At 38.9% G+C, this 72,089-nt stretch overlaps 2 protein-coding genes across 2 annotated transcripts; both read left to right on the top strand.

The window, feature by feature from the left end:
• The first annotated feature begins 33,234 nt into the window (after positions 1 to 33,234).
• LOC139740837 (uncharacterized) lies at positions 33,235 to 34,188 on the top strand. The gene has a single exon (XM_071651410.1). It carries the CDS (start codon positions 33,235 to 33,237, stop codon positions 34,186 to 34,188), a length of 954 nt encoding a protein of 317 aa, XP_071507511.1.
• Positions 34,189 to 37,332: 3,144 nt separating this feature from the next.
• On the top strand, positions 37,333 to 38,286 carry LOC139740836 (uncharacterized). Its single transcript, XM_071651409.1, has one exon. It carries the CDS (start codon positions 37,333 to 37,335, stop codon positions 38,284 to 38,286), a length of 954 nt encoding a protein of 317 aa, XP_071507510.1.
• Positions 38,287 to 72,089: the final 33,803 nt, after the last annotated feature.

The following is a 72,089-nucleotide window of genomic DNA, read 5'->3' as shown; positions in this document are numbered from 1 at the left end:
GATACGTCACAGATGCTTGGTCTGATGACTCTTCAGTGAGGACAAACTTCTTTTATCTTTCTCCCAGGAAGTTGTAGATTCGCTTGCTAGAATTTCAGCTTGGGGAGTAAAGGTGAGCGCGGGAGACCGCTGCGAGATCAAGCAATATAACATCGGTTTGTAGACTGCTGTGCAAGTTGTTGGTGATGTCATCAACTGCAGTGATATACTATGTATTACTCGAATGGGCATTATACTATTGAAAGACTATAAACAGCATGTTTTAAATATTGTAAACCATGAACTTCGTTGGGCTACATCATTTCCGAGTATTACATTAAAACGTAATGTAAAATGCCTCGAACCGCTTTGTTAAGATTAGCATGGATACATTGAATAACCACTGCAGAAGTTCTTCTCCAAGATATCCGCTCCGTAAAATCATCTTTCTCTTAATTGTTCTTAACAATTATAATAATAATAATAAGTACAGCATTTGTAATGCGCCTTCGATCTAGTATCCTATTCTGAGGCGCAGAGGGACGTAATTATGAAAAGAATAGCATACATCATAGTCATAATTGTACATAAGAAGGTTGAAAAAGAAGAAAGAGATAGGTAGAGATATACACACCAATGAACAATTCGTTGAAAATTCAATCGAAACAAGATGCGAACATATGTGATTTCAAAAGCTTTTTTAATGTTTCAATGGTCTCTGCTGATCGGATCCTCAGTGGAAGAGCGTTCCAGAGAGATGGGGCTGCAGAAACAAAGGCTTTTTCTCCGAGAGTCGAGATTGTTCTTTTAACTGTTAATTGTTTACTATTACATGAACGGAGGTTTCTGCCAGGGACGTATTCTGAAACAAGGTTTTGCAAATATTTTGGAGCTGAAGAATGTACTGCTTTCCATGTATGAATAAGTATTCTAAACTCTATCCTCTTGGATACTGGTAGCCAGTGAAGATTTTTTAGAACTGGGGTAATGCTGGAGAAGCAAGTGTTCCACTGAGGACCCGAGCAGCAGAGTTCTGAGCACGCTGTAGTTTGGCCAGTTGGTAAAATGAAGCCTTGAACAGTGATGCATTTCCATAATCAATACGAGACAAAACATACGAATGAATAACAGAGGCTGCAACTTTGTTTGATAAGGATTTTCTGATACTGTGAATATTGCGTAGTTGCAAATATGTGATGCGCTCCGTCGGAATGAGTCAAAAGTCGCAAAAAATCGTCGGCGTTTTCACGAACCGACGCTATTTCGTTTTTGAGCGAAAATGCAGTTCTGAGAAAATCGCGTTTAAAGATCTCACAAGTTTTAGACAACGTTATCAATGACTTTTCCTGTCTTGTGTGTGAAAATTTTGACAGGGTGATGAGAGTGGAAGTTGTTCTTCATATCCATAGTGTAATTTTAGTGTGAATTCAAAAAATCTACGAGATTTCTGTCTTCAAACTCACTGCGTCGGTTCGTAAATCCATCGTTTCTTGCGCGCACCATAGGCTATGTACTTAAGCGCGGGTCTCACGAACCGACGTAAGTTGTATTACGCCGGTTCGTGAGACCCGCGCTGTAGGGCCTGTACAATAGGTAACGTGCAATACGCGTGTATTTACGAACCGTCGCTATTTCATTTTCGTATGTGTTTACATACAAATACTATTGGGGCTATACCTGCTTATCAACAATAACCTTATTAATTGAAATTAATTGTCATGTAATGATTGTTGTGATGATTACAATACATTTAGTGATAATTAAGATGATAATACAAGCCAGTTTCTCTTAATTGTTCTAAAAAGAGTGTTATTGTTTTCATCTTCATTTAGTACACGCATGTATTGTTATTATAGCTGTGGTTGATCGTTCCAAAGATTTCTTTGCCCCCCCTTTTTTTGTGGATATATTATTTAACACTTTTGCACGTGGACATCTATCATTTGGTAATACGTGTACTCGGTATACTGTGTTTCATATTTATTTACTTCTTACTGTTTTTTTTAAACTTTTTTAACTTACTTTTTTATTTTCTCACATTATTTTTAATTCAAATTCAGTTCACTTCTTTCATAATGATTATGAATGTTTGTTCTAAGATGAAGGATACCGCTAAATCTTGGGAAAAAGACGTGCCAGTCAGTAATAATTACTTGTATTTACTCATCTTTCATACTCATGCATGCACTCTGTTATTTCTTTCTCTGAAATAATCTATTAATTTCTTTATTTCTTATTATTCCACATATTTGTGACATTTACTTTGTCACAATTTTTATCAGTGTCATTATTGTCATTTGGCTCGCATGCGAATTCACTCATAATTCCTCATTTTCCATCTTTCTCTTTCCTGCTCAACAGATTCTATGATAGCTGCACCTGATCATATAAAAACATAAAACTCATCCTGCATGCACTCTTCGAAACTGATAAACTCCTAAAAATACATAAATATCAACACTATCAGAATTTCAAGCTTCATTTTAAATATTTAATAATGGTCATGTTTAATTATGCCTTTTGCAGCAATATATTGAAGAGGTACATTTTGTAATCGAAGAAACATAGGTCCTCAATAAAATATCAAATTTGAATTATTCAGAGATGAGTAATGACAATGGGAAGGATAACAATTGTGGAAGAGCTCCATAAATCAATACATATCTAATGGCAAATGGAGATGGAATCAAGATTCAAGAATATGTGTAATTCAAGTTCATTATTATGTCAGTTCTTGTGTGTTCACAAAAAGAGGAACACAGTTCGAACATGCACACCAAATCTTACATCGTACATTTACATCTATAGAGTGCGGACGGAACATATACAAGAGAAAGAATAACATTCTCAAATCAATATATCAAGCATAACTATGTATATGAACACAAAAAGATGTTGCTGCGTATGCATGAAGCTTGAGAGTGCTGCAACACCCATATGCTCAGATAAAAACTTGATGTATATCATACAAAAGAGAAGAGGTACTGCATGTACATGTAGTTACACTATTCACAGGACAGTAGAGAAAAAGCACGAGAGAGAGAAGGAAATGGGTGTCTAAAATAGGTCGATGTAAGGAGTGCCAAGCCAATTAAGTCTCTAATAGAAGTCATACATATATAAGGAAACAAATTAATCACAACATAAATGATCGTGCTCATGTTAACCAATAATTAGCATCTAAAAATGTGTGTAGAAAGCCCATAATATCAGCCTTTCGCCCCGTAGGCTTGTTACATATGAGAAAAGAGAAATTTTGGCCGACCCCCCCTCCCTGTGAATCCTTGATCCACCAGTACTACATGTATAAACACATTCTGAGAATGTGTTTTAGTACATGTACTAGCAAATTCACCAGAGGGGTGGGGAAATTCGGCCAAAATCGTGTGTGGCTAAAATAATTAAAAAGAAAGGTAATCAGCAAAACTACGGGGTGGATGCAGACGAATTTTCATGTGATGACTAAAAAAAAATGCAGCTAAAGGAAAAAAAAAGACGGCGGAGAGGGGCCAAGGCTAATTTGACTCCCTTCCCCCCCACCAAAAAACAAACAAACAAACAATCACCACTGTTTTACAGCACCTTTAAAGGACTCTTAATTTTTTGTTTGTTAAAAACAAACATCTCGAAGTAAAGAATTCCATATTGTAGGCAAAATGTAGACCGATACAGTGTATAAAGTGTACCTCCTAAGCTATTAAAGAAAAAAAAACAGATTATGAATATCATTTAAAGAATTTCAGTGTGTTTAATCATCTTTAGTTGAGTTGCAAATGACATGTACATATTTAATAAGAGCAGTAAACTTCGAAGCGCCCCCAAGCCCTTCTATACTTAATTATTCATGTGTAAAGGTAGCGCCAGGGCACTTCGGTGGTCTAGTGGTTATGACGCTGGTCTAGTAATCCAGAGGTCGTGGGTTCGAATCCTGCTTGGGCTGCCTGTGATTTTTTTTTTTCACAGCAGCCTACAAACTGCACACTGCAGTTGCGTGCGTTACTACGGATGGAGACAAATGAATAATCTATTATTTTTATATACAATGTTTGACATCCTTATTGCAATCACTTTCTTTAATTGTAAATTTAGAGACATAATGAATTATTATTAAAAGAAATCATATTTCTGTATTTTGTTGTGAGTTTGCATGGGAACATACACGTATCATAATTTACAATTTTAGTTAAATAAAGAACATCTTATAACAGAACTGTCTAGTGATGGTTGAATAATTATGTCAATTTGTTATAAGTCCTATCAGTTACATGGAGTGCATGTTCCCATGTTTATAAGAATCATACGTGACACATTCAAAGTGGGTTGAAGACAACAAAATAATAAATAAAAGAATAAAGGAGAATAGAACTTAATCTGATTACAGCATCATCTAAATATTGCCAATGTGCACTTAGAAATCTATCAAGATTTATCACAAGGTTATGATTACCACACAAAACCTTCAAGATTTATTATCATGAAATACATACCAATGAACACTTAAAAAAATCTAACATACCATATCCACATGAAGCTTTCCTTGATATAAATGTCTCTCTGTAGTGTTATTAAAGTGTAGCAAAATTGTAATTACGACATCACAGAATGGAATGCATTGTTTTCACCTTCAATCTTAGGATCTCCTTTCATGTTTCCACTTTACAATCACATTTCACTATAGATATACCGTCCTTATGTTGTCGCCCTTCATCCCAATTTCTCCCTTCTATCCTATCTGTAGATTGTCTTCTTTCCTAAGCCATTGTATTCACATTCCTTGATGATCAGCACGATGCTGTACTTTTTTCTTCTTCTCTGAAACAGTCCAGCTCTTCGCTACTGCATGGCATCAGTCGTCTGAAAGAAAAGACAGAAATTAAGAACCATTCACTTCACTTCACGTCATTCATCTTTCAGAAGGTTTGATTCTCACTCTGAGATCTGGATTAGGGCCAAAACCTAATTCTAGGCCAGTAAGTTGAACAAAGCTCAAAATAATGCAACTGCGACGGTTCGTAAAACCCGCATTGCTCTTCACCCTAGCAATTCGGGTTTCACGAACCGGCGTATCTTTCCTGCGTCGGTTCGTGAAACCCCTTTTTCTCAATTTCTCGATATTTCGAGTACCGTCGTTTTTTTCTTTCTTTGATAAAATTAAGACTAATTAATTTTGTGATCTAAAATTTGGGGATTTGGTAGAGTTTTGAAAGCACTTTCATTTGGTACCAATATCTCGATTTTGAAAATTTTGACCAAAATCGAAATAGCGTCGGTTCGTGAAAACACCGACGAAATGAAATCGTAGTTATGCCTATATGTGAATTCTACAGACTCTAAGCTTTACACTGATATGTAATACAACTCATTTCGACATCCCTATAGATCATTAAAACGAATATCAACTATGTTCATGACGTCAGTCCATTTTCTAAATAACGGAGAAAATCGTTCTCAAAGTTCAGGCTATGTTCAAGCTCACAACCTGTTTCTTTCACGGGACGAAACAATAAAACAGTCCCGCTTAGCGACGGCGTTTACGCTCCATCGCACGTACTACCGTATAAGGCGATAGCTTGGGTATGTAAGATAATTAACCAATCGCAGGACAGGTCTATCATTAACAAATCTGACCAATACGGCAGCCCGAATGTAAACTTCGGCGCGTTTGTGTCCGTGCCGTTGCCGCCGCATGAATGAGTCGGTACGCGTTGCGTGTCGGCTGCGTTGTGGTTTGCCGCAAGTTTTTAACTCACAAACAATAGGAAACAGTAGAAAGAAAAAAAGGCACGCAATGCGTCTTATGAGAAGCGTCTTTTAGCGAGGGCGTTGATCGCTTCCATTCTCCTCCCATGTTGTTGTCAATGGAAACTAAAGAGGATGCGTTTAGCAACTACCAATACCTAAATATAGAGCCTGAGAACCTATTGTAAGCGGGCACGCAATGCGTCTTACGAAAAGCGTCTTTTAGCGAGGGCGTTGATCGCTTCCATTCTCCTCCCATGTTGTTGTCAATGGAAACTAAAGAGGATGCGTTTAGCAACTACCAATACCTAAATATAGAGCCTGAGAACCTATTGTAAGCGGGCACGCAATGCGTCTTACGAAAAGCGTCTTTTAGCGAGGGCGTTCATCGCTTCCATTCTCCTCCCATGTTGTTGTCAATGGAAACTAAAGAGGATGCGTTTAATAGCAAGTACCAATACCTAAATAGAACCTGAGAACCTATTGTAGGCGGGGTTCAAAAGACAGCATCGGTAGAAAAAGTCAATGACGTTAATTAACGATAGTCGTCTTTTGAGATCGTGTTCTTTGCGTGTACTAAAAACCCTCAAATTACGCACATGGTCGTAATATTGCAGAGCATCAAAGACTGCTTTCGCGTCTGTTCTGCTGCAGCTGTATACAGCCGTAACATTCTGAATTCCCGCCATATTAGGCACATTTCCTTTATAGGCGTTGCGTGCACAGTAATCATCGCTTATCACGCTTGCCAATGCTGCACATATTATACGTATATCAGAAGCAAAGGTTGATGTAGGCTTGACAGCTTCACGTTGGGTTTACAATGATTGTATCATAAATATACTTCTTATTCTCAGTCACTTCTGTAATACCATAGCATATAAAAAAAACATTAACTTGTAGCTTAAGCTGATTTTTTTTTTACATCACTTTTGCAGTTGGAGTTTGGAGTATAGATAATAATACTGACAAATATTCGGAATTAATACTTAGGCCTTCTTCACTTCGTTTTATATTCACAAACCTTATTAGAAAAAATGATTGCTTGATTTCTTTCGGGTAAAGGAACCACCGGAAAGGAACCGCATTTAATTTTCTTGTTAACGAACCTAAGCTAATAGCGAACCATGTTTCCTTGTGTGATTAACGAACCTTCAGAATAATCCATTGTATTAACCCCCCCCCCCTCCCCCAAGGATAAAAAAAAAACATTTCAATGTCATGCGTTGTCAATAGTGATAAAAGGCCCGTTTTTATTTCGTAGTGTGTCTCAGTACTCCTGTGCTTACTTTTAAGGATGTGCCTCTCTTATATAGTGATTGCGATTGATGTTCAACTATTTCTTTCAGGCTTGAACAGGAAGAAGCTAAAATTCAGGCAAGGAGACGAGTTTTCTTCCATGAGATACAATCATTAAGACATACATCTATTCCCGAAAGTTGTGTGATTGCTTATGTGCTGAAGAATTGTGTCCATTACATGAATCAGGCACTATACAAAACAGTTGAAATCAACTGAAAGACGAACTTCGTTTTTTTTTTTTCATTTCCATTTAAAGCGGGGATAGACTAGAATTTAGTTTGTCTATACTGGCAGGAGACATTACATTTTTCCAGTACATGCTCCGCATTTGAACAGTCGCCATATTTTCGTGGTCAGAATCAGATAATGGACAAATGATATATTATGAAAATGAAAATACAAAACAACGAACACGCCATATGTACAAACATTATGAACTTCAATGAATTAAACTTACTTGTGATATTCTGCATAAAAAACAAGCACGCCGATCGAATAATTCAATAGAATTAATAGAACACACAGCGATGTCATGCATGGCAGATCAAATTAAGTTCAGTTGGTGAGAAGCTAAATGAAGTTAAAAAGTTGACTTCTTTTCGTTTCTCTTTCAATTCATGAAGACAGAATTACATTGTATATCTAATGAAGAGGATTGTCTCTGTTGCGAACGATCGCCATATATAGCACTGTTAGTCTTCTGCGCAAATCCGAATCCCTAAATACTTTAATTTTTGCTTGATAATGTAATAACCCTGCTTATAACTTTATAAAGGACTCGCAAATTCAAAGTTTCAAAACGTATACTAAAGCATTATATTGTACACTGTGTATTTTTATTAAAAAAAACAAAAACATTTTGAATGCGTTGTGTGTTAGCATGTTAATAGCATCAATCTGCCTTTTATTTTCCGTACGTAAAGCGCAAAGAAACGTAACGAAACGTTACCAAATACAGTGAAATGCATTGTACGGCGTGGCACTATCATTAGAAGTAAATCCCATTCCTTTTTATTGTATTTGCTTGAAGCAGTCGTCAAACCATTGTCGCAGCGACATCACTTAGGAATTAGAATGTATGAAGATAATCGTTACTCATTTATTCTGCGCTACTGACATAGCATTTACATTTTCCAACTTTTATTGACATGCAGTATTATGTTACTGTATGGTTACGATTACGAATGTTGGTTATGAATTCAAAAGACTGGTTTATTAATTGAACTATAAAGGTAATAGCTGTTTTGAAAGTAGTTCGATGCAAGTTCAAAACGCAATCGAAGTCATCGTCATAGGGGGAACTGATAGCTCTAGAAAACTTGTTTAGGCTAGTAAAGATTGCCGTACGCAATCTTTGTAGAAAGTTTTGACCTAGGCCATCTTTCGAGTATTTTGAGAAATTATATAAAGAACTGTTTGTTTTGATTATGTCAAGAATTAGTTTGAACTATGAGAATAAAAAGGCACGGTTACCCAAACAATGTCGTGGTTCGATTAGACATGATGGGTAAAGTGAATTCATGACTTGACTAATCCTTACTGAATTGATGATCACTTCTGTAAACCATCAGTTATGTCTTGTAGATGATACCTCTGTAATCGTAGTCAAAATTCTTTTGAGGCGATCACGTTTGATAATCAAAGTAAGAGATTACAATCGGCCGTGCGGATGTATATGATTGCCATATTTACATGTCTGATTTCTGTAAACTATGTTATATTTAAATTTAAGTTCCCTTCCCTCCTTGATAAAAGTTGTGTTGGGTTTTCGCTATAGGCATTTATTAGGAAACGCTGTAAAAACGACAACAAATGCCTACTATACGGGTCTAGGAACAGTGCCCCCTGAAAAACCACCCTCCGGATAACTACCACCCGGATAATTACCCCCAGGACAATTCCCCCCTAGGGCAACTACCCCCCGGACAACTACCCTCCAAGGGCAATTACCCTCCAGGGTAATTACCCCCTGGGACAACTACCCCCAGGACAACTACCCTCCTAGGGCAATCACCCCCAGGGCAATTCCCCCTTAGGAAATCTACCCCCTGGATAACTACCCCTCGGATAACTACTCCTGGATAACTACCCCCGCGGATAACTACCCCCTGGATAATTACCCCCCGGAAAACTACCCCCTGGATAGCTACCCCCTGGAAAACTACCCCCTGGGTAACTACCCCCAGGAGAACTACCCCCTGGGTAACTACCCCCAGGATAACCACCCCCCGGATAACTACCCCTCGGATAACTACCCCCGGATAATTACCCCCGGATTATTACCCCCCGGATAATTACCCACCCCACCCCCCGGATAATTACCCCCCGGATAATTACCCTCCGGATAACTACCCCCCCCCCCCGATAATTACCACCAGGATAATTATCCCCAGATTAATTACCCCCTCCTCCGATAACTAGACCCCTGATAACTTCCACCCGATAACTACCCCCTCCGATAACTCCCCATGGATGATTACCCCGGATAAGTAGGCCTACAACTTCCCCTCCCCTATAACTATCAAGAGGAAAATTACCCCCAGGACAGTGCACCACGTCAATTACTCCCTGGGTAACTACCTCCCGGGTCACTGCCCCCACCCCCACCCCGACTCTTACTTTTAATAAAAAGGATATCATTACTACAGAAAACGAAGTTCTTTGTATTATTTGCCAGGAATCACGGAGATGCCATACTGAGACATCATCTTATGAAAACAACATCTTAAGGATTTACGATTTGTATCGTTTGCATTTAGGACGATTTATGTACAAGCTTAATTTCTCCCTCTGTATTCTAGTAGAGCGGTTAAGCCCTCAAAATCACGAGAATTGTGCAAAATTTGACTAAAGTATGAAACTTTCACCAGTGTTAGTACATACCATAAGATTCATTTCAAGATTGGGAGGTAAGTCTGATTTGACCTTTGATGACCTCCAGCGGTCAATGAACTTTAAATATCAGAATATTGATGTTTGGAGGCATTTGTGAATGACAGGCTTAGATCTTGGTTACGCTGCACTAAATATGCATTTGTACTACAAATCTTCTGATTCCACAGGGCATTGACAGGTTTCTACCTTTGACCTCTGATGACCTTTAGAGGTCAATGACCTTAAAATACCATAATATTGATCTGTGATGTTATTAGTTAATGATAAACATGGTTAAGATGTGCAAAACAAGCATATCTGTTTTGCAATGAAACTGTCTTCATATTCCAAAGAGCAAAGACAGGTTTCTAACTCTGACCTCTGGTGACCTTTTAGAGGTCAATGACCTCAAAATATCATAATATTGATCTGTAGTGTCATTAGTTAATGATAAACACGGTTAAGATGTACAAAACAAGCATATACCTGTTTTACAAGAAATTGTCTTCATTATTCCAAAAAGCACAGATAAGGCTCTACCTCTGACCTCTGGTGACCTTTAGAGGATGTACAAAACAAACACAATTGTAGCCCAGATGGCTACTAGCACATGTTTATAATAAAGAATAGAATAGAATAGAATAGAAAAGAATAGGATAGAGAGTAAAGGAAAACAACACTGCAGTCCTTTTCCTAGCCCTTTTTACACTTGTGTTTCTTAACCCGGACTTTCTCTGACCCAGGACTATCGTTAGTCCCGTATCAATTGTTTCAGCTTTTTACACTGGCCAATCAGTCCCGTACTATCTCTTGTCCGGGGCTAAGGAGAAAACTGACCTTTTTACACTCGTATTTCTTAGCCCCGGACTTTCCAAACCACATTAATATTCATGATTACGCTGTGCACTGTACACGTACACGCACGCACCGGCAGCACTTGATTACCTCGTTTCTGATTGGTCAGTGGGGGTCGGACTTCGTCTCCGTTGCTTAGCCCCGGATTATTTTTTCGTTCTGTTTACACTCACTTGCTTGGCACCGCAATTGCGGTGCTAACCCTGCTATTTTGCAGGGCCAGATAGTACGGGATTATCGGTGGGGCTAGCCCACTTTGGCAAAAACGAGTGTAAACAGTGGGCTAAGGATAGTCCCGTACAAGCGGTGGGGCTAAGGCCCCCCCCCCCCCCCCCCTTAGCCCCACCTTTGGTACGGGACTAAGCAAAAATTTACAAGTGTAAAAAGCCCTTATGAAACCGTTTATGTTCCTTCCAGCTATTTCCTTTCTTTTGTGTGTGTGTGTCAAAACCACCTCTTCCAAGAAAAGTCTATGGTCATAGGAATTTATGAGTTTGATGTTGGCTACTTTCCCCGCTAGTGGTCAGCACTCTCCATCCCCAAAGCCCCGCGCCAAATTACGGGGAATGACGTGATGACTTGTTTTTGCCCTCTGATCCCCAAACATAAATGACCCTCTGAGCTGGAAGGTGGCCCTCCTGCCAGAATTTATCCCTCTATTTTAGCATTTATTGTTTAGTGGAGTGGGTCAAACAGGAACTCCAAAGACAAATTCAGGGATAATGACCCAGAACAACGATGACGTTGGTTGCCATAAGGACACTAATATTCATTTGGTTTATCATTTTGATATCCAAGAAACAATAAAGTCTTTACCAGTGGTTACAGAGAACAAGTGAATGAAGAAACTAAAAGACAGTGGGCGAGTTAATCAGAAATTGAGATGAATCATAGAAAATTGAGTTTTCACAGAAACGAATAGGAGGAGCAAATTGAACATTTGACCGGTAAGAAATTAATTTCCAGTGAACGCCACACCCCAATGTAAGATTGAGCCAATGAAATGCTTTAGGGAAAGGAAGTTTGTTAGTAAATTAGTTATAAAAAAACATGTCTCAGCCGAGAAATCAGTTAGAGTGGCAAGCACAGTGGGAGCGGCTTCACACTATGTAGTGAAGCAAAGGCTGCAGAGTATTTTGGAATTTTGAGGAACTTTGAGAATAGTTGGAGACCACAGAGATAAAGTCAGGAGTTCCCCTTTCTTGGTACATCATGCCCCCCCCCCCCCCTCCAAGTCAACCAACTAATCTTTATCGACGCCGAATGCACCATCGACCTACGCTGTGAATGTGATGAGGATCTGACTGTCATGACTGAACCGGCGAGCAGCAGGACATTAGGAAAAACTAGGAGTCACGATAGCACAAAACTTTGGTTTACGCCAATTTGGAGTGCAATTACAAACTCCAAATAGTCAACTGGTGTCATCGGAGATGTTGAAGCGCCCTGTCAGACTGATACAAAGTGGAGAGTGATGGTGACGAAGAGAATAGGCCTACTGACAGCGTGACGGCAGACCGCTCAACGGACGGCCCATGCAGTCACACTGACGAGATCGACAATGACATGCAGACGAGGACCTCATTCGTCGACCGAGAGTAATCATTTAAGAGGAATGACTTTAATTTACGTTTGAAGATATTTCAAGAGATGTAGTAGTCTGACATGTTAAGGGGCAAATCATTCTACTCTTTGCAGTCTTGTGAACATCCGCTTGTATATTTAGCGAAAACTGTTCGAGTACGTGGACAGTGATAAGTAGGCCCCTATAAGTCACTCTGTCGAGTAAATTATATATGAACCAAATGGCTTCTTTTGAACATGTATTGTGTTGAAAAGTTCTTGGTAATTCTTTTCCAGGCAAAATGTGTACATGAAAATTCCGATGTTAAAATGCATGTGATGGGAAATGTAAACAGTATGTGCGAATGCCTCTATTATGTTTCCTGCTATACTTGTTTGTTAGTGGGGAAAAGAAAAGAAAAGAGAAGTCTCGCTCTACCACGACTACATACTACAATGCCTACGGATATCTTTGTTTCACATTGTTAGTGGGGAAAAGAAAAGACAAGAGAAGTCTCGCTTCATGAGAGATGTTCAGATCCCGCTCGACACCACAACGTCTACGGATGTCTAGGCTGAAGGTGGGTTTGAATGTCTTATAGGGCCGATAGAGCACTAACAGTAAGTGCAGATTAATTGGCACGCTAAAATGCATGTGATGGGAAATGTAAACAGTATGTGCGAATACCTCTATTATGTTTCCTGCTAAACTTGTTTGTTAGTGGGGAAAAGAAAAGAAAAGAGAAGTCTCGCTCTACCACGACTACATACTACAATGCCTACGGATATCTTTGTTTCACATTGTTAGTGGGGAAAAGAAAAGACAAGAGAAGTCTCGCTTCATGAGAGATGTTCAGATCCCGCTCGACACCACAACGTCTACGGATGTCTAGGCTGAAGGTGGGTTTGAATGTCTTGTAGGGCCGATAGAGCACTAACAGTAAGTGCAGATTAATTGGCACGCTAAAATGCATGTGATGGGAAATGTAAACAGTATGTGCGAATACCTCTATTATGTTTCTTGCTATACTTGTTTGTTAGTGGGGAAAAGAAAAGAAAAGAGAAGTCTCGCTCTACCACGACTACATACTACAATGCCTACGGATATCTTTGTTTCACATTGTTAGTGGGGAAAAGAAAAGACAAGAGAAGTCTCGCTTCATGAGAGATGTTCAGATCCCGCTCGACACCACAACGTCTACGGATGTCTAGGCTGAAGGTGGGTTTGAGTGTCTTATAGGGCCAATAGAGCACCAACAGTAAGTGCGAATACCTCTATTATGTTTCCTGCTATTGAAAACTTGTTTGTTAGTGGGGAAAAGAAAAGAAAAGAGAAGTCTCGCTCTACCACGACTACATACTACAATGCCTACGGATATCTTTGTTTCACATTGTTAGTGGGGAAAAGAAAAGAAAAGAGAAGTCTCGCTTCATGGGAGATGTTCAGATCCCGCTCGACACCACAACGTCTACGGATGTCTAGGCTGAAGGTGGGTTTGAATGTCTTATAGGGCCGATAGAGCACTAACAGTAAGTGCAGATTAATTGGCACGCTATCTTTTGAAGAGAAACAATACTTTGTTTCACACAAAATGAAAAAGCAGAAAAAACAACTGATAATCATCCGCTCATGTAAAAGCAAGCAGAAGTTTTTCAAAACATTTCAAGAGGCATATTTGTGAGTTACAGTCTGTTAAACATGCCAATATACTCTGAAAAACAAATTGAAGGCCACCTTCAATAGGCCACCTGCAATACAGCCTCGCATTTTCGGAACAGGAACTGATTCCACGTAAAATACATAAACATGTATTTTGATTTTTCCATGCATTTTTCCCATATCATTACACACAATCATTACACACGTATACTTGATATGGTGTTCAGCTCACTGTGTGCAGACTGAGCACGACCTGATAATTCAGAACCTCTGCCTGAGAAAGGAGTGTAGAATATCCCGCGATTCAAAAAGAACCTTTCTTATCAGCTCGTGCATCCTGTACTCTATGTGCAATGCACTCATCATAGAGACAAAAGCTTGCCTTCACCCAAACTGTTTAGATATTGCCATTGGAAGACTCTGATGATCGCATACAGTGGCTGTGGACCTATAAGAACGCTGGTCTGACTACAGGATGTCTATCCAGTTTAGTCGTGGAGGAGATCTGTGTGCCGATCGCGTGCTTCACTGAAGACGCAGATGCTGCCCTGTCTTAAAAGAGATCGAGGGTATAGATCTAGACCAATTTCAGCAGGTTACACTGAATCACCACTTGCTGGCAGAGAGTCTTAACCGGATCATGCAGGTGATATTACCCGCTGCCAGCGTACCCTGATTCACACATATGATGCAAACCGGATGGCGGCATATTGGAAACAACCAATATTTGGGCATGGGGGCACAACTCTTGGCCAGGCCCAAGTGTTAAGGAGTATCGAGCATAAAGAAGACAATTAGAGTAAATAGTAGTTCCACTCCTATTTGGAATTGAGGTTCCTAAACAGGTCATTGAAAAAATGCCCAAAATTGCCTGACGTAATGACCCAAACTTAATTGGATGACAATAGCAAGTTGCAAGACACAGGGTTGCTTCATGTGGAATGCATGTTATGCCTCACAGTATGTCGCCTTCCAAATGGTCCATGACGTCACTGTATGCTCCTGGACCATGAGTCATTCACCGGAACCATACAGCCCACGAGCTTGACACTGACCAACACAGGCCCGCCAGCTGGAAACTAGGTAGCATTGCCCATGAGCTTGACACTTAGGCAAACCAGGCCCATACGAATCCGACACATGGAGGGGGGGGGGGGGAGGGGGAGGTCCACAAGACCTACACTGAATAGATTAAGCTTTCTGATGTAATACATATATTAATCTCGTGGGCTTTGTTTTCCTCGAGTGTCGAGCTCGCGGACCGCACAGCTTGTGGGCCTATTATATTTGATGCCGAGCTCATTGACCTTGTTTATCTAGTGTTTAGGTCACGGGATGTATGACTCGTGGGCTGCGTAACTCATGGGCTGTACGAGTCGGGTTGTTTGACTCGTGACGTACATCGCTGATGAGGTGGGCCTGTTGTTTTCTGGTTAGCATCTGTCACCCTTTCATCCAGTTCAAGGGACTTTGCCATATGCCTGTTCACAAACTATTAAGCATCAACCCAAAATATGGTACTCCTCTCCCCACCTTCCATGTTTAAGCGTACAAATTTTGTCCAGTGCAAATTGGATAATGTTGCATATAATTTCATGCAAGCTATAGTCTGCATAACTTACCCAAACAAATATTATATTTGAGGTCACTGCCATCACTGAAGACACGTAAGCTTCATTTCTGAAATAATTGACCGCTCACATTCCTCAGACCTGTTACTATGAACCAATGCTTTAAAGTGGAATGTGCATACATACTTTGATTATAACGTCAAGGCGTGATTTGTACATGATTAAACATTTAGGATTAAACCAATGAAGCCAAACATCAATATTTGCAATCCTACACAAATTTTTAGTGATATTCTAAAAGTCTGACCTCACATTGTCCTTAGAGGTCAAAGTTGGATATACTCAGGGTAATGACCAATGTTCTGTGGAATGAGAAGACACTTCTTATACAATGGAGTATATGCTAATAGCATAATGCATGATTGCACACCAGGTAAACAGTTAACCATTGAATATACATCAAATATCAATATTTTGATATTTTGAGGTCATTGACCTGTCACAGTCCTCAGAAAGGCAGAGACGCGTAAATAATTTCCCTTGATCTGAGGAATAGGAAAAAGATTCAGTTGTAACACAAATTAATTTTTAGGACAGCGTTATGTTTATCATCAATCAATTGCACCAAATATCAACATTCTGATAATTTGAGGTCAATAATTGACCTCTGGAGGTCATTAGAGGTCAAAGGTAGAAACCTGTCAAGGATCTATGGAACATGAAGACAATTCCAATGTAACAAAAATGAGTTTTTAGTACATCATTACCATATTCAACATTAATCAATGACGCAAAATGTCATTTTCTATCAAATTTTGAGGTCATTGACCTCTGGAGGTCATCAGAGGTCAAAGGTAGAAACCTGTCAGGGTTCTATGGAACATGAAGACAATTTCACTGTAACGAAAATGAGTTTTAGTACATCATTACCATATTTAACATTAATCAATGACGCAAAATATCAATTTTTATCAAATTTTGAGGTCATTGACCTTTGGAGGTCATCAGAGGTCAATTCAGACTTACCTCCCGATCTTAAAATGAATCTCGTAACATGTACTAACACTGGTGAAAGTTTCATGCTTTAGTCAAATTTTGCACAATTTTTCGGCTTATCTGCTCTACTATTCTGACTCTATGTTCATAAAACACGAAGCTGTCCCTTCATATCCTACCCGGTAATCCAGTAAATGTCAATGCCTTTCACCAAAACTATTTTCGCTAAATCTGTATTTTCTTTTACTGTTCCGAAATTTCGGATTTCTCTTGATAGTATAGTATAAAAGAAGTTTTAAAGGGTATGTACAGTTCTGGTCGAGGTGAGAATTTTGCTTTTAACGTTTTGCGAGATATTCAGAAAGCACTCTATGAGATGTCAAAGATCATGCAATTCTAAGGGTTATCAAAAGTTTATTTGATGAAAATCGGTTTTGAAATGGCTGAGATATCCAAAAACAAGGTGAAACAAAGAGATCCTAATAAAGGTGGGGCATGTCGCCTTTTATTATTATCACTTTTTTTGGATATCAGCCATTTGAACACCAATTTTCATCAAATAAACGTTGAATCCTTTTAAAAATTACATGCTCTTTCATATTTCATGAGATGTTTCTCACTATCTCACCGAAGAATGTTCAAAACATGAATCCCCACCTCAACCAGTACTGTACAGTCCCTTTAAGTTTGAATGCCTTTACCATTGAATTAAAGACATTTTGAAGAAATGTTACACTTCAGAATGAGTTATACTTTTTGCAATATTTTTTTTAGCCACAATGGTTTACAACAACTCCATGTAACACTTCTTTATTTTGAGGAGCTTATATCTCATGCCTCACGTGCCCTGGTTTTGACCCATCATCTTCCTCTTCCCTCTCGCTTTTCTCTGTCCACCGTGAAGGTAGTCTATTCCTGTCATTCATTACTCACCTTTCCTCTTTCTCTCATTACAAGGGATTTATCTCGTGTGTGTTCATGTGCAATGCACTCCCGTTAAAACGAAATGCTCAGGACCGGCAGTTTTTTGTTTTTGTTTTTGTTTTTGTTTTCGTTTTAACGAAATTTCATTATAACCGAACAAATATAATATGCAATGTATAAGGAAAAGAAGGAAACCACGCATAAAAAATTTTGTTTGTTGAATCCTCATACGCTGGAAAGCTATGTGAGATGGGAGAATACCTTTTTAATTTCGTTTAAATATTACATTTTAAAAAGAGCATAAAGTTGTTTGTGTTGTCACACATGTGGAGAAAATGACGGTGTAGGATTTGGTTACAGTTCGCTATTCCAAAAGTTCTTTTCTTACTATAAAAGTACGTTACTCCGAAGGCTCCTTATTCCGAAGTTTTGCCATTCCCGGGATTCCGATGGTTTGTTTATCTGAAGGTTCGCATTTCTGAAGAATCATTATTCCGAAAGTTCATGATTTAGATCAAAATAATATATTGTTCATTTTCCGAAGGTTCGTTGATCTGAAAATGAAATGAGGTTCGTCATTTTGAAGGTTTATAAATCAAAAAGTGAGAAAGGTTCACTATTCAGAAAGTCCTTTGTTCCGAAGGCTTTTTCATCCGAAAATGAAATAAGGTTCGTTATTCCGAAGAAATTTTGTTAATGAAAAAAAAAATGAGAAAGGTTAGTTATTTCGAAGATTTATTTATCTTAAGACGATTATAAGGATTGCAGTTCTTAAGTTTTGTTAGTGTACTCTCCTTTTTTCACCATGCATTAACGATATTTTTGTAATGTTCCGATTAACGAACGTTTTGAATTCCTATCATGTTCGGACTAACGAACCGTATAAGAATGAGAATAACGACCATATTTTATTATCGGATTAACGAACCTTTGTTATGGAATAACGCCAAAATGTGCTTAATATTTCATTTCCGAACTATTACGGACATTTAGTTGTATCAGAATCTGTGTTTTGTATTAAAGGACTTCGGAACAATGAAACTAACCTTATCTGAATTCAGATTATTGTATTACAATAATGCAAGTTCCCCTCGGAAACTGTGCGTGATACACGGAGTGAACATTCAATGATGCGTTCGCTCATGCAGAGACGCTTTAAAAATGCTTGTTCCGCTACGCATTTTCGAATGCGATCCGCATTTCGTTAAAACGGAGCACATTTCCTTTATTTTTCTTTGTCAGTGGTGCTCAGAAAATACTTCGTGATAACGAAAATTTTGTTATAACCGTCTTCGTTATAAGCGAATTGTGTACCATAGACTTTAATGGCGATAATTTGGGGACCAGAAGTTTTGCTTCGTTATAACGAAATTTCGTTATAACCGTGTTCGTTGTAATGGGAGTGCACTGTATCTTTATTTGTGTTCTTCGTCTCTGTCTTAATTTTCTCTCTTTGCATTGTTTCATCAATTTTGTAACTATTTTACTGTTATACCGTTAACGCTCATTTCAGAATTGCCCTACTGCATCATTGGGCATTAACAACTAGTATATCAAGAATGTGGGAAGAGATTGTCACCTCCTTGGTATGATCACCGCAGAGCATTACCTCCCTTGACAATTACTCCTTATTAAAATTAGGCTCCAAACAGTCACCCCTCTTACAATAACTCTCCCCCAGAAAATTACGTTTCTTATTGTTATTTTCGAACAACGTTTGCTATTTGAATTGAAAAAAAAAACAACAACATTTTTTCACTACATATCGTCTGGTTTTGGTCGAGACCTAACTTCAGGTTTTAAATATCTTTTGGGTGAGAAAATTAGAAATCCCTTACGAAATATTAAAGAGCATGTTATTCCAAGAAGGATTCAAGTTTTTGTGAAAAAAAAAATACTCTTGAAATGGCCGGGATAAAACAGAGCAGCCATATAATGTAAAAAGGATTCTGTCAACTACAACTCTCTATAGATCTATTAAAAAAGAGGGTGCAGGACAAAAGACTTCGTTAACAACTAGGGGTGTTTTGTAAAAAAAAAAGAAATACCGTTAAACTCGTAATATTTTACTCTTTCTAATCAGACTAACTTATATATGAACTGGATTTCCCCTTAAAGTGTCGAGAACATTTAACTTGAAAACTAGCACAATTCTACTTGTATGTAAAACAAGCTGTAATCTTACTCTTATGACAGATTAGGGCACCGTTTGATAAAAGTTGCCAGTTATGACATCTTGTTAGTCTCTAATAATTTCAATAAAACCATGGGTTCTGCTTGATTGATAAGCTCGAGTCACCGACTTGTTACCATGGACCTGCTTTGATCGACCTACAACGATTGGTAATTGTGTGGAACTGACAGCTTGTCAGGACTGACTTCATAAAACCGTGTCCGGATCCTATCAGAAATTATGGCTTTATGTCGAAGGGTCCCTCGCTAATGTTAAGGAAATATGAATTGCAGTGAAATCAACTCTCCTTTTCTTATGTTTATCTTCTAATGTGTTATAACGGTAGAAAATGACAAGCCAAAAGAGTAAATGATGACAGTGTAAGAGAAAGGTGCATCTTCTGATATGGTGTTATGAACTTATGGAAAAATTACAAAGGGTGGTACTTCTTTCGGGGGGCGGGGAGGGAGGGTTGTCCAGTAGGTATCAGGAGAGGGCGGGGGTGGGGGTCGGGGTATGGTTATGGGGGGGGGGGGGTAGTAATGCGGGTGGTAGTTCTCCGGGGGGTAGTTCTCCGGGGGGTAGTTATCCGGGTGGTAGTTATCCTGGGGGTAGTTATCCGGGGGGTAGTTACCCAGGGGGTAGTTCTCCGGGGGTAGTTATCCAGGGGGTAGTTATCCGGGTGGTAGTTATCTGGGGGGTAGCTATCCGGGGGGTAGTCATCCAGGGGGTAGTTACCCAGGGGGTAGTTATCCGGGGGGTAGATGACCTAAGGGTAATTGCCCTTGGGGGTAGTTGCCCTAGGAGGGTAGATGACCGGGTGGTAGTTGTCCTAGGGGGTAATGGCCCTGGAGGGTGATTGCCCTAGGAGGGTAGTTGTCCGGGGGGTTGTTGCCCTAAGGGGGAATAGACCTGGGGGTAATTATCCGGGTGGTAATTATCAGGAGGGTAGTTGCCCAGGGGGTAAGTGCCCGGATACGCTACTATACATCAAGAGATGATACATACATGAAACACAAAAATTTGTATACGTTCTGATATAATGCAACTGCTGGTTTGTTAGTTAGTTAGTTTGTTTGTTTGTCTGTTTTGAATTACCATGGTCTTTGTTGGGGGAAAGATGAAGAAAAGTAGTAGACGGTGTATCACTCTCAAATCCGGATGATTGCGATAAGTGTGTATCCCTGCCCTTTCTATACAGGTAAACGATTTAAGCTTGGTATGCTATTATAAAAGCCTGCATGTGTCACGCAGAAGAACTGATTCCGCGATCACTTTTAACCTTTCATAAAATTCACGTTTTAAGATAGTAACGACAGCTTGTAGGAGATAGAGTAAGTTAGCGTCCCTGACTGTGGTTCTGAAGACAAAAGGGGACTGAAAAATTCTTTTGCAAATTAGCAGACATAATGCCGATCCTCCAACACTGTTACTCCATTCCGTCACTGATTCTGCTATCAATGGCGACGAAAGAATACTGGTTGCGTGATTATCCACCCCTTGATAGCAGGAAGTTTACCTTTCATTGTTTAAGGCTTCGTTGATGCGGGGTTTATTCGGATACAAGGCGTGAACAGTGTCGTCCGAGTTCTTTCATTCGAAATTCCTCAGAATACGCAATTCAATGGGCAATTAGCGCTGCTACTTCGCAAAGCTGTTAGCCAAATTCTTTGCAGACTTGACCTCTCACATGTCAGCTACACGCAATACACGACAAACAGCTATCATTCCACACATTCTGATCAAAAAACAAAACAAAATGAAAAAACACACTTTTGAGTAGCGACACAGCTTTCTGTCCCTTTCTCAATTAGGTCCTACTTCTAAAAAATACACAGATGACAAGAGTCAGAATATCCTCAAAAGGGAACACGACCTATTTGGGCATTAATAATGTTTGTCTTCCGATTTCTCTCCATGCCGTCACGGCCCAAACCATCATAAGAAATAGGGCAATAAGTTTTATTAACCAGGGAAATAATAGTACGCATTACATACATTTGGCGAATTATCACACGAATTGTCGACTTTATAAAAACGATAATACATTTAATTGACAACTTAGGCCCTACTATATCTCCAGAGATGAACTTTAAACAGCAAGTCACATACCAGGGAAAGAAAGTTATGATTATTTGAATGAATTCATTAATGAGGCCAATTAAAAACCGTTGTAAAAGTACACACTCGCATAAAGAGGTTTCAAGTTCGATATATGATCATTGTATTGGCTCATAGATAAAGTATCATAAATTTTGCGTGATCGTTCGATGGAATTATTTTTTTCAGCGCGATTTGTGCGTCACATCAATCACCACTTCATGAAATGGAGGGCATGTATAAAACGAAACTCGCTGGTCATGCAATCGATAGCCTTGGTCAGCTCACTATTATTGCGTAATATTCTAAAGCCCTCGCCGCTTGGCCGCCGACGCCGCCGCGCGCATCATGCTTTGTTTTGTCTTCAATGGGGTCAAGAGCAATGCCTCATTAGCATACACCCTAGCAACGGAGGCGGAGTCTCGATCGGGCAAGAACAATAGGTGCGAAACGCAACGCAACGCAAAGGCGAGCGTTCGAAAAAAATGTAACCGAAAAAAATTGTCTCAGAAAAACTGTGATTTTGGACACTTGTACTCATTCTTACACGCTGAAATTTTCTGTACAAACAGATAAAACATCGAGGAATCAAAATCCGTAATAAAAAAATTTCGACCAGAGCAGTGCTTCCCCTTCATTTTCGGCTCATTACGGGAAAACTCCCCGTGCGACTTATGACTCATTTCGTCGGAGCGCCACACATATACAGATCGACATGTGTTTGTAATGTGTGTCGCCATTGACATTTCAGGGTCAAAATAAACTCCAAGATTCCTACAATTTGACACAGATTGTACATTGACACATCCAATTCGTAATGACTGACTACGGACTTTTGCTGCCAGATGTTTTGATGCAATTATCATAAATTCACTTTTGTCATCATTCAGTTTGAGTTTGTTCCGTATCATCCAAGCCCTCATATCATCAATACATGCTTCAAGTCTATGTCTGGTAGAGGCCTCACTTAAAGGATCAGATGGATCGAATGAGCTGTACATTATAAAATGGAATCAAATTAAAATTAAATTAAAATGGAATCAAATTATAAAATGGAATCAAATTAAACCAAAAAAAAAATGACGATAATGAATATTAATGACGAAATTTTATATATTTGTTTTACCTGATACCTGAAATTTACGGACTCAAAGCATCACGGCTTGTTTGCCGTCGTGATAGAGATTGTTCGCATTACATCAGTGCAGTGCCGGATAAAAAGAGATTATGTGATTGTCAAACATGTGCTAGGTGTACAAAAAACATTTCCCACTTTTGATCCCTAATAGTTCGAACACTATACATCAGATAACATTGTAATTGATATGAGCAATAGCTGAATAGTGTACAAGTTAGCTGAAGGTGATTTGAATATGAGAGCATGAATCAGTTTCGTTAAATGATTGATTTAAAAGTTGAGTTTCAGATTTTGGTCAATTTTGAACCCTCCGTACAAAACTGGACTTTACATAAGAACCAATGATGTGTATGTGAGTGTGTGATCACAATGACCCTGAACAATAGGCATGAATACCACGAATACCACCTTTTTAAAGCTCTGCTGACTAGGCTTCTGGACTCTTGCTCCAAGGCGCATGAATGCTTTATAATAATTCAGGATGGATTGCCCTGGGCGCTACTAGTCTGATGAATACATGATAAAGGGTAAAATGGAAGCACATGAAAGAAAAAGTAAGCACATGTTTTCATGTGCTAACTTACACTACATTTCAGGATGAATAAAGACTAGCGGTGATAGTGGAATTTCTCATGAATATGTAAGGAGCATTCAAACCCTAGCCATTGTTCAGGATCATTTTCTGGGTCTTAACCACACACTCCCATACACACTAATTGACCCCTGTGCAAAATTAAAATTTTGCACAGAGGGTTGAAAATAGAGCAAAATCTGAAACCTAACTTGAAAATTAATGTTGAATTCAATGAAGTTGATTTGTGCTTTCATTTTTCAATTACCTCAACAAAACTGTACATTATTCAGCTATTACTCATATCAATATCAGTGTTATCTGACATGTGTCTGATATGTAGTTTTTGATCTATTAAGGATCAAAAGTGGGATTTTTTTTTTATAACACCAAGTATTATCTTTTCACGCAATCTTTACAGCACTCATGCTAAGGTGGGTTTGCCCATGCGGCACATAATGCAGTAGACTGTTTCAGCCTGTTACGAGATATTCAATAAGTATTGTGCGGAACGATGACTACATTGGCGTGTCAAATCATATGCGGTAGTTCGCATAACTATCTAGTGATCTGTGACAGGGATACAACTCTTCGTGCAATATCATATTGAATAAGCGCAAAACATCTCTCTATAACTGACTTTGCGACCCTCTCGTTCAATTTTGACTGGCTGCAAAATAATTGTTGATTGTCTTTGGTCGGCGGATGACGGCTGACTCTCTATTCAGGTGTTCAGACGGTTTATGTAAATCCTTCAAGAAACGTCTCAGGAATAATTGCAATACCATTCATAGAAAATACTGCAGGTTTGTCCCTACTTCCCACGCCTGTCCATTTCAGAGCTCGTATCTCTTTTCGACGACAAAGGTATGTACAATGAACTAGTCAGTCAAGGACAGGATAATATGTTCAGCAATGCCCTTAAACAGTACATCATTATTTGCTCGTCTCATTTCATTTTGCATAACCAAGGGGATAATTCGTTTTACAGTTTACCGTGAGTGAGAGAGTAACAAATCATGCACGTAAAAGAACCCGCTTCATTTCTTCATTGCATGGAAAAACCAGCTATTGCAGCTGAATATGGGCTATAATATCCAGCCATCTTCTCAGATGGAAATGACACAAACAACAAACAAACGTCATTATAACAGTGGTTGGTATTCTGAAAGTTTGCTAATCTAACAGCGAAACAAAGTTTGTGATTCCGTAAAGAAAGCGCACTTTTTTTTCCTCTCTCTCTCTCTCTCTCTCTCTCTCTCTCTCTCTCTCGCGGATTAGTCTTCGGAATAACGGACGGACCTATGATTTCGAAATTAAGAAACTTAAGAAACCCCTTTATCACTTTTTGATGGACAAATATCCAGGTCTACGAAATTTTGGTGTTTCATTATCATAATCCATTTGAATAACGTCACCTGTTTTACATTCTGAAGCCATGATATTATTGTCAAATTTCGAGTTTCGAATAAAAATATCTTCCATGTCTCACATCATAGCTAGGCGTATTACTTCTACCCGAGACAACGAATGATATGGTATTTTGGATGTCCCCCTCATCTGCACTGGCGTAGCCAGGGGGGGCGATGGGGGCGGTCGCCCCCCCCCCCCCCCCTAAGATTTGGACCGGGGATTTGGGAGGCGGAGAAAAAATGCGTGTATACTGTATGCATGCACATACATTTCACTCAAAGTGTGCACCAGATCGTTGAATTTCAATTCAAATTATGCAAAATCTCTCGTGCTTGGGAGGGGGTATCCCCCTCCCAAACCCTCCCCCTCTGTGCCTCTTTCCCTAGCTAAGTACACTTTTTACATTTACAAAAAAATTCTGAATAATTCTGAGTGCACAAGACGTATCAGTTATATTCCGAAAACTGAAGGTTCCCTCATGTATAAGGGGAATTTCCCCTTTTAATCGACCCTTTCCTCCCTCAGCCCTCCCCCCCCCCCCATCAAGTTTTTTTTTTTTTTTTTTTTTTTGGTGATTTCCCAAATGTTGATTCCATCAAATATGCGTATACGAGATATCTCAATTTCAACCTTAAAAAGATAAAAGCTCCATGGGAAGGGAAGGGTGGAGATAACACTCGCCCATGCCTTCTCCCTGCTCGCCCCCCCCCCCCCCCCCCGCCATGCAAAGAAGTAGACTGTGGCTATACCCAGATCGCTTTATTTAAATTCTAAAAACGCAAAAGCTCCGCGAGCGGGAGGGGAAATCCCCCTTCCCCTAAGCTCTACCTCACTAGACTTTATACATACGCACAGATGGTGCACATTCGGAATAAGAGCTAAATTCCGTGATTTTAACACTTCGATGAAAAAGTATCGCACCAAAAATTTGCACCAGATCGCGGAATTTCAGGTCTGAAAACGCAAAATCACCTTCGTGTGGGAGGGGATATGCCCCTATCTACACCCTCGTGTGCATGCTTTTTCTGTTTGATTGCTGAACAGACAGCGTTCATGATATTCAGTGTAAGAATTAATACAAGAAGACTAGTGTATTCATATTATACCATTTCATAGGCAAATTGTTCAATAATAATCTACACTAAAATATACTGCAACCTTAAACAAGTGGGACTGTTTCAACTCGTTAAAACACGCAAAAACATGCATCAAATTGCACCATTTGCAACATCAAAATGCAAAAAGTTCTCACCGTGGGAGGGGGACACCCCCTCCCACACCCTCCCCTCCCCCCTCGCTCGCTCCGCTCGCTCGGGTTTAGTCGCGTTCATGATATTCAGTGAAAAGAATTAATACAAGAAGTGTATCTAAATTATACCATTTTATAGGCAAATTGTTCAATAATAATCTACACTAAAATATACTGCAACCTTAAACAAGTGGGACTGTTTCAACTCGTTAAAACACGCAAAAACATGCATCAAATTGCACCATTTGCAACTTCAAAATGCAAAAAGTTCTCACCGTGGGAGGGGGGACACCCCCTTCCCACACCCTCCCCTACCCCCTCGCTCGGGTTCAGTCGCGTTCATGATATTCAATGAAAAGAATTGATACAAGAAGTGTATTTGAATTATACCATTTTATAAGCAAATTGTTCAATAATAATCTACACTAAAATATACTGCTACCTTAAACAAGTGGGACTGTTTCACGTCGATAAAACGCGCAAAAACATGCATCAAATTGCACCATTTGCAACATCAAAATGCAAAAAGTTCTCACCGTGGGAGGGGGGACACCCCCCTCCCACACCCTCCCCTCCCCCCTCGCTCGCTCCGCTCGCTCGGGTTCAGTCGCGTTCATGATATTCAGTGAACAGAATTAATGCAAGAAGTGTATTTAAATTATACCATTTTATAGGCAAATTGTTCAATAATAATCTACACTAAAATATACTGCTACCTTAAACAAGTGGGACTGTTTCACGTCGATAAAACGCGCAAAAACATGCATGAAATTGCACCTTTTGCAACATCAAAATGCAAAAAGTTCTTACTGTGGGAGGGGGGACACCCCCCTCCCACACCCTCCCCTCCCCCCTCGCTCGCTCCGCTCGCTCGGGTTCAGTCGCGTTCATAAAATTCAGTGAAAAGAATTGATACGAGAAGTGAATCTAAATTATGCCATTTTATAGGCAAATTGTTCAATAATAATCTACATCAAAATAAACTGCTACCATAAACAAGTGGGACTGTTTCACGTCGATAAAACGCGCAAAACCATGCATCAAATTGCACCATTTGCAACATCAAAATGCAAAAAGTTCTTACTTACCCTCCCTTACCCCCTTGCTCGCTCCGCTCGCTCGGGTTCAGTTGCGTTCATGATATTCAGTGAAAAGAATTAATACAAGAAGTGAATCTAAAATATATACCATTTTATAGGCAAATTGTTCAATGATAATCTACATCAAAATGAACTGCCACTATAAACAAGTGGGACTGTTTCACGTCGATAAAACGCGCAAAAACATGCATCAAATTGCACCATTTACAACATCCAAATGCAAAAAGTTCTTACCGTGGGAGGGGGGACACCCCCCTCCCACACCCTCCCCCCCCCCCCTCGCTCGCTCCGCTCGCTCGGGCTCGGTCGCTTCGCTCCCTCACAGACTAACCGCCCCCCCCCCTAAGATGAAATCCTGGCTACGCCGTTGCTCATCTGACACCTGTTCAAATCTAATAACTTGAAGTTGCATTAAATTACGTTTTGTTTTGGTTTTAATAGGCCAACAGAGGTATACAAAAACCACAATGGAGGATGCCAAGACCACAGCTGACCCGACATCAGATGAGGTGATGACGTCAGAGGACGCGTTTACATTCGTTCTTGAAGTACTTGGAGTGACGTCACCTACAGAAGAGATGGCCTCTGATCACGTCGCCTTCTTAAATGAAATTCTGTATTCCTGGCAAGCAAACATGCCGTCCCAGACGGTACGTGTATTGCTACTCAAAATAAGTACAGGCATCGTCCTACTCCACTTGAGGTCAAGAATGACATACTGACGAAACTTGGAGGTCGCTGCTACCACAACAACGTCGGTTGTAATATGGTCCTAAAAGTGCTTGGTTATCAGGTATCCCTGGTACCAGGTGACTCAGTTGTTATAAAAAGCGCCCACACGGTAATCATGGTATACAACCTATCTGGGGAAGGTAGTAAGCACCTGGCGGATGTGGGCACAGGGGGCTGGCCAACATTCCAGCTGATCCCGCTTGATTTTGAGAAAGAATCTCCCGAGTACCACGAGTCATTCTTGATCTACAAGTTTGTACGACGTAGAAACGTCATCGTTCCCCTGCACAAAGTGGAAAACGACCCAGCAGGAGCCGGTTACTTCAAGGCGTCTCTAAAAGATGGGTGGTACACTTTTACATCCATTCGCTTTGCACTCCGGTTCCTGTGTCACACTTTGATAATGTCATGACGAAGCTCTATACCCAGGTTAATGATGACATACCATTACTAACAAAGCTGTTATATTTGGCATTTCCGAAAGCTAGACTTCTTTCGATCAACAACACCGCGCTCTTGGAAGAGCAAGAGAATGGGTGCATAAAGAAAACATACCTTAGATCACGTGATGAGATCCTAGACGTGTTCAAACGCCACTTCCCACAGTTTGATGAACGTACCATACATACAGCGATGGATGATGAGTTTGTCAAATTAGATTTCAGTAATGGACTTCCAACCGCTTAAAGCTCCCAAGTGAAATGTGGGAATTTTGGTTTTATTTTTTTACCACATAGATTACTTTAGAAATGCCACTGTTTCATTTTGGGAAGAAATTTGGAAATGGGGTTATAATGACAAAAGGAAAGTCATGTGAAAAAAAAAAAATCACTGTCAGTAAATGTCGTATATCATTAAACGTATACGTGAAGTTCCAAGATGTTTAATTGACCATACAGAAATTAATAACTGCAATACAGGTATCCTTGATTATTGCTCTTACTTAAAGTTCACATTGGTATCATGGTTTAGTAAATGTAATGATGTATACATAGCATTTCATTTAACTGTGGAAGATTTGGAGTATAAACTTGGCCAAACGCATTGAATGTAACGAATAATGTACGTGGAAAAAAAAAGTTTTGCTGTGGTTCGGTTTAGTTCTATGACTGTAGTCCTTTTCTCCAAGTAGAATAAGAAATGACAGAAATTATGCAAAAATGTTAGATATATAAATCAATGGAGGCATTTCAAAGTTCACGTAGTTCTGTCCGTTGTAACGTATCGTGTAGCAGAAAGAAAGCGGCATGTATTAAATAGGGCCTACCGTTATCAAACTTGAACAAGGGAGAAAGTAATACTCGGGACCGCCTTCATGAGCACAGTATAATACTCAGCTTCTAAGCAATATGATAAACTCTCTATAAGTCTTTAAAAAAAAGAAAAAATAATATCATAATATATGACAGAAGCTTTCATAAAGCATACAGGGTGACTTCTGCTTGCCGTCTCGAAGCATCCCACACCGTGGGATTATTTCTGAAGAGTTTGCGGAAGGGGCGAGGAGGAAGTGTGACAGAAAGACGAGTTGTCACGACGATGTTCTTATGACAAGTTGCCGAAGGTGGGAGGAAGTTAATTTCAACTTTTGGTCTCGATCAAAATTTCGACGCAGAAATTTGAGCGCTTTGCGAACGGTTTTTGAACATCTCAAAATCTGATTATGAATAGGCGACTTTTCGCGGAAAGGTTGGAAAGTGGCTAGTAACTGTTTGGGGATTGAATGAACTGATGAAGAACACGAACTATTGGTCGCGTTTTGTGATGTTCTGACACTATACTTTTCTGGGTGAAACGCCATCAACCACTTCTGCTCCCACTCCTGTATAGTGACATGAGGTCCTGTTTGAGCTACTTGGCATCCTCAGCTTTGCTGATGACTCTAATTTACACCATACATCTACAAACAGCCTGACTTGAGTAGCTTCAGATATACAGTCCAGTATAAGTACTTGATACTCTCCACTGAGGACCACCTTCTGTACTCTGCCTTGCAGGAAGACGCCAATTCACATGAGGAGACTTCTACGGATGCTAGAACTTGAGGTTGAGGAGGGGATGAGTGTGAACGACTTTCTCAAAAGCCTTTGTGAAGTCAAGCAAAATAAAATCGGTTTGTAGGCTGTTCGTCAAAGTTGTGGGCAATGCCATCAACAGCAGTGATATGCCATGTGACGCTCGAACGTGCAGTTTAGTATTGAAACACTATATACAATATTAAGTTAGTTGTAGGTTAAAATATTGCTAAAATGAACTGTGTTGGTCTGCCTCTTTTTTTTTTCATAGTTTAAAAATCAAATGTAATGCAACATGCTTAAAACCACTATGTTTGACTGATTATGAGTAATTGGTTGAAGCCAACTGCAGCATGAGTTCCGCGTCAAGATAGCAAATCCCCCCCCCCAAAAAAAAAGTCATCGATATTCATCGCTTGTTCTTATTGAGTAAACTATATAAAAAAAAAGATGAGAACAAATCACAGAAAAAGAAATCTGGAAAATAAGACTTGGTTAATGGAAAAAGTTTCAGCTCATTTGTGTTGCATGATACCAGAATTTTACCCCCTCAACTTCTTACTGCTTGTTGACCATTTTACAAAATTAATGATTGTTTGCATAAACAATTTAGTGTCGTACCATGGAGTTGACACGGAGCACGTGATAACCAGCCAGCGTGGTCATTTTTTCGTACAGTTTCGGCAGCACTGTGCCACGGTTTGGTCGCTAGCTTAAAGTTGCAGTGGATTACTTCTGGCTATCAAACAAATAATGTTCAATAAATCTTAAGTGGGGTAATTGCTGCGTAGGCGTGTTAAGTCAAGGTAACAACTATCTGGCAAGGAGTACAACGTTTGGTGTAAAATGACTCTGCGAGCATCGTGTTCAATTCTGATTGGGTACTAGCTTGGTGGATTGTCTATGGTCTACGGGTGGCGTCTGAGAGCTTGAATGTATCGAGAGATTACTATGTTGAAGTGTTACTTAGACGGTTCACGTCAGTGCTTCACTGGAAGTTTCAGGAAAAGATAGTGTGCCATTCACAGACAATATTTTCAGTTTGTTCCCACGCCTGTCTATTTGTGCTCTCATTTCTGTTCCCGTCGAGAAAGGTACGTAAGATATGTTCACCATGCCCTTTCACAGTATTATTATGATGTTTCTTTTAATCATTAATGTCATCAGTCCTTTGACCTTAAGCAAATAAGAGCATTAGTCGTCTACACAATGGCAGTATAGTGCATTATTTCTATGGTTCGTATATACATGTATTCGAAAATGAAAAAAAAAGTTCGTTATTTTTTTTTCCCGAAAACAAAATAAGTTCCCTAATTCCGAAGGTTCCTAGAACAGTACACGGAATATTTGAATTAACGAACCTATTGGAATGGTGAACCTTATTTAATTGCTTGATTAACGAACACCAGGAAAAACAAATCTTAGGAAAAAAAGCCCACAAATGTTGAGATTAATGAACCCTTAATCATTTTCAAATTTTCGAATCTCAATTTACAGAATTTGTGTGTTTCGGAATAACGAACCTTCGGACTAACGAAAGTTGTTTCATTTTCGGATTAACAGACCTTCACAATAGCGAAAATCAATCGTTTAACATGGTGTGACCGAATCAATCACTATCATTGATAACTCTGCCGAATGCGGCTATACAAATCACTCTGCAATCGTTGTGGCCGCTCATGAGTTGTTACATGAAAAAGAAGACTATGAAATGGTAAAAATATGACCAGTATAATCTGACAAAATAGTAGAGATAGAATCTACTTTGCCTTGAAAAGGTATAAAACATCCTGCGCTTGCGTATTACATTATTAAAATGGTGTTTTTTTACAATTGTTCTATGTCAAAACGTTATTACGTAATGATTAAAACAAAGTGTCTTCATTTCATCTTAATTTTACACTGTTTGTATCATCTGAATAAATAAACTTGTAATTTGGAAAAACATATAGGGCATTTTGTTTATGGGTAAGATGCTTCAAAATATTCCTTATAATGTCGTCGAGAGAGCTCAGCAATAAAATAGAGACTTCCAGAACTTTCCTATTATTGGCTTACTTTCTGCTTCACGGTGACTCTGAGTTTAGACAGATTTTGCACTCGTCGAAAAATAAATTCGCCATGTCATGATCATCAAATAAAGGCAATCAGGAAATTGATTGATTGATTGACCGAGAGCATAGAACTCTCCTTTATTTCTTTCAACATTTACAATATATACAGTTAAAAAGATGAAATATAACATAATTCACACAAAATAGACAAAGGGATGACAAAGGTCATCATATAACAAAGTGGTAACAAGTCAGACTTAAAAAAACAGAAGTGGAGTAAAGTGAAAGAAAAAAGGTGTCCCGTAAAAGCCTCAAGGGGTTGCAGTGATGGGATCACCTGACAATGAAAAGCTGGATAATACAAGAATAATGGAAAATGCAACGCTTTGTTGGATGAATTAGTGGTGGATCAAGTGTGATGGTGCCTAGACATGCATAGTGACTAGATCTCAATCAAACTTCTTCAAACTCTGCTGCGCTCGTCGATTATAGTCTACTTTTACATTATCTCTAGAACCCCGGGCATCTGGGAGTCAATTGTTTCTTTTTAGTTTGTGAATTAAAAACAAAGACATTTTACTCTTGACGAACTATTGCTGCCCACACAATTGCTCGAAATTGATCCGGCTGTATCCTACATATGCTGTGTACTCACCGTTATTGGACGATAGGCCCTAATACCCGAAGTGATTTCAAGTCTTTCTAGTAATTAATCTTTCACGTGACAAGATTGGTGGCCTAACATTTTCTCTTACTGCAATATTCTCAAGCCTATTTGATACGAGGAAAGACAACATCCAAGACCTGCCACCTTAGACATTATTAATCATACCCCGAAGCTTTTCTTCCAAGTAGAAAAAAAAAATGTCAGACTTGATGAATTCTGAATTAACGACAATACATGCTCGAAAATGTCAGCCCCGTGCTGTATGACTCGTGGGTGTCAAGCTCATGGGAAGACTGCGACACAACATCAGGTGACAATAGTCGGTTTGGTGCTTGGAACTAATCATCACAGGAGAGTATTTTATCTTTTTGCCGATGTAAAGACTTGCAATGCTTTCTACTCTTCACAACGAAGCTCGTTCTTCTCCTGAAACAACAAATGACCTAGTGTTTGGTTTGTCCCCGAAAACTGTCATTTGTTCACATGTAGCAACTTAAATTGAATTAAAAAACGTTTTGTTTTTGCTTCTATAGGCCAACAGAGGTATACAAAAGCCACAATGGAGGATTCCAAGACCACAGCTGAACGGACATCAGATGAAGTGATGACGTCAGAGGAAGCATTTACATTCATTTGTGAAGTACTGGGAGTGACGTCACCTAAAGACAAGATGGCCTCTGATCCAATCGCCCTCTTGAATGAAATTGTGTTTTCTTGGCAAGCAAACATGCCATACCAGACAGTGCGTAGTATCGCTACTCCAAAGAAGGACAGGCATCGTCCTACTCTGCTTGAGGTCAAGAATGACATACTGGCGAAGCTTGGAGGTCGATGTTACCACAACAACGTTGGTTGTTATATGGTCCTAAAAGCGCTTGGTTATCAGGTATCACTAGTACCAGGTGACATGGTTGGTACAAAAAGCGCCCACACGGTAATCATCGTCTACAACCTATCTGGAGAAGGTAGCAAGCACATGGCGGATGTGGGCACAGGGGGCTGGCCGACATTTCAGCTGATCCCGCTGGATTTCGAGAGGGAATCTCCCGAGTACCACGAGTCCTTCTTGATCTACAAGTTTGCACGCCGAGGAGACGTTATCGTTCGCCTGCACAACGTGGAAAGCGACCCAGTGGGAGCCAGTTACTTCAGGGCGTCCCCCAAAGATGAGTGGTACACCTATGCATCCATTCGCTTCAACACTCCGGTTGCCGTGTCTTACTTTGACAGTGTCATGACGAGGCTGTATACCCAGGTTAATGATGACATACCATTACTCACGAAGCTGTGGTGTATGGCATTTCCGAAAGGTCGATTTCTTTCGATCAACAACACCACGCTCTTGGAAGAGCAAGAGAATGGGTGCATAAAGAAAACCTACCTCAGGTCACGTGATGAGATCATAGACGTGTTCAAACGCCACTTCCCACAGTTTGATGAAAGTACAATAACTGCAGCGATGAACGATGAGTTTGTTAAATTAGATTTTAGTAAGGCTGCTCCAACCGCTTAAAGATTCTCAATGTTGGAATTTATTTGGTTTGCTTTTCAACCCATTTAGACTACTTTAAAAATGCAGTCATTTCTTTTTGGGAAGGCATTTAAAAACACTGTTATAATGACAGAAGGAAAGCCATGTGAAAAAAATCACTGCCAATAATATCACGTATCATTGAAAATATACGTCCAAGTTTTTTACGTCCAAGTATTTTAATGACTATTCAATAATGAATGGAACAGTAATATAGGTATCCTTAATTTTGTTCTTACTAAATCTTTGCATCGATATCATTGTACGGTAACTTCAATGATGTCTGCATAATATTCCATTCAATTGTGGAGGATTTGGAGTATAAAATTGGTCAAACGCATTGAATGTATGGAGTAATGCACATGGAAAGAAGGTTTTTTTTTTTTTGTTCAGTTTAGTTCTACACGACTGTAGTCCTTTTTTCAAGTATAAGAAGTGATAACAATTATGAAGAAATGATTGAAATAAAAATCAAGGAAGGCATTTCAAAAAGCGCAGTACTATTCCTTGTAACATAACGTATAACAGAAAGAAAGCGACATGTATTAGATATTATAATCATACTTTGAAAAGGGAGAAACGATACTCAGAACCGTTTTAATAAGCACAGCATTATAAGCTTCTAAGGAACTTAATATTGAATTATTCATGACAGAAATCAGGAAAGAGCTGTATGATAGAAGAGATTTGTATATTCAATGGTAAATTTTGTATACATGACCGAGAACAGTGATGTGCTTGTTCTTATTGATCAAATTTATGCAAAATTACAAAGCAAAGCAAAAATGGAAGAAAGACGTTACTCATTGGAATGGTTTCTTAGGTGTTTTGTATTGCATGATATCGGAATTTGGCCAGCTCAACTTATCACGGCTTGTTGACCATCCTGATAATGATTGTTTGCATGATAATTTAGTGCCATACCATGGAACCCCATGGTCCGACGGGAAGGCAGCACGTGATAACCTCTTAACGTGGCTTCTTTTTTCACAATACTTGCAGCATTCATGCTTAGGTTTGATTGGCTAGCGCGTAACAGTGGATTATATCTGAATATCAAATGATATTTAACAAATCATGAGTCGAGCGACTGCTGCATCAGCGTTTTAAGTCAAGATTGACATGACTGACAAGAGATAGGCAACTCTTGGTGCAATATGTTATTGTATACGAGAAAGACAGTTTTGTAATACTGACTTTCTGATCCTTGTGTTCAATTCTGACTGGCTGCAAATGGTCGTTTGTCTCCAACCTGCATGTGGCGTTTGAGAGATTGAATGTAACCAAGAGATTATTCTATCGAATTGTTTTGCTGGTTTATGTAAATCCCTCACGGAACGTTTCAGGAATATCTACCGTGCCGTTCACAGAAACTATTTCCAGTTTGTTTCTACACCTGTCCATTTGAGCGCTTGGATCTGATTCCGTCTACAGAGGTACGTAAAATGAACTTTTTACCCGGAGGACATAGGTGATATGTTCATCATGTACCCACATGCAAGGTGATCTATCACTTGGTCTACTCCTACTTCGTCTAAAAGCCATTTAGTCCCAACCCATATGGTGTAATCCCTTTTCGGCTACAACCAGTCCAATTGCCGATTAGCCTTATTACGCCTCAACTAATTGGTCTACTTCCAGATGGGCTATGCCAATTTCATCTAATACAAAAATGTTTAATCAGACATAATGGAAAAAAAAAAACCAAGGAGTCAAAATTGTGATAAGTCCATCTGGTTATTAGACGAAACGATAATTAGCCAAACTAGACATTAGACCAGGTGAGGATTTAACCAAACGGTCATTAGACGAAATTGATAGTAGCCCAAATGAGTTTAACCGTAGTGGTGTTAGACGAACTGGGAAGTAAACCATCTTATATCAAAGCAAGTGGCAATAAACCATATACAATACTTATATGATATTTTTCCTATCATCGGTTTCATCTTTGCTTATGATTAACGAATTAACCCTGATTAACAAACCATTGTTACCTATGCAATTACTTTAAATTGATTGGGCTGTTTGTTATGTACGCCGTTTTTGTATGCTGTACTTCCATTTTCTTATCGTAAGATATCAACCGAAGCGATTTTAAGTATTTCAAGTAATGAACGTTTTATATGACGAGATTAGTAGTGTTACATTTCCTCTAATCACAACATTCTCAAGACTATTTAATACCAGGAAAGCAAAATCAAGGCCGGGCACCTTACAGTATAACAATCATGCCCGAAAGCTCATTGTCATGTACGCAAATACAGTGCACTCCCGTTGTAATGAGCACGGTTATAATTAAATTCCAGTTACAATGAAGTAAAAATTCAGGCCGCAACATTCTCCCCTCTATGTATTTTTATTGTTTATTTGTTCGGTTATAACGAAAAAAAAAATGTCGGTCCCAAGGACTTCGTTATAGCGGGAGTCCGCTGTACCACATTTGATGAAGTCTGCATTAACAAAAGGAAATGACGAGCGCACGTCACGAGTCATCACAGCCGACGAGTCATAAAGACCACGAGCTATGAGACTCACGAGCTCACATCAAGCAAACTAACCCTATTAGCTACTATGGTCCCACTAGACAAAGAAAACCCACAATTTGGATAGTGGCTAAGAAAAGCCCACGAACTCGATACTCAGCAGGAAAAAAGCCCACGAGCTCGATATATCGCTGGCTTATTCTACCTAGTATCGAGCTCGTGAAACTTGGTTTCTAGGTCTAGAGTCGGGCTCATAGATCTTGTTTGCCCTATCATCTAGATTGTGGACATGCTTAACTCAGTGTCTGGCTCGTGGTCCTATGAACGTGGTGTCATCTCCTGGGCTGTATGACTAGTGGGTGCCAACCTCATAGGATAACTGCGAAATCAAAACAGATGACAATTATATTCAGTTTGGTGTTGGGAACAAATCATTATAAGAGAGTACTTAATCTTTTTAATGTAAAAGTTTGAAACTTTTTCTATTCTGCCATGAACGTTGTTTCTTCTTTGGAAGCAACAAATGACCTAGTGTTTGGTTTGTCCCCGAAATCTGTCATCTGTTCACCTCTAATAAGGTGAAAGTGAATTGAAGATACGTTTTGTTCTCTGTTTAGACCGTCAGAGATATACCAGAGTTACAATGGAGGATGCCAAGACAACAGCTGAACCGACATCAGATGAAGTGATGACGTCAGAGGAAGCATTTACATTCGTTCGCGAAGTACTGGGAGTGACGTCACCTAAAGACAAGATGGCCTCCGATCCAGTCGCCTTCTTAAATGAAATTTTGGTTTCGTGGCAAGCAAACATGCCATACCAGACGGTACGTAGCATCGCTACTCCAAAGAAGGACAGGCATCGTCCTACTCTACTTGAGGTCAAGAATGACATACTGGCGAAGCTTGGAGGCCGTTGCTACCACAACAACGTCGGTTGTTATATGGTGATAAATGCGCTTGGTTATCAGGTATCCCTGGTACCAGGTGACATAGCTGGTACAAAAAGCGGCCACACGGTAATCATTGTCTACAACCTATCTGGGGAAGGTAGTAAGCACCTGGCGGATGTGGGCACAGGAGGCTGGCCGACATTCCAGCTGATCCCGCTGGATTTTGAGAAGGAATCCCCCGAGTATCACGAGTCCTTCTTGATCTACAAGTTTGTACGCCAAGGAGATTTCATCGTTCGCCTGCACAACGCGGAAAGCGATCCAGCTGGTCTCAAGCACTTTAAAGCGTCCCTGAAGGATGGGTGGTACACCTATGCCTCCATTCGTTATTACGAGCCGGTTGCTGTGTCACACTTTGACAACGTTATGACGGATCTGTATACCCGGGTTAACGATGAAATACCACTTCTCAGAAAATTGTGGTGTATGGCATTTCCGGAAGGTCGATTTCTTTCGATCAACAACACCACGCTCTTGGAAGAGCAAGAGAAAGGGTGCATGAAGAAAACCTACCTTAGGTCACGTGACGAGATCATAGACGTGTTCAAACGCCACTTTCCACAGTTTGATGAAAATGACATAAATGCAGCGATGGACGATGAGTTTGTCAAACTAGATTTTCGAAAGGGACTTCCAATTTCTTGAAGATTTCTAAGAAAAATGTTTAATTTACTATGGATTTCACCCGTTTGCCTTTACTGGTACAAATCACATGTTGACTTCTTTAAATGAATGTTAGATGGAAGTAAAAGCACTTACAAAAATGACAAACAACTATCAAAAAGCATATGTCGGATATCAATTGAGCAGGAAGTTTTGTAGAATTGTCCGTAGGACAGGTATCTTTGATTTTGTTGTCATCTAAACTTCACATACGTATCATTGTAGTGAAATGAATGACGTTAAGACAATATTCAAATCCATTACGGAGGATTTGGATAACGTATCATAAAGTCGGTCACACGAATTGAAAGGAATTTGAGAACTACAGATGGAAAGAAGTTCTGAGTTGTTTTGATTTCATTTAGTTTTATATCTGTATTGTTTTACCCATAAAAAAATAATCGCCAAGGTATGCAAATAATAATTATGTAATATATCATATCAATATAAGCACAGTCTTGTTCCTCCGGTACTGTCCCTGACAACATAAAACATAGCAGAAAACAAGCAACAGGTATTTAAAATTATTATGACTATAATCAATGGAGAAAGTAGCACACAGGACAGTCTTCAAAAGCGGATCTTGACTTGAAATAAAGTTCATGATTATGATAAATTAGCATTTCTATACCTCTATATTTACCATACATGTCAGCCAAAAGGAAATGCGACAGTTTATGGGATGATTTCTTGTTGAGTGTACAGCTTTCTGGGATGTGTGGTTTAAATTGAATACCCATGCGTATTCATTATATCCATAGAAATAATGCACAGGTATGTGCGAGATTAACTGTTAGCTTATAGGAAGTTGTTCCATGCTAGCTGAATGCAGCTATGTGTAGCGCGATCATGCGTTGTGTATGTAATTCAACCACATTTAGTATTGGACTCTTTTACAAAATGACTTAGATACTCCCCTTATCTTAGACAACTCTACTGCAATCAGAGTATATGATGCCTTATAAAGATATACACACCAATTAAACTGGTACATGCACTTTGTGTGTATATGATAACACATTGATATTTGCCATGTTTTGCTTGCCGGTGTATATGGTATTGCATGACACGTGTTTCAACTTTAAGCTTAAAGCAGCAAGTGACGTTGTTATCACATTGTGAAGGATCCAATGATCATGATTAAAGCAAAGTAGTGAGTTATACATGTTGGCGATATTTGTGTTTTGTTTCCATTGAAAGTCTGCCAGAGAGGTGTCTTTACGGATCTCCAGATTCGGTACTATGGGGCTGGACCTGAGCATCTTCGTAGGCTCGTAGCAGATTCTGACCTAAAACAACTGAAAATAAGTGAAATGGGTCAACCTAGCCGAACTTGACTTTTTCATATTTTCTGAAAGAGCGGGTCTTCTTTTACATTATGCTAAAATTTGGTATCATAAAACGGGCAGGAAAATGTGTTTTTTTAAAGAAGTTTATCTCGCACATTTTTGGTAGAATAGTGTGATTAGGTGTGTCTTTAGAATCCCTTTTTCACTTCTGAAAAACCTTGTCCACACTCTTCACTTTGAACTCTAATAACTTTTGAAAGGATAGTGCTACTGCTTTGAAAGTTAGCATTAATTATGAACACAATGTGTTAATGAGGCATGCTTAATTTCACTTTAATTTGATAATCCCTTCATTGTTGTTACTCTGGTGGTTTACTTCCTGTTTTTGTCCCATTCATTGCACAGCCAGCATGGTTTGGTAAAGATTAAGCGCTTGAATAGACACTGTACTTCAGAGCCCCTTTTCTCAGTTCACACTTTTCGTGAGTGTGTGCTTTCTTTCCAATATTTAGATAGGTTAGGAGAGTCCATTTGTTTTGAGTAATACATCCTTTCAAAGCTTAAAGTCTGCTCTTTTTAGAATATGGTCTTAACTAAAAATTCATGTCTGGCGACTTTTTGTTTGTTTTGAGGTGCAGGGTCACATTTTATCTTAATTGGGCAAACAGTCCGGAGTAAATCAAAGTGAAGCTGGACTTTGTGCTGTTTTACGATATTTGATTTGATAAGGCCCTCTAAGACCACTTCTCAGTGCAAATTCGAATTTTCACAGTATACGGAAAAGGAATCCAAGGTACATATTAAAAACAAGTAGTAAAACAAAGTTTTTAACGGTGAAATCAGGCGCAATAGATGATAACAAATCATAGTGATGAACCGAAAAAAAGAGAATTTTTACTTTAGTGAGGACAAAGACAACAAGTTTCATTCTAAGATGTCTCATCCACGGAGTTATATTCATACATAATTATAGACAGACACACATACACACACTTACACAAATGTATTACCGGTATAAACATTTCATATATATATATATATATATATATATATATATATATACATAAAGACACAGAGAGAGAGGGGGAGAGAAAGTTGTCCACTTGTTGGTGTGAAAATATCATCAAAGATAAAACTGAAACCAAAAGTTTATTTCGGCACGCAAATTTTTGAGCGATTCGCACTTTCTTGAGTATCAACACTCGAAGAAGAGCGAATCGCTCGAAACTTTGTGTGCAGAAATAAACTGTTGGTGAATACAGCATGAACTTGGCAGTATGATATGTACATATACATTTATATAAATATAGATATAGATATAGATGCCCTATGAACGCCAGGAATGTCTTTTGTACTGGGTAACTCTTCATGCCAGAGCTATGCGGAAGAGATCGCTGCAAACACCTGACTCGCAAACATATTTTGAAGGTCAAGAAAATACAAAAAAAAATGTGTGTGTGTTTTTTTTTTTGCAAAAACATTTAATAAACATTATAAAATATGATAATGATAATAACAATAATAAAAATAATAATAATATCTTAGCCTCTTCAGTGTTGCCGAATGGGCTTTCCCTCTTCTTCAAGTGTATGAAAGGAGGAAAAAACACGAAAATTTGGTAGTAAAAATAACTTCATGGCAAAAATGCACACACCGTGTATTTCTTGATCTTAGACGCGTAAATGCCAATGCAAGAAAAATCGACACATATTTACCGTGTATTACATATCTGTATACTAATGAAACACATTAAAGAATTTGGTTGATTTCATTGGTTGCAGAATGTCTCTGGCGAGGAAGAGGTGGTCCTCAACTTTTTTCAGAAGTACACGCACATATATATATATACATATATGTTGTAATTGTCATTGTAGATTCTGAAGGCCATTTGCCCGAAAGCTTGATTAAAGGGGTGCTACCCAACATCGCAGCCACATCTCTGTGCAAGTTTTGCTGCCAATATATTTATCTGTCCTTGCACCGCCCCGCAATGTTCTGGTGAAGTCCGTTGCTGTCACTACACACACACACACAAACACACACACACACACACACACACACACACACACACACACACACATATATATATATATATATATATATCTATATATATATATATATATATATATATATATATGTACATATATACATACGTATATCAAATGCATGTGTAAGGTAACACAGATACAACCGTAATTTGCACATGTTGCATGCTAGTAAATGAAACACTACAGACAATCTACTTGAGGGGCTAATCGATACCTACGTGTGGCTCTTTTGAACGTCCTTCACGAAATATCAATCCTACAATGTGCCTAATCTTTCGACTAAATAAGTTCACTCTACTCGAGCAGTTTAGGCAACGCTGGGCAATAGCTAGTGGAAATTCCCGATAGATGCAACATTGCAGAGGTTACTTCAGGTTTGGAAAAAAATATATATATCGTTATCATTTTATCACCCAGTCAAGAGGTTTCTCTTTTGAGCAAATATCCCAGTACAATCGTCCTGAACAGGAAAACGAGATTCAGTCTGGACTTTAACGTTGTTTGACAAAAAGTGTAATGAAACTTATCGCCTACAGTCTAGATTCATGGTCTTTTAAGGTTCGCGGTCAGGTCAAGTTCTCGTGTTTCTATCTTTCCCCAAACAGAAGTAAACGGAACAAAGTTTAAACCATATTAAATGATATTTAAATGATATCAGTCCCTAACGATTACTCTTGATAAAATCTGGATGAAACGTAAGATTAGCAATGAATGAAGACATAAACTACGATGCATTGACTGAGTAAAATAGAAGATAGGGACAGTTTTATCAAAATCAGGAGGAAAAAAAATAAACGTTAGTGTATTTTAAGGCATTTCATCAAATACGTTCTCGAAGTATTGAAAGCAGGCATGACGATACGAATTTTATGACAGGGGTCATGATGTTATCAAACATCCAATGCCCTTCTTGTCCTGCACACGAATCTCCACTCAAAACTTTGTGAATTTACATGACTTAAGCTGTGCGATGTTTTGCCTTGTGGCCGCGGCTATTGATCACCGACCAGTTGCCGACTATAATTGCTTGCCACTGCAATGAAGAGTTTATGTCAAAAAGGTACTAAACCTTTTTTCAAATCAAATTTGACATTTTCACTTAAATGTCTTTATTTTAAGTATAGTCTCCATATAGTAAACTCTTCACAGAAAATGAAGAAGTTGCAGGCAAGAGAAAATAAGCTTCATTCCAAAAGGTTTAAAAATCGTCTCTGTTTTGTTAAAAAGGTACTAAGTCCAGCAGGATCCAATCAGAAATCTGTAAGGTCAGGCTGGCTTTGATTCCTGGTTGTGTAACTTTTCAGATTGTTCACATACCACTGAATCAACAGCTGAGCAATGCTTCATTTCTCTTCATATTAATTCTTTTGGACAGGGGAAGGAACAGGAGAATGTTTAGAGATACCGGTAACAAAACAACAAACATCCAAGAAAAATACACAATCACATTAGTTAGTTATCAAATCAACTTTTACATGTTGTACATCATCCTGCTACAATTCTTATCCCTAAAGATGCTAAATCCACACGCACACACACACACACACACACACACACACACACACACACACATACACACACACACACACAATCATAATTTCTTAAAGATTAGTGCAGACACATAGGTTTTCCGTGACACAAAGTCATTGCATGAAAACACTTAGAAGTATGTGACACAGAAATCCAGCTTTTTCTCCTTTCCTTCAACAGAAAAGTTAGCACTTTTTGGAAAGGAACTCTTTAGTAAAGATCAGGCTGGAATAATCGTTTAAAAAACAGAAAATAAAGAAGAATATCTCTCATACTGTAAATTGTTATGATAGCTGTAATCAACGATAAATAAAATACTTAAAGCACCAGAAAATTGCGCCAATCAATATCTTTCGATATGACTTCAAACACGTCAGCTTACTAATACATCACATTGTCGCGCATGTACAAACAACAGCAACAACAACAAGGGCAACACCACACACACATACACACACACACACCTGGTTACCCATCTATCACGCTGATATGTTCTAAGTGCGTACACTTGAACAAAGGAGCTTGCCCGTGCTCGAACTGATGACGGACACCATATGCGCGCCGCCAAGTGTTGTGTTGAGGACGTTTTGACATGACAAACAATAATTATTGATGTGTTTGTTAGATAAGTACTGATAGCTGATGAGACAAATCTCTTTGTGGTTACGTGAGATGTGTGTTTCCATACGTACACCCTTGATTAGCATGCGTACGTACACGTGTACATACCGTCATTACAGCATTCATATTTCTATATCAATCATTCGATGCCCACCGAGGTATATTCAAAAGCACAAATACCACCGGTCAGCGAATATGTGCATCGAAGCGTATACACTGTGCATGCACTTGCATAGGGATCAATGACAAAGTACGCAATGTACGCAATTGGTTACGGAGATTTTCGAGTATACCTGTTTTCCCAATCCATTCATCCACGCTCTTGCCGCGTCATCATTGGCTGCTGCAGCTTTCTTAAAAAGAAAGAAAGAAAGAAAGAATTAAACAAACAAAAAACAGGGCTTTCAAAGTAATGGGCGGGGAGAGTTGTGAATGTGTCATGCAGTACCAAACATCACAACAAGTCTCAAGAATGCAAAACATCATGAAAAAGAAAGGCGGGCAAATTCAGAAACAACAGCAACGATATTACAAACCTTATCCTCAAGAAAATAATCGCTTCCTCTAGTCTTGGAAAATTATAACGGGTGTACGTCACCAGCTCGACACCCACGAGTCAAACATCTCACGAGTAATACAGCCCATGAGTAATACAACCCACGAGCTATACACTATAAACTGAACAAGGCCCACGAGCTCAACATCAAGTAAAAAAAAAAAGGCTATACGGTCCACGAGTTATACACACACTAGGTAAATAATGTCCACTAGCTCGACACTAGAGGAAAAAAGGCCCACACGGTCGACATCATAACGCGGGGCTTGATGTATAGGTCGTGCTCATGGGGCTTACTTGCCTACTGTCGACTCCGAAGGCGTTATTTTTGCCTGTTGTCTGGCTCATGGGCCTGTTGTATGCTGAGTAATTAGCATGTAGCAAGTGGGCACGTTTTACTTGATGTCCAGCTCGTGAGCTGCATGATTCGTGGACTATTTTATGTCTAGACCGTGCGCCGTATGATCCGTGGGTGTCGAACTCATGGGATGACACCAAAATGATAACCAGTTCAAACACTCGCAACTGTCGGACAAATTGCCTTGCATCGACGTAAACGCAAGTGCAACAAAAAATAAATAACTTCGCGAGCAGATTATTGTCATGTAAATTAGGTAAAGAAGCCGTACCAGGAGTATCTAAATACAATATTTGCCAGTGATACTAAAATCTAACCAGTTCTGAAGCACCTTTAATTCACACTATTTTAGTGTCCAAGATGAAGGAGGCCATATTGAGGTGGCCAACACACGTGGTATCATTGAAGTCCAAATTTTGCACAAAAGAGATTTATTGGCTACCTATAGATCTGTTCACGGCATTTCGTTGACAAATGACAGTCCATATATCTTCCATCCAACACTAGTTGCGCTGTCGTGTTGGGCGAAACCCGCATAGCTGTCTAATAACAGTCCATGGACACAAATCGTGATATGATTTTCAATACACAAAAGCGCTAGAATTCGTCGGAAGATGGTTAAGAAGGGTATATAAAGTGATCGCAGTGTTTGGACTGACGTGATTTGTTCCATCAGACTTTCAAATCAACAACTGCAGGTTGCATCCAGTGACATACCTAACACCTTTCAATTTTAGCTCTCGTGATTATTTCTTCAAACGAAGGTAAGCATTATTACATAACTATACAGTACGAGCGAAGGAATTTTAAAAAGGCAAGAACAGAAACATTTTTTGGCTTTCAAATCGAAATAGGCCTACATTATTGCTTTCATATATAAAAACCAACGAACAGTACAGACATTGTTTTCTCTTTATGATAATCGGGACAAATATTTTGTATTAAACTTATAACTTGTGTAATTCTCTTTCAAATCGTTTAACATTTTACTTTGTAAAGATGTCAAGTCTATAATTGAATTAACAAAGTGAAAAATTGAACACATTTATATGTCCCTATGCCCACAAGAAAAGGAGAAACTACAAAATGCTATTATGCTATGCAACAGTGCCGAGTTTCTTGTTTGCTTAAACTGTAAACAGACGCTTTTTTAGGGGATGATTTCAATTCATGATGTTTGTAATTGTGTTGAATTCTGAGTTAAATTATTACATAAAGTATACTCATTATCATTCAAATTTCTATTCTCCATGAAATGGGTTCTTTTGTTTAGAATAACAAATAGATTCTTGCTCTTTGAACGAATTTTTGCTTGAATTATTCCTATCAGATAGTGCGGTAGAAGCAAATGAAATAATTTTAAAGCTAGTACAGGAATAGTGTAAACTTTATGCGATCTTGAATCAGAAGCTAGTGTAAACTTCCTGGGACTCTTTGATTTACTTGATGTTGTTCTTGTTTTTTTTTTTAATGTTTCATGATATTTTATACTGCCCATGGAGCATAGTGTTGCGTAGCTAATTGTAAACTCTATGTCTGTTTGACCGGCAATCCAGAATGCAATCCATTATAGAGTGTTATAAAAATCAACATTTCGCACGAGGAAAGCATGAACCAAATGTTCTGCTGCATGTTTATAGTGAATGAATTCTAGGGTTTTCCTTTTCTCATGTAATGCGAATGAAGGAAATCGGCATTATTGTGAAGCTTTTTTTTTTCTCAGAAGCAATTTGTCATCGAAAATAACACCTTAATTTCTTCAATTTTTTGCTGCTGAAATTGAAGTACCATCGATATTAGGAAACACTCTGAGAGAATATACAACCCGAAAACAGGAAGATATGTTAAGCAATTTTGCTTTTTCTCTTTCCAACTTGAGCCCATTCAATATCGCCTTGAAGGGATCTTATAGTTTTGGTCAAGCTGTAACTTACACATTGCTAACAGTTTCTTTGTGTGTGTTACTGTGTGTGTGTGAGAGAGAGAGAGTTAACGAGAAGTCTCTTATGAAATATGAAAGAGCATGTAATTCCAAGAGGAATTCACTATTTACTTGATGAAAATTTGTTTTGAAATGGCTGAGATATCAAAAAACAGAGCAATGCTAATAGAAGGTGGGACCCGCCTTTTACTTCAATCCCTTTGCTTCACTTTGTTTATAGATGACTCAGCCATGTCAAAACCGACTTTTACCAGATAAACTTTGAAATTCTCTCTAAATGGTATGCTCTGTACTATTTCATAGGTTATTTCTTGGTTATCTCGCAAAAAGGTAAAAGCCCAATTCTTATCTGCACCAATACTTTACCACCCCTTGAATACAGGTACTCAAAGTTCAAAAAAAGAAAAAGGGAAAGAAAGAAAAACCGCAATGGAGGATGCTAAAACTACAGCTAAACCGAAATTAGATGCTTTGATGACGTCAGATGAAGCATTTACATTCATTCGCGAAGTACTGGGAGTGACGTCACCTAAAGACAAGCTGACCTCCGATCCAGTCGCCCTCTTAAACGAAATATTGTATTCCTGGCAAGAAAATATCCCCTACCAGACAGTTCTCAATATCGCCACGCCCAGGAAGGACAGACATCGTCCCACGTTGCTTGAGGTCAAAAATGATATAATGGCGAAATTTGGAGGCTCTTGCTACCACAACAATGTCGGCTGCTACATGGTGATCAAGGCTCTTGGTTACCAGGTAACTCTTGTACCCGCTGACGTCACAACTACAAAAAGCGCCCACGTGCTCATCATTGTCTTCAACCTATCTGGAGAAGGTAGCATGCACATGGTGGATGTGGGCATGGGAGGCTGGCCGACATTCCAGCTGATCCCGCTGAATTTTGAGAGGGAATCTCCCGTATACCACGAATCCTTCTTGATCTACAAGTTTGCACGCCGAGGAGATCTCATCTTACGCCAGCACAACGCGGAAAGCGACCCGGCAAGGGCCAATTGCTTCAAGGCGTCCCTGCAGAACGGATGGTATACACATAGCTCCATTCATTACAACATGCGGGTTGAATTATCACACTTTGACAAGGTAATGGAGATACTTCACACCCAGGTTATTGATGACATACCAATACTCAGAAAATTGTGGTGTATGGCATTTCCGAAAGGTAGACTTCTTTCGATCAACAACACCACGCTCTTGGAAGAGCAAGAGAATGGGTGGATAAAGAAAACCTACCTCAGGTCACGTGATGAGATCATAGACGTGTTCAAACGCCACTTTCCACAGTTTGATGAAAGTGCCATAAATGCAGCGATGGACGATGAGTTTATCAAGCTGGATTTTAATCGAAAAGAAATTTCACAGGCTTCTTTATGAAATGCACAAATTTACGTTCCAACATTTACCCACCAAAAAAAGATGTGTTGATTCCCAGGGACTGAATGTGAAATAAAGATTATGAAGGTAAGGAGTGGCACACGATATACTATATTGTTATGAATGTGTTATTACTTTAGCCTATCTGTTGCATTCAAAAATTGTCTATCTGTAGTAAAGTGTCACGTTATATATATTAAGTGCAAATGAGTGTGAATTGAAATAAAGGCAAGTGAAGTGGATGTGCTTGTGAGCCCAAGTCTTCTCGAACGGCGCGATGCGTTCTGTTTGAAATGAAATAAACTGTATTCATATTCCACTTACACATGTGATATATATATATATATATATATATATATATATATATACATACATGTGTTATGATACAAAATATTAGTGACATAGTGTGAGAGATAGTTTCCTGGGTTCCGAACGAGCGCGGTGCCTCATTGTTGGTTGCATTTTTATATTGAAAGAAATTGGACTGAGGCGGGACGTTGCTCTCGATCTTAATAGTCTCCCGTTCATTTGTCAAGCTTGCGGCCCGTCATTAGGCCATATATATATATAATATATATATATATATATATATATATATATATATATATGTATATATATATATATATGTATATATATATATTATGTAACATATAACATTTTGCGACACATATTATATAAATATATACATACAACGTATCGTAACATTTTTTGCACAAGAGCACAAAATATGGATGGAACTACCAAGAAGCAGTGCTTGTGAAATGAATATCCCCTACGGAACGTAGACAAATATTAATTCAACAATTTTAAAGAAAAGGCAAAGTGCTATTACGAAAACAATTATAAATCATTATGTACAAAGGCTCAATTAACTGCTCGCCTCAGGCTAACAGATACGAGAAGACGTCGACACGATATCATCGTATCCGCTTCCACGGTTTTGTGTCATTAGTTATGTGGAGTGGTCTGTCTTGGTCTGCTCGTTCTCTGCCACCAGTGTCATACGACTGATAAATATGTTAGATATTTGGCTGCGACCTCTGACTGAATGATGGGGCCTAGCTGCCTTACAATCTATTGAATTCTGTTAGTTTATTGCAATACACAAAAACGTCACAGTGCACACGCATTGATTACGCGCGTAGACAATAACTAGTACGCGTTGACACGCAGAAGATATAAGCGCGCACACCAATGTTGCCTTGGACACGAATAAGGCCCTGATTATGTAGATACGCCTACAAACAAATCAAGCACCATCCGCGCCAGCACACAGTACGCCATACATAAATGCTCATACATCCCCGCAACGCTGACACATCCAAACCAGACCGCGTTGGTTCGTCACATTTCTGGTTCTTCCCTCTAGATGCCAATTAAATTAAGCTGTACAACCAGCATCATGCACTTTAATCCTTCGGGTGACATCTAGTATGCCAGCACGAGCTAGCAATTATCACGTTCATCCGGACAAACTGGACCCAAACAAACACGAGAGTTTGAAATCATACCTAGAGTTTGAAATTTACAACAAGAACGACGAGATAGATCAAGTACCGAAAGAACCAAAGATACCAAGAAGTTTAACACAGCACAAAAGGGATAAATGACGACCAACGCTTTCATTTGTTGTTAGATTTAGATATTTTACACGGAAGGCAATATACCTCTCACACATCCTGTACATACCTGATTGGTGTCCAGCGAAACTACTGGGTATAGAAAAAAAAATCGCACGGCAGCTAGTTTTGATGACATAGAGCAAAGAAACGCAAAAGTATGTCGGAAAAGAAAACTCGTGGTCGCGCTGGAGCCAAAGCGCAGCCGACGGTCGTCGCGAAGCCTGCAGCACCGGTCGTCGTGAGTATGGTAGTCGAGCCTCCAGACAGCGTGTCCAACCATACATCGTCGTGGGGATCGATAGTGAATTCAGGGGTGGCCCTGAACTCTCTGGGTCTACCAGACGAGTCCACGGAGAGGAAGACATCTTTTATCGAGGCCGAGCTAGGCGGAATCACCGACAGACTCCACCGGGTAAAATATCCCCACCTTCTCTTGGTCGAACTTGCGTGATTTCTTATCTGTGTTTAGTTTCTCTTCTCGAATAAGTTGGATTTTCTTATACACACATGCTCTGTAGCTGTTGTGTATATTAAAAACCCTATAGTCCAGTTTATACCCCAATTGTGTATCTCTGAGAAAATATATATATGTAAATGAACTAAAATGAAAATTGAAATGAATATTCAGAATTTTGTTGATGAGATACCTTGCATGTCATTTTGTTTAAAGGTAGCAAGTTCATTTACTTGACTTCGCACAGTACATTATGTGCGTGTATATGTATGTATGTATGTATGTTTGTATGTATGTTTGTAGGCATGTATGTATATGTTCCCATGAAGCACTTTGGATAAAGATGAATGTTATCATAGTACTGTTGCCAAACTCAAGACAAATTTGTAATTGTGTTTCCTTTCGCCACCAGGCATTAAGCGACATTGCAACTCTCTACAACAACGACGAAGATTCGGTAAGTATGCAGGAATATAAGATATTTTTGTTGTTGTTCTGCTTATCGAAACATGAAAGATCGTACAGTGAGGACACAAAAATCAAATGACCATTCAAGCAACAATAACAACATCAAATAAATAAAACGCTTAGCCAATAGCCTAACATAGATTACAGACGTGTTACATCAGGAAATTAACAAATTATTCTCACATGTATCATGTCTGTTACTACGTCATTTGAACACATTGATTTGATTTGATTTGATTTATTCCCTGTATGGCATTGCTTTATAAATGAATAATTTTGCCGCAAGTTCATTAAACATGGTGTATACAAATATGGCATTACTGAGTGTGATCATTTTGTTAAATTTCAACAATTTTCGCTACATGTATTATATCTCTGACTAATCGAATGCTTTACTATTAATTTCTATACAAACTCTTGAGTTTTCACTGTCATTAGTCTCTGTTTGTTTGTTTGTTTGTTTTTTGCTTGATTGTTTAGATATTCGCAAGATCCTTACGTCTCAGACAATGTCACACCACACTGATACTTGTAGTTTAAAATGTCATTATATACATGACGTACGGCATATGAACGCACGCATGCATCAGTTGCAAAGATTCCGCTTTGAGAAAAAAACAAGTTATTGGTATCGAGAAACAGTTTGATATAATTTTACATTCTGAACAGCCGCAGTCCAAGACATAATGTTCCAAAGATGTAGATCAGCGTAATACTTTGAATTATATTTGATTTGATTTGATTTTGATTTGATTTCTGAATTTCTTTTTGCATACATAATGAAATACAAGAGTCAATTGAATGAACTAATTGAGCACAGCATAATTTGAATCTGACAGTTAAAACAAATAAATGATTAATTCAAATATCCAACATTTTTTCTGACATGGTGTAAAATGAAAATAAACTATTTTGTGCATACATTCATGCAAACATAAGTTACAGTATATATAATTGTTTAAAGTTAAATCAGGCAACTCTTGGTGTACAGAAATTCAGGAGACCATCATCATAAGCAAACGCTTGACAAGGACAATGGCCTCAGAAATGATAGTCTAAACAATACAACATTGTAAGAATATAATATACAAGTCACCACTCACTGAGTGGCTATAAAGAGAAAGGGAGGGAAGAATGGGGGGGGGGTGCAGCGGTGCATTGTGCAAGATGTGAAGCTTTTGAATTAAGAGTTTTAAAACGAGCGGGGTTTTTTTTTTTTTTTTTTAGCAGAAATGATATTTGAACAGCCTTGAGTGTTTTGCGTAAAGCATGTGAATCAAAAACGTCATTTTGTTCTTCTCTCACAGGCAAACATCAAGGATGATGAGGTAAGAGTTTGCTCTTTTATTGGAAGTCATTGCCAAACATGTATTTCCAGTGGCACTATCATCTACCCCTTCTTTATGTTTTGCCCACAAAATCGACTTATAATGAATCCATTCTTCCTCAGTTCATGCACAGACTAATCGAAATGCGCTTTAACGCGTTGATGTTCAAATCTTTAAAAAAACGGAAACAAAATATTTCTTGGCTCGAGCTTCATTTCGTTGAAATCCCGATACAATGTGGATTTATTTTTTATATTTTTCTCCATTTTTGTAAAGGAACTGCACCAATTTGCAGGTGACGTTATTGTGACCCAACGAAGCATCCGTAATGTGAAGGTGCCAATAATTATATGCTGACAGTGAAATTGAAGGCAACCGCAGAATGCACTAAAAACATCTGAAAAACGTTAGTTTTTTAGTTACCTGCTACTCCCTCAGTCTGTCTAGATTATTTTGGAGCACCTGCCACGAGAAAACGAGTCTTAGTCATATATTGCCCTTTGCCGTCTTGGGTAGCTGATTAAGATTATTGATTGGTAAAATGTTTGAAATGTCTGGACGATGACTTAAGGCTATATTCGAAGGAATCACGAGGATAGCCTTTATGTATGTGTATTGTGTCTGTAAAACCTTGTATGATATGCAAATTTTGTACATACATGATTGCAACGATTCCTTCCGTTTTCTTGTATACGTCTTCTGTATGCTTATAATCTTCATACATCTAAGATATATCTCGTGTTTAAGAATGATTTTAAGTACATAACTCTCTCGGTTGTTTTTTTTTTTAAGGGACGAAAAGGCCCGTCAGATATGTAGTCAATAATTACAGCAGCTTTCATTCTCTTTCAGGCCTTCTGGTTTTTCTGCACTCAAATACGGCTATATTGTCATATTTTGAGGTTGCCTTTACTGAAAAGAACGAATTCAAACAAACCGTCGAGAAACAATGTCATTGACATCGGGCAAGAAATAATAAAGTTATGACATAGGAAATTCAAGTTCCAAATGTTTTCACATAAAAGAAAGAAAATTCAGCGTAAGAAAGCCCAAACTTCATGGTCATGTTGCGGGCACACTTCAGAGAGATAGACGACAACGAATACGAAGCATTATAGTGCTAGAATTCTCAATCCCACTCTCTCTACACTGCCAAAAAAAAAAAAAAAAAAAAAAATCGGTGTTACATTTAACACCATTGGTGTTAAATCTAACATCTCTCAAGTGTCAATAGAGCTGACCACACCGACAGGTGTACAGAGTATGCTGTGATGGTGTTGAAAAGTGTTCACCAGGCACTTTGTGGTGTCAATTTGACACTGTAGCTGGTGATTTTTGACACTGCGCTGGTGTTAATTCAACAATGACACTACATAGTGTTGATTTGATATCGCTGGTGTTAATATCATTGGTATAACACCGGCCAAGTGTCAATACGAGACCACATCAACTGGTCTTATATTGTGGTGTAAATGCGTTCACAACTTTTTTTTTTTCCAAAAATCAAGTACTTGATCGGAAAGTTCTTGTTCGTCTTATTGAAGTCAAAAATCAACAAGATGAACAGTAACTATTTACCTATCCAAAAAAAAAAGTCTTGTGTTTTGAAGTGACACCGCAAATGAGCACCGAAAATACAGCACCATCTCAGTGTTTCATATTTAACAGCCGAATTTTTGCAGTGTAGCTCCCTTTCTTTTTTTCCATCCCTGTCTCTCTCTCTCTCTCTCTCTCTCTCTCTCTTGTCATTGCAGATTGATGTGGAAAGGAGGTTGTATCAGAGTCGTCTGGAATCCCTAAATAATAAATTTAGGTCGATCGAGCGAGAACGGGAAACGGTAAGTGCTGCCTACGGGGTGCACGTCACGAGTTCGACACCCACGATTCATACGGTCCACGAGTTATACAGCCAATGGGTCGTACAGCCCACGAGCTCGACACTTAGCAAATAAGGTCCATGAGTCCGACACCATACAAACAAGGCCCACAACTTTGACACTAAGTAAAAAAACGCGAACGAGTTCGACACTAAGCAAACACGGTCCACGAGCAGACGAGACCGACAGTGAGTCCGTTATTTAATGTCGTGCTCGTGGGCCGTTTTTGCCTTATAGTGTTGAACTTAAGGACCGTATGACTCGTGCGTGTCTGTCTCGTAGGATGACCTCTTGCCTATAGTGGGGTATGCAGCTCCACGCTGTGTCTTAAATCTATTGTAGGCCATGTTATTCTTATGCTCCACCAGCACTTTGTCACATGTGTCACGAGGATGCTTATTATCAACTTTTCTATTATATTCCTCTTACCTAGGGATCTATTCTAGCTAGTGCTCATCATAATGTCTAGACGTTGTCATATAATTATGCTCTATTGAGTGTGACATAGTAAAATACAGGTCGTTCTTTCTGGCAACCCTATACACGACAACTCCTATATAAAAGATAACAGAAGAGAACAAACAAACAAACAAACAAAACAGTTGTGTTGCTCAAACGAAGTTTTATAATGATTGAAGAAGGATAAATCTATCATTTAAACATTCATCTCGTTCTTATCATGCTTGTAGTAAGTTGTAAAATCACAGTGTAAATAAGATTCATTAATCAACTTCTTTCTACTGACACTTATACAGTTACATGCAGTTGAAAAGCATAATACACGAGTAATTGTTTTCCTTATTCTTTTTATGGCGGTATATCATGGATGATGAAAATCATTGGTCATTGATGATGATAATGAAAGTGATAAAAACAACAGTAATGATGATGATAGGTTATTTCTCTTGGATAATGTCGCTGCAGTTTCTCGTCACTAATTAAAAACTTAAAGGACATGCCTTCTTTTCAAAGTAATTTTTCTGTCCTTGATTTTTATCACAGCTTCTCGACTCTCTGAAAGACGTAAGTTATTTCTTCCATTCATATTTTTTCTCGTCTTGCAGACTTATCAATTTAGGCTCATACTAATTAGATAGGACAACTAAAAGGAGTCTTAAAATTCATATTTCATCAAAGCAAGCAATAAATCACTTGAATGATCGTACTATCGCCTCAGAATAGTTACAAGTTTCGTCATAAATATTTTCTGAGGAAATATTCAAGATCAAGCACTGTTGTGCTTGTGAATTGAAGTGGATATACGTGAACTGTAAAAAGAGACGTGTCATTTGCAAATAGCGTACCTGGCTTCAGGAAGACTATTTTCTCCTCTCTTGTCATTATCACAAGTATTTTGCTTTATTAGTGACTGCAGCTAATTTACGACAACGTCATCTATGAGGATCATGATGATTTTCCTCGTACACGGAGTTATGTTGATGTTCACGTATAACGTATGATAACGTGTGAAATATAAGATTTGAAAATGTATAATGTACACTTCTTTGCATTTGATTCCAAGTGTTTGCTGTTAAACGCACTTTGCTCATGTTTGATTTAAACATGAATGATTTTTTTTTTCTTTTGCAGATCGATGATGATGCTGATGACGACCACTTACAGGTAAAAAGTGAAAAAAACCCAAAATGACAAATTCAGTTTAGATTTAGTGGATATTGTGATAAAGGGGAAATGCAATAGAACTTTATGCGTGGTATATTCGCCTGAAAGCATAGCACGCATATTGTAAGGCGATTAATCGTTATTGAGTTATGTCGATCATGATACTGTAGCTTAGGTTATGGAATTCGAGGAAGACTTTGAAGTACAGACAAATGCAAATACACATATACGTGTGAACACAACACTCAATCTTTTCTATGGCGAGAATTCAGTAAACTTTTGGCAGAGGACAGGGCCTACTAGTCAAACAAAACTTTTGTTCTGTTATCTCAGGAAATTGTTAAACCAGACAGTCAGATGAATACTTCAAACAGAATTATCCTAAATCTTATACCTCCACGTGACTTCTGTAAAATATAATTATAAAGGTGTTGAGGTGTTCGCAATATCTTTTTTTTTTGTCTTCGAAGGAAGTCCTTGAAAGTTCTGCCGAGATGCCAAATGTACTGACGTCGATAAGGTAAGGCACCTGTTTAACAATGAATCGGAAAGAAGTTATATACGTTTATCAAATATCGATATGTGAAGAATATATTTTCATGCTATTCCGCAAATCAAAACGTTTACACCCACTGTTTGAAAAAAATAAGAGTCAAGTGAATGAAATAATTCCGTAATGAAGTTACAATATCTCACATGTAAAGCTTGTAGGTATCATGGCTGCAACTGTTTAATCTATAATATTATTGTGTAAATTCCGATGATAAGATATATTCATACATAATATATTATGAATAAGCGAATTTAGCCAATGACTTGCTTGAAAAGAAGTTTTAAACTTGACCCTGAGATAGGTCATAGAGTGTCGTTGCAACGTAATCAAATGATTGCAATACCTCCACACAGGCACGCACTTTTTCTAGCTTCCATATGTTCTGTCTTACTTTTTATCATCTGATGTACGGAGAGAAGGGCTACAGATTCAGGAGAGCTTAATGCACTTGCTGCTCTTCAGAAAAACACCAAGGACTTGAGGATTAATTGTTAGTGATTTTCATCTACTGGAGCCACAACATATGATGGCATTATGATTAATAGTTAATTATCCCTCGCTTACATGTCACTTTTTTTTTCATATGAAAAACTTTATAGTTGTGCACAAAGAATAATAAAAGTGTGAGTATAAAGCAAAAAAAAGAACCATTAAATGTTTACGATGAACAAACTGATGAAAAAAAAAAGTGCGATTTAACTGTACTCAAACATTGGTCGAATGTCTGTTTACCGGCGTCGTCTGCCTTATCAAAGGGAGCGAATACAATACAGTCAGAGTGGCTACCAAAGACTCAAAGATCTCAATGCCCAGATGATGGGACTAAAGAGACGGGTGGATGACGGGTCGTCTGGTATCGAGTAAGTTTCTAGAATAACTACTTTCCCTTTTCTCCTCACGAATAGACAAATTTACTCACGCTCGCACCATACATACCAAAGATATACATAAGGGCCTACAGGGTTAAAGGGATGGTACAGTATTGGTGGAGATGAGAATTGGGCTTTTCACTTTTTTGCGAGATATCAAGAAAACACTTATGATATAGTACAGAGCATACCATTTTAAGAGGAATTCAAAGTTTATTTGATGAAAATCGGGTTTGGAATGACTGAAACATCCAAAAACAAAGTAAAACAAAGCAATTGTAATAAAGTGTGAGTCTCACACTTTATTAAAATCGCTCTTTTTTGGATATCTCGGCCATTTCAAAACCAATTTTCATCAAATAAACGTTGAATTCCTCATAGAATTACATGCTCTTTCATATTTTATAAGAGGTTTCTCATTACCTCTCCAAAAAATGCTAGAAACCTGAAATTAGGTCTTAACCAAAACTCTACGATCCCTTTAACACGACATTTGCTCCTGCGACAGAGCAGTGAGTTAGCTCAGTCGGTAGCGCGTGTGCCTCACGGTCCTAAGGACCCGGGTTGGAACCCGAGTCTGGACTGAGCAATGTTGTGTGTAATCATACCGTCCCCTCTAGCAAGAGGCAAAACACTCTGTCCCTCGGATAGGACATAAAATGGAGGTCCCGTGTGTGAGAGAGTCACAACTCATGCACGCAAAAGATCCCGCTTCATTCATTCATCGCAAAGAGCAGGGTGTTTAACCCGGTGAAGTGGTCAAGCCTCACATCCAACTGGACCCCATGGAAGACCAGCTTAGCGTAGCTGAATATGAGATATCCAGCCATCTTCTCAGATGGAAATGAACAAACAAACAAACAATTTATTCCTCCCATGTTATTTTCCCCAAGAACTTGGAGTTCAAAAAGTTAGGGTTCTGATTGAGTTTTAGGTTTAGTATGATGTGAGGATAAGGATTAGGGTTAGGATTATGTTTGTGGTGAGTAGAATTTGTGTTTGCCTTATAGTGTGCAGATATCCCATGGTATTGTCGCGGGAGCAAATATCATGGAACCACAAACAGGACGTGATTGATACTTCTGATGGGAAAACGAATTCATTTTTGTCAATTGACTGAATTTACACTATATAATTTGATTTTTAAAGTAGTTTTGTGAATACAGGCAACAGATGACTACGATTGGACGAGGTGGTATTTTGCAAAGCACCATGAAATCGGTTTGATTTGAACTACATTTTTACTGTTTGATTGATGTAATCTTTTCAAAGCACGTGACCTGGCTTATACTGCTCTATTTCGTTCATGAATAGCAGATATCATACCTCTTTCACAAACATTTTGAGGCTTTGATGATGCAATTCAAATCAGCCCGTCTATCTTTTATCGTTTGCTGCAAGTTCTTTGAAGAAAATCAATGTCGAAATTATGACACGACGCTTTAGTAGAGATAATGCAAATTATGTTTTCATTAACTCGGTGGCTGCCTCTTTCTTTGGTAAATTCATCATCATAAAGATCATAAAGAATGGAAAGATTTAAGGCTAATGAAATAAAGAATTCCAAATGAGGGAAAATTGAGAATATAAAACAACATGTTAACTCAGAATGCACTCGTTTTCACAAAAAAAGCCATGAAATTAGCAGCGTATTAGACAATCGTAGAAGAAACCAAAGATGACTATAAAGTCGTAGGAGGCGTGCGACGCATGTAGACAAAATGCCCTATGTGCTCGTGTTTATCATTTTAAACTATGTTGCGCGGATGCTACTCCCTCCACAGGTCCGAGGTTCAAATGCAAGCAAAAGTCATCGGCAGATTCAAAGAAATGTACAAAGGTAACAAGCATCAACTCTTCGGCATTTAAGCTGGTTAGCTCATTGCACAAAAGTCCACTAGTAGGTCTAAATGATCATGTACATATAGACGAATGGGTATTAAAGGAGGGCTTTTCATACTTATGATATTTATTCAAATTAATGAAATCTTGCTTCGATTAGTTTTGGCTGCAATTCATGAACAAATTGTCCTTTTTCAACATAAGTAAGCACTGATTGCTCAGTGTTTTGGTTGTAACCCTGATTAAGAACAAAGCAAAACAAAACAAAATCATGGGCATATAACATACTCGGGTTGGACTCGATCTAAGTGATTGCTGGACAGGCATCATATATCTGCTAGACTACCGATCTTCCGCACGACAGCCAGTGCTGGTTCATCCTTTACAGCAGCGGGTACTACGTATTCATTCAACTGACGCTGACTGAGTGAATATTGTTCCGCCGAGTTGTTTTCGTGGCAACTGATTGACAAATTACCCCACATCGACATGAATAACCACCGACTGTTCAGTGTATCATTAGTAGCCATAATTTGAAGAAAAAAAATATTAAAACAAACTAAGATACAATTCGAAATACGCAAACCTATAAAAGTAATTTTAGATACAGCTCCAAGAATGAATTTCAATAAAAAAATTTTAATTATAACATAGCAAAATGACTATTTCAAGTGGGAGCGTGTCTTTTTCACTTTCCGTTTTTCGTTTCTCGGTCCCATCCAGCTCGACAGACGAAGACGGTAGATCGTGCCTTTGGCTCACATTGGAAACACGCGGCTGGAGAGATCGTTGGACTCCTTGGGCGGATCAGAAACGAAGGCAAACTTGGTAGGAAAATCATTATGACGTCACCAACCCCATTCTTCTATTTGAGATGAAGAGTTAAATTGCAAAATAGTCCTGAGGCCTTAAACATAAAGTAAGTCTATCACGAGACGGCACAAAATAGAACCTTTCCAGCGGTACCCCACTTGTAACATAACTATGGAATATTGTTGAAGTTACACTTGAAAATCCACCTAATTTTTTTGTTGTTTTCTTTCTTTTTAGCAACTTTAATCGTCAGTATCTCATCTTAATGATGGTCTCATTCTCATTCCCATCCCCCCCCCCCAAAAAAAAGGACTCGTTGCGCCTATAATGTAGCAGAATTTTGAATGATATTCCCTGTACATGTATCAGATTTCTGTTTGATTATGCAACCGCTACTTATTCTCATTACCTACATAACCCTTGGGAGGGGGAATAACAGCCGAGTAGGTCCGATTTTGCTTATCAACAACCAGCGCTTCCTCAGCGGTTATTTAAAACGATAAAAAAAAAAGAAATCAAATTCAAATCACCATGCAGCGTTTTAATGAGGATGTTTAACATCTGTTTAAAGACATTATTTACCATTTGCAAATTAAACAACAGCCGAGCTTTAGTGCTTCAAAATAGTTCTAAAAAGTGAGTAAGGGATAGAAACAACCAATGTAAAAATGTTAATCAGTATAATCAATGGTTAATCTTGTTTAATGTACAAAATGTGAATAATAGTAAAATTATTTCTTGCATAAATCTTTTACAGCTATGGTTTGTTGAGAAAAACAGTGATGTCTTTTTACATTTTAGGCTTTATTGCAAAATTTCTATATGGTAGGATATTTTGTGATACAACTGACCATGCATCAAATGCGATAACTCAAACATTAAATCAGTGCTCCCAATGGTGAAATATACCTTTTAGATGAATCCATCAGCATCACTTGAGATGGAAGTTATGTCATCATTATCAATGTACTGAGAGCTGTAGGCCTATATATATCCAAAATGTTGATTTAGGAGAAACAATCTCTGTTACCGCTGTAGTAACTGGAATCTTGGCATTGGCCATGCTAAGACTGAGTAAAGTTGGCATCTTTTATACAGAAATATCCCTCAGTCCCTACCACGTTTCTTTTCTTGTTGTTGAATCTTGGACTTCCTGACAGACGTTGAAATGTTGAATAAGGCTCTGGAGAACACGGAACAACTGATCGCGAAACAAGTTACGGCTTTAGCAAGGTATGATAGGAGGGATGCAGTTATGAGAAACACATTTTAACGATACTTATTAACTCTGTTCTATGAAAGACGCTGATTGTCATGCTTGTAGAGAGAAAAAAAAAATATGAGGGCAAGAGAAAATAACGAGTAAAACAAACATGCAATATTTCTTCAAGATGAGATACGAAATAAGAATATGATAACCAAAGATTTTCTCTTGGTTTCATTTATCTTTTTGTTGTTTATCACTGATTCTCTGTAATTTTTTACACAACTTGGTTTTTCATCCTAAGTGCAATGCGATTTCAAGAAGGCCATAAATAAGGCAATCTTTACTTCTACTAGAATTGATTCTAACCTAACGTGCTAAAGAGTTTAGAGGGCGCTGTGGACTTTATGCTACAAAGGATAAACTTCGAATCAATATGAGTACTGAAATGATGTTTTCCCGCCATTTTTTCATGCACGTAATTGTTTGTTTTTTTCTTCTTCTTTTTTTGTGGTGATGGTGGTCATTCAAGACTGGAAGAGCGGGTCTACGAAAAACAAGAGGTAATGTATCTAGTGGAATAGATAACATATAACTATGATGTATCTGTCTATCTGAAATAGAAATGGAAAAAAAAAACGCTACTCATGTAAACATAATGTTGCTCTTATCTATTTTCAGTACTCCGTACTACACTTTTTCTGTTTTCTCCTCCTTTCCATCTCTTACTCCTTCTTCTGTTTCTCATCTCATGTTGGTGTTGTTATTTTCTTCCGATTTATCCACTTTCTTCTCTTTCCTTCCTTCTTATCTCTTCCTCTTCTTCTTTCTTTTGCCTCTCTCTTTTGTTTCTAACTCTTTTCCTTTCATTATCTTTTTCACCTCCAATTAAAGATAAAGTGTCCAAAATGATAAATATATCAAGACCCAGATGTTGAAAGCAGACGACCAAGGAACCTACATGATGATTGCCTCATCAAATTGTAATAGTCAGTCCTAATCCAGTCAACGCCTTCTATTCAATGGGAGAAAATGGTCTAGTTGCCAAGGCTGTGGATTTCTAAACACAAGGTGTGGAATTCTAATCCTGGCTGGTGCTTTCATCATTGAAAAAGTTTGTTTGTTTGTTTGTTTGTTTGTTTGTTGGTAGGTTGGTTGGTTGGTTGGCTTGTGTTTGTGAACAAATTCCCACTTGACCCACGTATGCAATACCTGGCAACGCTAGGATAATAGGAATGACAGGGCCCTCTACGACGGCGTTAAAGGGATGGTATAGTATTGGCTGAGGTGAAGATTCAGCTTTTATATTTTTGTGATATACTTAGAAACCCCTTCATGAAAATGTTGAAGAGCATACAATTCTAAGAGGAATTCAAAAGTTATTTGATGAAAATCAGTTTTGAAGTGCCTGAGATATAAAAAAGAACAATGTAAATCAAACTGATCCAAATGGAAGGCGGTTCCCACCTTTTATTAGGATCGCTTTGTATTGGATATGTCAGCCATTTTCAAAACCACTGTTATTTTCATCAAATAGACTTTGAATACCCCTTACAGTTATTTTGCTCTTTCGTTATTTCATAAAATCATCATTAAAATGCTTTGGAAACCAAAGCCCCATCTCAACGTCTCAACCGAAACTGCACTATCCCTTTAAGTGGTTCCTCTTGGTAATTAATACGATATCATGTTATACTCAATCAGGAAATCAACAAGCGAAATCGCGAATTTACGGTGCTGGAGAGTGACAATATGCTGCTCAAATCCGAGGTCAGTCAATACCGGGACAGAGTGGTCGACCTGAAACGGGTAAGTCAGTGCAGTACATCGACTATTACATTCTATAATATGCAAAGGACAGAGTGAATCGGTGAGAAATAGATGCTTATAAGTGCACCGTTTTCATTGTTTTTTCTCACTGTAATACATGCCTTGTCAGTACCTTAGCACTCTTCGTCAATGGGATGTACTAATAGGAAGCTTTAGATTTTCGTGACGGGGACGTTCCAGAGGAAAAAAAAAACGTTCTGAGCATGCGCAGAAGCGCGGGTCAAGTCGATCTTATTTGTCGCTTGCGTCGTCTGAGCTTTTCACTACGCGTTCTGGGCTATGTTTATAACATCCGCACAATTTGCGACGTAGAGAAACTTCATGCACCGATCATTATCGTCTTCACACGGGGGCGCCATTCTATTTCTGATACGTTGCGTCCCAGCGTAATCTAAAGCACTTTTCAGCACGACGCAGGGGAGAGGAGAATGTCCAGCTCAAGCGTCGTCTCAAACGTCCGCGCAGCAAATCTAAGGCTCCCTAATGTCACTAGAAGACGCAAACAAAGATGGAGAAGATGACAAAGAAGAAGACGAAAATAGAGAAAGAAAAAGAAGCAAATGATCGAAATAGATGAAGCAAAAAGGAGAAGTATAGTCTTATTAGTATAGTGGTTGTCATAGTTGCAGTAAGATAAAACGAGGAGATCGAGGAGGGAGACAATTCTCCAAACTTCACTCTTTCGTTCGAAGAAAATACGAGACATGGAGACGGCAAAGAAAAACGAAGAAGAGAAAAGCGACAACGAGAAACACGAGGACGACGTGAAACCTCACCGCCCCGACGTGGGCACCAACTTTGGCGACATTCCCGCTGACTTGCCGACTGACGTTCGTGGTCGACGGACGTTTAAGAAGAAGAAAGAAACGGTTGACGCCGTCGAAGTCAAGCAGCAGAACGAAGCCCTGATTGACAAGGTTACCACACTGGAAATGAAAGTCATTGAAAAGGTGTGTGATAAACGCCATGATTCCCTCATCCATTATTTGGCCTTTTATACATCATTAAGTTGTCTGAAAAGTGAAGGCAAAGCAACAAATGCTCTATGGCATCATAGTTAACGCGTTTGCAGAAAAAATATCATTCTTGTTTGATCATTAGTGTTCTTTGCGTGTATGGAATTGATCATCCTCGTTTTAGTGATACTGTCTTCGTTTGAATTTGGTGTCGGACTTGGAGATATAGACACAAAGCGAAACGCATTAATAAAGGGATAAACAGAAAAGGAAATTACTAAATTTGCGCATTGTCACTTTTTCTTATCTTGTCACATACTTTTTTGTGTTTGGTATATGAAGGTTCTATTTCAATATCACGTTCTCTTTATTCAGATAGTCGCTGGCGAATAGAGGGAAGACGATGATATTATTGTGTGTGTGTGGGGGGGGGGGGGGGGAGTTGGGTCGGGTGGAAGGCATGTACTTGGCTGACTTCTAAACCGTTAGTGCAATATTTTAGTTCCACTACCATCATTGACTACAGGAGAAAATACTTAAGGCAGTGTCACACCTTTCCGGGCCAGCTACGCGGGCTTGTGGCGAAGAGGTATTTTCCAGCACGTAGAAGATTTTCCGCGGGCGAACAAGAATGTTTGCAATTTTCGCATTTGTTTCTTACCTACTAGACGCGTGCTACTTCGCTTCTACTTGCGTGCATTCCGTGTGACCTGCGTGAGAGCCAACTCCTGCGAGATGCTGCCGGTAAGAGTCTCCTACTGGTGTTCTGCGTGTACCTCTGCGAGCGAACCCCACGACTCACTCGGAACAAGTTTCGAGCATGCTCAAGGCCTTGTTATACCGTATCTGGGGAAGTTTTGCGGCTTGACTTGCGGGGAAACAAATTTGCCCCCTGGAGCTCTCCGCAGTTGGTCCGCACCTGACAGTACCTAGCGCGTATCTCGCCTGTACTTGCACGGAGGTGCTCACGCAAGTCCCATTTAACCACAGCCAAGTTTTGAGCATGACCAAAACTTTTTCCGGGTGAGTCGCGGGGATGCCCGGAGAGGTCCACGCAGAATGCCAGTAGGAGGCCCTTAGCGGCAGCACTTCGCAGGCAACTCCCACGCAGGTACTTCGCAGTCCCCGTATGCAGCCAAGATAATGACATTCCGCGGGACTTCGGTCATTCCTTCAGAGGAATTCCTTCACTGAGTTGTCAGCCCCCACGCGACTGGTACAAAGGTCACACAGTATACCCGCAAGTAAAATTTAAATAGAACGCGTCCAGCAAGTAAGACACATGCACTGACTCGCCCAAATCCTTGTTCGCCCTCAGAAATTCCCGGTATGCTGGAAAATACCTACACACAACAGAATGCATAGCTTGCCCGGAAAGGTGTGACAGGGCCTAAACATTGTTGCGGGTAAAGAGATTTGCGTGCACACCTCCGGGTGACTACGGGTGAGATACGTGCTAGGTACTGTCATGTGCGGCTCATTCCGGGGACCTCTGGGTAGTAAAAATTCTTTTTGCAAGACACACGCAAGGCTTGCGCGGAAAGGTGTGACACGACCTTTAGTATGCATCAGAATAAGTTAGTCTACTACACATAGTACTACATATACTAAAAGAAAGAATGAAGAAAAACAGTTGAATGGAATTTTTACGCCGCAAACTCTTGGTTGAGCACCAGTCGATCACCGCTCAATGGAAATTAACTTTGCTGTAGTATTCATTTCGCTGTTATTGTTTTATGTTCAGGAAACTAAAAACATGAGAATGGAGCATGACGTCACAGAGATGCTTGAAAACATCAAGGTTGCCTCACCGGACGCCATAAGGCAACTTCGCCGATCCATGGACATCACGGGATACATGCCCCGCAGCGATGACGAGAGCAACGCCGACGACGATGACGATGACGACCCAGCCAAAGAAGTCCCCATCAACATTGGTGAGAGGTGAGTCAACAAACGGGCAACATTTGACAGAGAACACAGTGTCGATTTTCACATTGGCGGTTTCTTATCCTCTAGATGTAAAGTGACTTGACAAGGAGCGCGGAGTAGTATTTTCACCTTTATGGTTTGACTTGAAGATATTTTGAAGATTGATAGAGGAGTTCTCCTTCCCCGTTAGCATGAGGGAAGTATGTCATGCAGAATGTGAAAGAATAAAAGATACAAATAAATACTTTTTATGCAGCCATTATTAGCTTTTACTACAGATGATCATTTGAAAGCCGCATTTACAACAATCGGTAATATGACTGTACTCAAAATTTTGCTGCTGACTCCTCTTTCTTTCCTTTGTTCAAAAGACCGGAGACTAGGACGCCCTCTATCGATCATCGCGCAGCTCCCCATGGCCGTCGCAGTACCCCTTCGGCTAGTCCAGGAACCAGAGGAAGCCAGAGCAGGCCATTACAAGGAACCCCGGGCAAAAAACGAACACCAGTCCAGGTCCTACACGACCTCAAGTCGCCGATCCCGGTCCAGGGTGAGAACAAGACCACTTTCAAAAATATGACTTTTGTAGTTGTGCGTTTGGGTGTGTCCCATCAGCATGTTCATGATTGCACATTCGAGGATCCGTAGATACAATTTCTATACATAGCAATAATAACTACCGGTACGTTCGAATTTACTAGGGAAGCCTATGCAATGCTTGCGCGGCAAGATCTGGTATGAGGGCGATGTAGTTATCAAGCGAACCTTTCAAGGTATCCACTTAACGAGTTATGTCGTTGGATAGTCATTTTATGAGGCCTCCATTCATTTCAAGCTTAATCGCTTATGATGGTGGTCTCCTGCATTCAATGATCTCTGTTGTTTACTGAAAAATACTGTATATCTTATTTTATGTTTCTGTGTATACGCCATTGCTCAATGCAATCACCTATGTGTATCTATTTATGTACTGTTATCGATTTATTTCACTGCACTTGTTATTCTTTGTCTTTGTACTTTTTGAAGTTTGCATTCAAATTACATCTGTTTGAATGCAGAAATGAAAGCAAACAAACAAACAAACAAACTCCTTTATAAAGGGAAAACATCAGCATCCAACGGTGTATTGCTGGTGATGTTTGAACGTATGCATTAAGCGGGATTCGAATTCAAAAAAAGACCTCAAGTCTGCGAGAATTTCGAGTCTTGTCCTCTCTCCCCACAATGCTCTCATATGTTTTGAATCTTCCTGTAAATTAAAAAAAAAAATCTTTCGCAACCGTAAATGTATCACTCGGATTAGAAATTACGCCCCTATTAGCTCCCGACTCCTGAACACTGTATACATTGCTTTTCTTCCCTCTACTTCGCTCTACTTATCTTCTCCTCTCTATTCCGGTACCCCTTTATTCTTGTCCCTTATTTTCGTTTGTTTGTTTGTTTGTTTTGTGTTTTTGTTTTTTTTTTTTATTATTCCAACTTGTGTTGTCATTTTCGGTCGAAATATGCCATTTAGAATACTTGAAAGTTTTACATTATTTATTTTGTTGTTTATGTGGTCTGTTTCTTCAGTTAAAAAAAAAAAAGTAGAATTCAGTGTTCCAAGCCGTAATGTTTAGAGGCCGCTGTCCAAGTCAAGCAATTTACCTACTGGTAAACGGTCTCCTCCACCTGTATACTTGAAGATTTGTCGTATGAAATAATATGTATCATTTATATGATTATGTACTGAAAACTCCGTTTATTTGTCCATGGCTTATGAAAATGTTTGATATTGTCAAACTTATCGTTTTATACAAGGGGAGAAATAAAACTTACTGAAACTGAAACATATTATTATGACGTCATTCGAGACGCCTTTAGATGAAACTCCTGGCACTGACAAAAGATTCTTGCCGAATTCATTTTGCAGATAACCATGAAGAGCCAGCCGACGAAAGCGAATCGACCTTGCCCGACCTCAGCCGAATGACCGAACAGCGAAATCGGCTTGCCTCGGAACTGGAAAACGTGAAGAAAGAACTCGCTCGCGCAAAGAGAGAGATTGTCAGTTTGCAATTCGCTGGTAAACGTTACATTTTCTCTTTCTTCCTTTTTTAAAGGAGTAGGACTGTAAAAGTGAATGTTACAGAATTAGAAAACAGCAATAAAGTCCCTCCGAACATTTAGATCTGAAGGTGCCACATTTATATGCACCGTACATGAGATGACCACCTCACAATTTTGCCAAAGATTTATACATAAAATTGATTTCTTAATTTTTTTTTATTATACCGGATGACCAGACATCCTTTCTTGTATAAGTCATCATATCCATGTTGTTGTTCTGATTATTTTCAGAATTAACGAAATAGTGAAGATCTGTGTACTTGTCAATGAAAGACGTGACCTGTTAAATACATCAACATGATTATAACAAAAATCATTTTTGTAATTATGTGCTACGGGCAATGGTGGCGCTATCATACACATTAACAATGATATCGTTGTTCTCATATTCTCACGTTGCCAAGGTAACCGTGGATACGTCAAAGTAGCTGATCATGCTGAGACGACGGCAAGTGGCGGGAAAACAGAGACATGTGATGGGAACCAGTCACAAGCAGACGACACCTCAGACGTGAGATGCATTAATCGTCACAGTTGCAATCGCGACACTAGACTACAAAGCGCGACAAATTTCACATTGTGAAAGCAGAGTCGCTGGAGACTCGATCAGTATCTATCTTAAAATTATTCAGGCTCATTACCCGACATTGCAGATTAGCTCCTTACAGTTAACCATCTTGAGAAAGAAAAATACAGACATCAGTATCGGAGGTCGATCAAAATGGGTTAAATTTAATAAAGGAGTATTTATCAAATTCATATATTACATGACTTTTGAATGCCATGGGTATAAGACTGCTCAAAGCTCAAGTAGAGTCATCTCAGCTACAGCTACAAGTTTATTATAATCTTCATGGACGAATCTTCAGATTTTGTGCAAGTTACCTTTCAGAACATGCTGTTCTTGCATTTGTTTATGATAATGCTTTAAAATTCCGATCTTTGTAGTGTTAACCATTGTTTTCTTCGTAACAAATTTGTCTGCAGAGGTCTGCATTACAATAAATACTGCTGTTATCACATAACATAGTCGAACAAATTTTGTGCGATTTTTCGGGATCAACTACCAGCTTATTGCAGTTAGTCAAATTCGTTAAAGACATTAATAATATAACGTTCTTCTATTCATAAAGGCCGCTGCACACTATACAACTTTTGGTCGCACGACTGACCGATTCTGGATCCGACATAAATCACAATAGTCTTAGAACAAACGCGCTTGTTTACTTCAGATCCAAAGTCGGTCAGTTGCACGACCAAAAGTCGTATAGTGTACAGTGGTCTCTAAAGGAAATAGTCGTACCTTTGTTTATCGTTCTTTTTTCCTGCAGGACGTTAAACCTGTGGAAAGAATGGAAGTCCCTTTCAACCGCAACAGACGTCGGAGCTCAGTTCAACCACCGAATGTGGCCAAACTTCTCGAGAAAGTTGCTCCGAGCAAGTCGAAGCCGAGCGACGAGCGCGCCCTCTACGACCAGTTAAAATCCCAGGGCCTACACAAGGCATCGCCTCGCCGCAACGTCCGCGTCATCCGCGAAACCGCGACGCGAAAGGTAAACAAAATGCACATTATACGCACGAACGTCGCGTTAAATTCACGAATCCCAACATACACAAACGCACAAAAGATATGCACGTAAATCCTTTACGCACAAAAGCAATTCGTACAGTATTTGGTTCTTGATATCCTAGACTCCCATCCTCCTTACTAATACATTTATGTACTATGAATATCACGTCTCTTTTTTTTCCTCACAGTTGTTATAATTGGTAAGAAATATACCAGTGTCACTTTTCAGTGGGTACCTCCATTTTTCGTACATTACGTTACTGTTTTTCTTTATTGCAATGAAAATGTTTTTGTATTACAATGATGTAGCCTATCATAAATTTTATCACTGTTGTTGTACACTCAATTTATTTCACAATGCACCGTTTACATTATTCTTTAGTCACAAGAAAGAAAGAAATATAAATTATGTGAAGTTTTATCTAAAAATAGAAATCAATTTGAACTAAAGTGAATTTAGCAGTGCTGCTGATAATGACAGTGGACTATAACACTATCAAAATCATTAATCATAATTACTATACAGATATCATCATTGATATTATCTTTACTATTATCAGCATTTTGTGCAATAACGATCGCAGTCATCACTACTTTTACTATTACTACAGATCGTAATTAACCAAAAATGATAATTTTTCGATTTCTGTTTCCGCCCTCTAAATCATCATCACTGAGGTGACCAATGCAGACAACGAAGCCATCGTCGAGGAAGACGACGACGATGACAAAAGAAGCAGACGAGGATCAGCAGGAGAACGAAGTGACGGTGAAGCCAGAAAGTTCTCTCGAGAAGGAACGCCGGACGACGGCGGAAACATGGTGTCCTTCGAAGAGTTCGTCATCGTTGACCAGGTGAGCTTTCGAAGAGGGTAGCGATCATTGAACTCGTTAATCAGGTAGTATTTTTGTAATCGATTATCTCTGTGGATGCATTGTGACGTCATAGACTGTGCGGTCTGTATTTTGTTCAATGCTCTATTACTTGCGGATTGATTCGTCTTTTTTCACGTTGTTGTTGTGAGTTAAGTGGATATCAGTGCTCCTGTGAAAATTGATCGTTTTTTGATAAGTATTATATTTGTTTCTCTTTTTTTTTTCGCCTGCGTGCTTTTCTACATGTGATAATTGTTTTATTTGTACATGTTTGTACATAATCATCTGCTTTGGCTTTTCCTCAGTTCCCTGTTTCTATGTGTTGGGAGAACATGTGTAGAAACTCTATACATTATTAAGCTCCTTTTCCACTGAATACAAATCGCTTAAAGCGCATCATTAGTTTTAACGACAAGATGTCATACATTGCAGCACGTATAAATGCTTAGTTAGTGTATTTACCATTGCTTGGACACAATTTCCTCGATATTTTGCGTGTTATTAGTCGCTGTAGTGTTGTCAATAAAAGAATAAAGAAAGAGACAAACATAAATACTAATACCATCTTCTATCTTTTAACTGATCAGCATTAGTTTCTGTTTCCATTTCACACATTCGCAAGTATTGTAAGTGATTATTACTCTCCAACTCAGGAATATTAGGTCTATTACTTGCATGATAATCAGTGATGAAGGTGTTACGTTTGAGACATAGGTGGGGGACTTTGTCTTGTTTTACGTAATTTCCACCTGTTTCTTTTTATCAGGGGATGCAGACCGACCCAATGTTGGACCCACTCGGGGCGTGGTCGAATTTTTCTCCGGTGAGCAAAGATATTAGTTATAGGCCTACCCGTGCCACCTTGGTTTTATTTTAGTCCCTGTCGCATGGTCTCAAGGCTCAGAATGCAGTCTGACCAGTGTCGTAGTACATGCAGATTTGTAATCAACAACCTACATGGTAGCAATGTGTAGACTGTCATGTGTTTAAGCACTATAGTTCATATCATATTTTTAGGTCATATTTCTGCATACGTTCGGCATTCATAATTATATTAACATCTGATGAAACCGGCGTCATCGTAATGTGTACGCAAAATCAAAATGAGTCATGTGTGCGAATCCATAAGGTGAATAAAACATTCGACAGAGTCTAACACAAACCATACTGAAAATCATATAAGCTAATTGTTCAGTTCAGTTCAGTTCAGTTTTTTATTTCTGCATTTCAAAATCAATACAAATCAACAAATCAATAAAATACTTACATAGTCATTTACACAGCTAATATTCGTAACGTTTGGATCTTACATACATTTTCTTTTTTTCAAGAACGAATATCATATATGAAAGGAAGCAATAGGAAATGATAAAAATGAAATGCAGGGGACCATCATCATAAGCTAAGCTTGACGAGGAAGATGGCCCCAGGTAAAGAAATACATAAAGAAAATTTTGCCACTCACTGAGTGGGGGGTAATTGTGCACAGGGCACAATAAAGAGCATACATAAAGAAAATCTTGCCACTCACTGAGTGGGAAGTAATTGTGCGAAGGACGTGCGGCGCAGTGCGGTGTGCATTGTGTTGGGATGAATCTTGGTTTGTACGTTGAGTGTTATTTTGTGTATCAGTGTGATGAGGTGAATGTTACTTCAGTTATGGCCGTGAACTCATTGTTTAGGGTGTTTGTTGACCAGGTGGTATGAATATTTATGTGTCAGAAGTATACTGGATTATGAGGGTGTTTTTTAGTTCTCGTTTGAAAATGTTCAACGACGTACATTGTTTTAAATTAGGGGGTAAAGAATTCCAAATATCTGGTCCATTATGTTTTAATGATTTTTGAGCTAAAATGATTCTGGGGTTTTCGAGATGGTAATCGGACGACTGACGTGTTGGATATGAATGAACGGTGGAATTTGGAGTGAAGAAGCCATCAAAAATTTTTGGAAGACAATTAAATGTATATTTATACATAAAAACAGCAGTTTGAAAGGTGTGAAGATCCTCAATTTTCAATGTTTTTAGTTGACGAAATAGGGGATTGGATGGGGATAAGTAACGGGAATTGTTAAAGATACATGCTGGATAACTCACTTTATAAATATCAAATAATATGAGT

Source organism: Diadema antillarum, unplaced genomic scaffold, assembly GCF_040938485.1.
Source record: "Diadema antillarum isolate AM-2024a unplaced genomic scaffold, OU_Dant_1.0 seq00000887_RagTag, whole genome shotgun sequence".
Lineage (NCBI taxonomy): Eukaryota > Metazoa > Echinodermata > Echinoidea > Diadematoida > Diadematidae > Diadema > Diadema antillarum.
This window is presented reverse-complemented; position numbering and strand designations above follow the sequence as displayed.

Coding starts and splice junctions, on each gene's coding strand:
- LOC139740837 (XM_071651410.1), top strand. CDS start 33,235: ATGGAGGATTCCAAGACCACAGCTGAACGGACATCAGATGAAGTGATG.
- LOC139740836 (XM_071651409.1), top strand. CDS start 37,333: ATGGAGGATGCCAAGACAACAGCTGAACCGACATCAGATGAAGTGATG.